Source organism: Coregonus clupeaformis, unplaced genomic scaffold (assembly GCF_020615455.1).
Source record: "Coregonus clupeaformis isolate EN_2021a unplaced genomic scaffold, ASM2061545v1 scaf0027, whole genome shotgun sequence".
NCBI lineage: Eukaryota > Metazoa > Chordata > Actinopteri > Salmoniformes > Salmonidae > Coregonus > Coregonus clupeaformis.
The window spans coordinates 89,852-161,448 of record NW_025533482.1 but is presented as its reverse complement, the minus strand read 5'-3'; the positions used below and the strand labels follow the sequence as shown (position 1 = coordinate 161,448).

The 71,597-nt window shown below is 42.5% G+C and overlaps 3 protein-coding genes across 7 annotated transcripts; 1 reads left to right on the top strand and 2 right to left on the bottom strand.

Moving 5' to 3' along the window:
• Positions 1–12,075: 12,075 nt before the first annotated feature.
• Positions 12,076–22,212, bottom strand: LOC121569682 (pyruvate dehydrogenase (acetyl-transferring) kinase isozyme 2, mitochondrial-like). Its single transcript, XM_041880829.2, has 11 exons — positions 21,946–22,212; positions 21,107–21,248; positions 17,445–17,516; positions 16,973–17,157; positions 16,059–16,148; positions 15,751–15,828; positions 15,500–15,576; positions 15,247–15,345; positions 14,145–14,255; positions 13,839–13,952; positions 12,076–13,717 (listed from the first exon to the last, which is right to left on the bottom strand). Exons 1-11 carry the CDS (start codon positions 22,061–22,063, stop codon positions 13,574–13,576), a joined length of 1,230 nt encoding a protein of 409 aa, XP_041736763.1. The 5' UTR covers positions 22,064–22,212; the 3' UTR covers positions 12,076–13,573.
• Positions 21,172–45,336, top strand: LOC121569683 (TANK-binding kinase 1-binding protein 1-like). Of its 4 annotated transcripts, XM_045212584.1 has the most exons (12): positions 21,172–21,257; positions 22,397–22,474; positions 39,101–39,357; positions 40,387–40,515; positions 40,733–40,837; positions 41,168–41,318; positions 41,412–41,614; positions 41,836–41,900; positions 42,112–42,221; positions 42,518–43,032; positions 43,185–43,445; positions 43,673–45,336. In XM_045212584.1, the coding sequence occupies exons 3-12, from the start codon at positions 39,124–39,126 to the stop codon at positions 43,799–43,801; spliced, it is 1,902 nt and encodes a 633-aa protein (XP_045068519.1). In that variant the 5' UTR covers positions 21,172–21,257; positions 22,397–22,474; positions 39,101–39,123; the 3' UTR covers positions 43,802–45,336. The 4 variants fall into 4 exon arrangements, with proteins under 4 accessions (XP_045068519.1, XP_045068518.1, XP_045068521.1 ...); XM_045212583.1 differs by lacking the exons at positions 21,172–21,257; positions 22,397–22,474 and adding an exon at positions 31,956–32,093; XM_045212586.1 differs by lacking the exons at positions 21,172–21,257; positions 22,397–22,474 and adding an exon at positions 31,958–32,093 and having other exon boundaries at positions 41,839–41,900.
• A 240-nt stretch (positions 45,337–45,576) lies between these two features.
• On the bottom strand, positions 45,577–71,029 carry LOC121569681 (oxysterol-binding protein-related protein 7-like). 2 transcript variants are annotated; one of them, XM_045212581.1, is made up of 22 exons: positions 70,808–71,029; positions 59,722–59,939; positions 59,417–59,557; positions 59,064–59,117; positions 58,779–58,892; positions 58,137–58,319; positions 57,811–57,943; positions 57,547–57,668; positions 57,273–57,374; positions 54,854–55,016; positions 54,472–54,605; positions 53,492–53,593; positions 53,029–53,224; positions 52,364–52,414; positions 49,620–49,909; positions 48,924–49,061; positions 48,653–48,795; positions 48,211–48,355; positions 47,879–48,029; positions 47,488–47,614; positions 47,014–47,136; positions 45,577–46,717 (listed from the first exon to the last, which is right to left on the bottom strand). In XM_045212581.1, exons 2-22 carry the CDS (start codon positions 59,857–59,859, stop codon positions 46,606–46,608), a joined length of 2,862 nt encoding a protein of 953 aa, XP_045068516.1. In that variant the 5' UTR covers positions 59,860–59,939; positions 70,808–71,029; the 3' UTR covers positions 45,577–46,605. The 2 variants fall into 2 exon arrangements, with proteins under 2 accessions (XP_045068516.1, XP_045068517.1); XM_045212582.1 differs by lacking the exon at positions 52,364–52,414.
• Between the last annotated feature and the right edge of the window lie 568 nt (positions 71,030–71,597).

Below are 71,597 nucleotides of genomic sequence, written 5' to 3'. Positions count from 1 at the left end.
TACACGTGGTCTGTGGTTGTGAGGCCGGTTTGACGTCCTGCCAAAATTCTCTAAAACGATGTTGGAGGCGGCTTATGGTAGTGAAATGAACAATCAAGTATGTGGCAACAGCTCTGGTGGACATTCCTGCACTCAGCATGTCAATTGCACGCTCTCTCAAAACTTGAGACAAAACTGCACATTTTAGTGGCCTTTTATTGTCCCCAGCGCAAGGTGCACCTGTGTAATGATCATACTGGTTAATCAGTTTCTTGATATGCAAAACCTGTCAGGTGGATGGATTATCTTGACAAAGGAGAAATGCTCACTAAAAGGGATGTAAACAAATTTGTGCACAAAATTCAAGACAAATAAGCTTTTTGTGGATATGGAAAATTTCCGGGATTTTTATTTCAGCTCATTAAACATGGGACCAACACTTTACATGTTGCGTTTATATTTTTGTTCAGTATTTGTAGACACGTCCAAATGTGCAGAGCTTACCTACACAATATGTTTAGGCAATACGCATGCGCAAAATATGAAATCGTCTCAATGCAACGAATGATGCTAGGCAAGGCAGCGAAGCTTATGCTGACCCTGTCCATAGACAGTGACTGGAGTCAGGAACGGTCGCGCGCTTCAATGATGTGAATGGATGGGCATGCATACCCTGGCGCCTTTCCTGAGGTTTTTGATGCAGTTTTAGCAAATGTTTTGATTTTGAGCATAAAAAACACCAGAATCATTGAGAATTTAATTTAATTTATTTCGATTATTACAGGTTATACACTGTCTACCCTGCCTATCCTGACTGCACTTCATTGTGTATATCCAATGCCTCAATATGGATAGTCAATACAGTAATTAGAAAAGTTGAAGTGAAAAAGTTTGATTAACACAAGATCATGTTCATGTCAATCTCACTGTTCTGTCTTTAGCACCCTGCATCATTCTTCAAGCTGCCATGTTTCCACTAGAGGAGGATCTTCCACCTACATGTATCTCTCAACCACAGAAGAAACCACACAAATGCTCCCGCTTTGTGGGGATGTTTTCAGCCATCAACTAAGGCCTGCAGAACACCTTCTAACAGTTCTCCAACAAGACCATGTAATTCACTTGACTGGTAATTTTATTGCATTCCATTTCATTGTGTTTCTTTCTAATATCTTAGACATGGACTCAACAACATGTCTCTTAAATGTAATAAGTTAAGACTCATAAATGCATATAAGAATGCTCATGTGGCTTTTTACCTTAGGAATAACCTCCCCTTAATATCAGTATAACGTCCCCCTAATATCCATCCAAGGTCCCCCAGTATCACCATAACGTCCCCATAACATCCCCATATCATCCCCATAACACCCCTCTAATATTCCCATAATGTCCCCATAATATCACCATAGCCTCACTACTGTTTCTTAATATAATGCCTTAGCCATGGCCCCTGGATAGTATTGTTTAGTGCCAATGAGAAAATGTTTCTGCAATTATAGATCATAACCACACGAGGGGGCCACCCCCTCATAATTGTCAGGGTCCATGCATTACAGGTGAAAATAATATCTATATTTTCTCACCACTAGGTGACTGCAAGTCAATGCAAACCTCTATAATACAGTACAAAGTATTGTGAAAGGTGAGGGGTCAACAACTGTGTTTAGTACTTCCACTTGACTCTTTCCCTCTTACTGTAAAGGTAAGACTAAACATGATTTACCCTTTGCATGACCAGGGATGAGTTGATTAACTTTGAGTAACAACTTGAATAATAAACGCTTTTGATAATCAATGCTTGCAATACTTATGCTCAGATTTACGTTTGCTGTCAATTAAGTGTAAATCACTAGAAACATTTAAAAAATGACCCATGGGACCTGATGTAATGTACAATGTACTGTATGAAGCGTATGTCTTGAATGTATTGGATTTCATTATGGGTGCTGTTCATACTGCATTGCCATGAATGGTGAAAATGAAATTAAAATCAATCTGAAATGGTGAAAATAAAAATTAGATCAATCTGAAATCTGAATCCTTATTAACACCCAAAACAAATCAACAGGACTGACTAATCCCACCTACTAACAACCTGCTCCTGTCTCTCCCTACAACGTGTTGAGAAGGCAAAGGAACAATTATGCAATGATGTCATATGAAGAGTAGGCCTGTGGTACATTGTTTTTCCTATCCCTGTTGGTATAAGCACATTATCCCCTGGTGGGATAATAAAGTTGATCTGAATCTAAATCTGGTGTGTTTTCTTTGCCTTACTAACTACGATAGGCTAGATGGCTCAGATGCCACGTGGAGTGATCTGGTACTTGTATTCTGTTACAGTGTAGCTGTCGGCATAGTGACAAAGTGACGTGCATCTTTGAGGTCATCGGTGTCCCAGTGAAAGGGACATACAGTGGGGGAAAAAAGTATTTAGTCAGCCACCAATTGTGCAAGTTCTCCCACTTAAAAAGATGAGAGAGGCCTGTAATTTTCATCATAGGTACACGTCAACTATGACAGACAAAATGAGGAAAAAAAATCCAGAAAATCACATTGTAGGATTTTTTATGAATTTATTTGCAAATTATGGTGGAAAATAAGTATTTGGTCAATAACAAAAGTTTCTCAATACTTTGTTATATACACTTTGTTGGCAATGACACAGGTCAAACGTTTTCTGCAAGTCTTCACAAGTTTTTCACACACTGTTGCTGGTATTTTAGTCCATTCCTCCATGCAGGTCTCCTCTAGAGCAGTGATGTTTTGGGGCTGTCGCTGGGCAACACAGACTTTCAACTCCCTCCAAAGATTTTCTATGGGGTTGAGATCTGGAGACTGGCTAGGGCACTCCAGGACCTTGAAATGCTTCTTACGAAGCCACTCCTTCGTTGCCCGGGCGGTGTGTTTGGGATCATTGTCATGCTGAAAGACCCAGCCACGTTTCATCTTCAATGCCCTTGCTGATGGAAGGAGGTTTTCACTCAAAATCTCACGATACATGGCCCCATTCATTCTTTCCTTTACATGGATCAGTCGTCCTGGTCCCTTTGCAGAAAAACAGCCCCAAAGCATGATGTTTCCACCCCCATGCTTCACAGTAGGTATGGTGTTCTTTGGATGCAACTCAGCATTCTTTGTCCTCCAAACACGACGAGTTGAGTTTTTACCAAAAAGTTATATTTTGGTTTCATCTGACCATATGACATTCTCGCAATCCTCTTCTGGATCATCCAAATGCACTCTAGCAAACTTCAGACGGGCCTGGACATGTACTGGCTTAAGCAGGGGGACACGTCTTGCACTGCAGGATTTGAGTCCCTGGCGGCATAGTGTGTTACTGATGGTAGGCTTTGTTACTTTGGTCCCAGCTCTCTGCAGGTTATTCACTAGGTCCCCCCGTGTGGTTCTGGGATTTTTGCTCACCGTTCTTGTGATCATTTTGACCCCAAGGGGTGAGATCTTGCGTGGAGCTCCAGATCGAGGGAGATTATCAGTGGTCTTGTATGTCTTCCATTTCCTAATAATTGCTCCCACAGTTGATTTCTTCAAACCAAGCTGCTTACCTATTGCAGATTCAGTCTTCCCAGCCTGGTGCAGGTCTACAATTTTGTTTCTGGTGTCCTTTGACAGCTCTTTGGTCTTGGCCATAGTGGAGTTTGGAGTGTGACTGTTTGAGGTTGTGGACATGTGTCTTTTATACTGATAACAAGTTCAAACAGGTGCCATTAATACAGGTAACGAGTGGAGGACAGAGGAGCCTCTTAGAGAAGAAGTTACAGGTCTGTGAGAGCCAGAAATCTTGCTTGTTTGTAGGTGACCAAATACTTATTTTCCACCATAATTTGCAAATAAATTCATTAAAAATCCTACAATGTGATTTTCTGGAAAAAAAAATCTCAATTTGTCTGTCATAGTTGACGTGTACCTATGATGAAAATTACAGGCCTCTCTCATCTTTTTAAGTGGGAGAACTTGCACAATTGGTGGCTGACTAAATACTTTTTTTCCCCACTGTATGCTTTGTGTTTCAGGCGTCACGGGTACACCGTTGGCACACATCGTGGGGCCTTCCGAAAAATTGCCTTGGCAAGTTGGTAGCGCATTGCTGTAAACACTTCTCGACAAGCCTTATGTAGAGTGGTGGAAAGAATCAGGGAACATCTATTCAGTGCACTATGTCCTCCCAGTAGCAATGGAAAGATACCTCATAGAATGTCCCCTTATTGACAGCACAGACCTGGTAGTTTCCTGAGATTTTCTTATGTCAAGAGGCAAGTTTGGGATACAATGCTGTATTCCTGGAAACCCTTTTCTTTTCCCGTCAACCTGTCAAGGAAGTGATATTTATGGCACTGTATCTTTGAATCCACCCTAAGGGTTACTTAAATAATCTATGTCGGCAAATTCCCAGATGACAAGGTGTATACAATAATATGACAGTGACTTAACATCAAGCTGGCAGGAATAGATACTTTAATAGATACTTTTCATCTAATTGATATGTAAAACTGTGACAGCCAGTGTAATTAACCAGACTCGTCTCTTAAAAAACAGCTGTCCTTTTTAGCACAGGGCCCAAAGGGAAGTGTTAGCCTCATTTGGTATTGAAAGTCTTTATTTAAAATCATAACTTTAAAGCTAAATAATAGGCATGTGAGACATGCCATTACACTCAACAGATATCACCTAAACAGCCCTCCTTTCTTTCACTGAGCTTGCATTGAATACCATTGGATAATAATTAAATGTTGTTCTAGTCTAGTGCAAAGATTCTTCCAATCAATCCCTTAATCAATATGGGCTCTATTACGGTTAGTAGGTCGGAGGACTGCACCTAGCAATGAAGATACACAATCTCTTTACAGACAAAAAGGGATTCATCCTCCCATCTCTGACATAGCTGTTATCTTTTGATAGAGATAAGAAGCCCCATCACCCTGAAAAGGGAGCAGTAGATGTACCAATGCAGCATCAATTGGCATAACTTTTGAATAACACAATTGTAAAAAGGATTTGAAGGTATATTTTCAAGATGTAAAACCATATAAATCTAATCAGAACATAAATAAAACAATACAAAATATTGAAGTTTAAAGCAATTCCACTGGGTCAAAGTATGGTAAGAAGAGTAATTGGCTTACTTATCAAATTCAATACATGAACAACAAGCATGTACAGTTTAAACCCAACAACAAGCATGTACAGTTTAAACCCAACAACAAGCATGTGCAGTTTAAACCCATCTGGCTAGGTTTAACTAAGAAGGGTTAGCTTGCTCTACTGTTGGCTTACTTATCAACACCAACAGGTTCAAGGGAGTTCATTACCTCCTCCACACTGATCCTCAACACGGGGCCCCACAAGGGTGCGTCCTTAGTCCCCTCCTGTACTCCCTGTATACCCACGACTGCGTGGCCTCACACAGTTCCAACTCCAACATCAGGTTAGCTGACGACAGTAGTAGGCCTGATTACCAACAATGATGAGATGGCCTACAGAGAGGAGGTAGGCACTCTGACTGCGTGGTGTCAGGTAAGCAACCTCTCCCTCAACGTCAGCAAAACAAAGGAGCTGATTGTGGACTTCAGGAGGAACCAGTTTGGTCATGCCCCCATCCTCATCAAGCGGGCTGGACACCGTGTTGAAGAAGGCACAGCAGCGACTCTTCAACCTCAGGAGGCTGAAGAAATTTAGCCTTTCCCCAAGGGCCCTCACAGTGTTCTACAGGAGCACCATCGAGAGCATACTGTCGGGCTGCATCACGGCCAGGTACGGCAACTCCACCACCGCTGACCGCAAGGCTGTACAGAGGGTGGTACGCTCAGCCAAACGCACCATTGAGTGCTCACTGCCTGTCCTCCAGGACACCTACAACACCAGGTGTCACAGGAAGGCCCCCCCCCCACACACTTGCTGCTCCACCTATGGATATATTCTACCCCCACCCCCACACGCACATTTACCCTACCCCCAACCCCCAATGGACATTCATAATTGTTACAGCTGTATATTATATTTTTGTATTATTGTTTCATTCACTTATCCCCCACCCCCCCACCCCGTGCACGTGACTAATGAACTCATCTAATCTAATCTAATCTAATGTGTACAGTATGTGTTTTAGTTATGTCACATCCAGGTCACTAATCACAGGAAGTTGTGTTTTTTGCAATATGGGGCGAGATAGGCTACTGTATATAGAAGTCTTGTTGAACTTTGGTTTTAACTAAACAGTGACGCTAGCCCCAATCATGTCCACCACACCCTGTGTATTAAACGACACGTCTCTCACAAATACAGACTTGGTTACCACCTGGGTACATAGTTAGGCTATGTGAAGTCAGGGACACAATCAAAAACGCTGATACATATTGATGCAGTTTGTGATGCATGCCATGGTGTGCTCTAGTGTTGAGGAACAGAGGTCACTGACACACACACACACAGTCAGCTCTTTTCCTTCCCTTTTTGTGTGCGTGCTCAGCAAATAGCCCTTGCCGAGTCATCAGAAGCTGACACTAGGACACTAGGCTGCACGGCGCCCCAGACGCAGGTTAGCGTTTTTTTGTCATGAATCTTGTTTTGGAGGAAGTTCTTCAGAGTTATACTAGCTGGCACAGCCACAAAGTCATCAAATCTTATTTTAACCACACTGCTAACCCTAATGACGAACCCTAACCTTAATAGGTGCTGAGGAGCATTTTTATCTGCTAATACAGGGGTAATATAGGCCTAGTTCACACATTTTGTGGAGAAAAACAAAAACAAAATTATTAGGAAAGTATTCAGACCCCTTTACTTTTTCCACATTTTGTTACGTTACAGCCTTATTCTAAAATTGATTAAATTGTTTTATCCCCTCATTAATCTACACAGAATACTCCATAATAGCAAAGCAAAAACAGGTTTTTAGACATTCTTGTTAATTTATTAAAAATAAAAACCTGAAATATCACATTTACATAAGTATTCAGACCCTTTACTCAGTACTTTGTTGAAGCACCTTTGGCAGCGATTACAGCCTCGAGTCTTCTTGGGTATGACGCTACAAGCTTGGCACACCTGTATTTGGGGAGTTTCTCCCATTCATCTCTGCAGATCTTCTCAAGCTCTGTCAGGTTGGATGGGGAGCATTGCTGCACAGCTATTTTCAGGTCTCTCCAGAGATGTTCAATTGGGTCAAGTCGGGGCTCTGGTTGGGCCACTCAAGGACATTCAGAGTCTTGTCCCGAAGCACTCCTGCGTCGTCTTGGCTGTATGCTTAGGGTCGTTGTCCTGTTGGAAGATGAACCTTCACTCCAGTCTGAGGTCCTGAGTGCTCTGGAGCAGGTTTTCATCAAGGATCTCTCTGTACTTTGCTCCGTTCATCTTTCCCTCGATCCTGTCCCTGCTGCTGAAAAAACATCCCCACAGCATGATGCTGCTACCACCATGCTTCACCGTAGGGATGGTGCCAGGTTTCCTCCAGACATGACGCTTGGCATTCAGGCTAAAGAGTTCAATCTTGGTTTCATTAGACCAGAGAATCTTGTTTCTCATGGTCTGAGAGTCCTTTAGGTGCCTTTTAGCAAACTCCAAGCGGTCTGTCATGTGCCTTTTACTGAGGAGTGGTTCCGTCTGGCCAATCTACCATAAAGGCCTGATTGGTGGAGTGCTGCAGAGATGGTTGTCTTTTTGGAAGGTTCTCCCATCTCCACAGAGGAACTCTGGAGCTCTGTCAGAGTGACCATCGGGTTCTTGGTCACCTCCCTGACCAAGGCCCTTCTCCCCCGATTGCTCAGTTTGGTCGGGCGGCCAGCTCTAGGAAGAGTCTTGGTGGTTCCACATTTCTTCCATTTAAGAATGATGGAGCCACTGTGTTCTTGGGGACCTTCAATGATGCAGACATTTTTTGATACCCTTCCCCAGATCTGTGCCTCGATCCAATCCTTTCTCGGAGCTCTACGGACAATTTCTTCAACCTCATGGCTTGGTTTTTCCTCTGACATGCATTGTCAACTGTGGGACCTTACAGGTGTGTGCCTTTCCAAATCATGTCCAATCAGTTGAATTTACCACAGATGGACTCCAATCAAGTTGTAGAAACATCTCAAAGATGATCAATGGAAACATGATGCACCTGAGCTCAATTTCGAGTTTCATAGCAAATGGTCTAAATACTTATGTAAAGAAGGTATTTCTGTTTTATATTTTTTATAAATTTGCAAACATTTCTAAAAACCTGTTTTTGCTTTGTCATTATGGGGTATTGTGTGTAGATGAGGAACATTTTTAACTTAATCAATTTTAGAATAAGGCTGTAACGTAACAAAATGTGGAAAAAGTCATGGGGTCTGAATAATTTCCGAATGCACTGTATACATTATTTTTTTATCAGGGGGTGCAGCACTCTCAGCACCCCCTACTTCCTGCGGCTATTTCCTCACCTTAGAGTCCTATTTCAGTATGGATTGTATATTCATATAAAGCAACCAATGAGATTTTACATGGCATACAGCTGAAAGGTCATATATGTCATTTTGGCGTTTTGTCATCAAAAGTTAGTCAAGATGTTATCAACCCATTTAAATAACCTTATGAAACTCAACCTGCATGGAATACGGCTTATCCATTTAAATGTGGGGCCTTTACTGTCCAGATATGGTTCACTACTTTGGGACACCCACCACTCAGTCATTCTCTAGACAGGTGCTTGGTCCATTCGTACAGTACTGTCATCCTGATGAACAGGAGCCAGGGGAAATAACATTAACACAGTGGTGCTTTGAACCATTGGCAAAGACACGGGTGCTTCACGTACCCAACCTTAACGCCCACCAGTCTGCCCACACTAGATTCACCAGGGCTTTATGTAACATGTCTGTCTGTGCGTCAGAGTTCCTCTACCTCTACCCGTCTGTTCATTCTTCCCTCGTTTCCAGTCTGCCCACTCGGCTCTTATCTCACTGAGGTGTGTCAGTGTACCAGACATGGACACGGGTGGATGTTTGCAGTCATAAAGAACTAATGCTGCCAAAGTCCCCAAAAACACCCTGAACGGTGGGCAAAGTCTCCAGAATGTCCCCTATGCACCCCACCTCTCTCTAGTCTGCTACCTCATTCATTTTCCTATAGCAGGTCGTAAACAGTGGTGTAAAGTACTTAAGCAAAAATACTTTAAAGTACGACTTAAATAGTTTTTTTGTGGTATCTGTACTTTACTTTACTATTTATATTTTTGACAACTTTTACTTTAACTTCAATACATTCCTAATGAAAACAATGTACTTTTTACTCCATACATTTTCCCTGACACCCACAAGTACTCATTACATTTTGAATGCTTAGCAGGACAGGAAAATGGTCAGATTCACACACTTATCAAGAGAACATCCCTGGTCATCCCTACTGCCTCTGATCTGGCGGACTCACTAAACACAAATGCTTTGTTTGTAAATTATGTCTGAGTGCTGGAGTGTTCCCCTGGCTATCTGTAAATAAATAAATACAATTTAAAATGGTGCCATCTGGTTTGCTCAATATAAGGAATTTGAAATAATTTACACTTTTACTTTTACTTTTGATACTTAAGAATATTTTGGCAATTACATTTACTTTTGATACTTAAGTATATTTAAAACTAAATACTTTTATACTTTTAAAAGTAGTATTTTACTGGGTGGTTTTCACTTTTACTTGAGTCATTTTCTATTAAGGTATCTTTACTTTTACTCAAGTATGACAATTGGGTACTATTTCCATCACTGGTCGTAAATACAGTGAGGAAGATGATTAGGTTGTATATGGTTGTTTTTAGCTGTGTTAGAACACATTAGCCTAGTTATACTATGCGTGAGTATAGGTTACTACAGTGCCTTGCAAAAGTATTCATCCCCTTGGCGTTTTTCCTATTTGTTGCATTACAACCTGTAATTTAAATGGATTTTTATTTGGATTTCATGTAATGGACATACACAAAATAGTCCAAATTGGTGAAGTGAAATGAAAAAAATTACTTGTTTCCAAAAATTCTAAAAAATAAATAACAGAAAAGTGGTGCGTGCATATGTATTCACCCCCTTTACTATGAAGCCTCTAAATAAGATAAGGTGCAACCAATTACCTTCAGAAGTCACATAATTAGTTAAATAAAGTCCACCTGTGTGCAATCTAAGTGTCACATGATCTGTCACATGATCTCAGTATATATACACCTGTTCTGAAAGGCCCCAGAGTCTGCAACACCACTAAGCAAGAGGCACCATCAAGCAAGTGGCACCATGAAGACCAATGAGCTCTCCAAACAGGTCAGGGACAAAGTTGTGGAGAAGTACAGATCAGGGTTGGGTTATAAAAAAATATCCAAAACTTTGAACATCCCACGGAGCACCATTAAATCCATTATAAAAAAAATGGAAAGAATATGGCACCACAACAAACCTGCCAAGAGAGGGCCGCCCACCAAAACTCATGGAACAGGCAAGGAGGGCATTAATCAGAGGCAACAAAGACACCAAAGATAACCCTGAAGGAGCTGCAAAGCTCCACAGCGGAGATTGGAGTATCTGTCCATAGGACCACTTTATGCCGTACACTCCACAGAGCTGGGCTTTACGGAGGAGTGGCCAGAAAAAAAGTCATTGCTTAAAGAAAAAAATAAGCAAACACGTTTGGTGTTCGTCAAAAGGCATGTGGGAGAGATGGGGGGTTGAATAGTTTTGCACACTCACGTTTTCTGTTTTTTTGTCTTATTTCTTGTTTGTTTCACACAAAAAAATATTTTGCATCTTCAAAGTGGTAGGCATGTTGTGTAAATCAAATGATACAAACCCCCCCCAAAATTCATTTTAATTCCAGGTTATAAGGCAACAAAATAGGAAAAATGCCAAGGGGGTGAATACTTTTGCAAGCCACTGTATGTACAACTGTTTTTTTTACACTAAGTTTGTTGTTACAGTTGCTATGCTAAATTGTTTTGACCCATATTTTTAGTTTTTGAATTTATTTTATCATTGTCATTATAAAATGTAGAACTATTGTGATGTAAAAGCATAAAAAAGTGAATGTAATCAGAATTTAATGTCTACACATCAATCTTACTCTGATGACAATCTGTGGGAGAAGATAGTCCCCCACACTTAGGAAAAAGGGTTCCAAAAGGGTAGCTTCTCTGACTGGCGCAGACATTATTACCACCGCTTCATATAACATATAGGCCTAACCAACCACATCCACAAACAGCTGCTGTACAAAATGTTCTAAAATGAGAGGAGCACAGCAGTTTGACTCAGTGCGCAGACTCGCACTCACACTCACACACATACACAGACGCAGGCACACCCATACACACTTTCCAGGAATGTACCCTATCCAAGAAGGGGAAATCAGTTTGACAGTGATGGAATACACATCTGCAGAAGAAACGCATTATGAAACCATCCCAAGTTACCTGCTGTTGAAATAAAAAAAAAGGAAATGTTAAAAAATATGGTATGGCGATTTAATTTTGTACTGTACATACTGTACATATAACTGTATAGTGTATTAGCAACAACTGAAGGCACAACATTCAAATTCTGTAGATTTGTAGTGAGTCCCACAAAGACCCTAATTCAACACTCATGAGGTGCCTTTGAAAGCAGTGACTGCATCAGAGAAACAGTACTTGACATAACTCAGGTCTATATCTCCATGCATGGCTGGCTCCTGGCTCCTACACTTGTTTTTTCTCTTGAAGAGACAGTTACATAAAGCTGGGCCGTGCTCTCCTCTCTGATTGGTTACAAGGGCGCCGCCTGACAGGGGTCAAGATGTATTGCTTCCTGCAGCAGGCTCTCTCCATCCCGCCCCCATGTTCTCTGATAGTATGTATATGTTTAACTGTTCTAGGAAGAGCAGACTGTAGAGCTGAAATGCTGAGACTGACTCTGGATCAGCACAGCAAGTCGCAGCGTTGACCTTAACTCAGTCATAAATGCTTACGCTGGCCAGAAGGCTGCTTATTTAGCAGTTATGACTGACCTTAGTTGTGAAGTACAGTATCGAACTACTGCCACAGTTGTTGTTCTTTCATGTCTTAGTTTTTTAATCAAGACAACAAAGAAAAATAACTTCATGATTTGACATTATTTATTTTACATAATCACTTTCTTCATAAAAATAAGACATTCGAAATGTACTTTTTGTTCAATTCAAGTATAATACAAACCAAACTAGCCTTCTGGCTTGATTAGAAGATACTCAGTTGACTGGGTGAACTATAACTAGGTATGTGCACACCTGGACCAATAGTGTTCATACTATTGCAAAGCAGGACAAACTGTCACTACGTTGGTACCAGTAACAAACTTCTATAGAGCAGTCGTCCATCTTAGGAAATGCATCTCCACATTTTCTTCTACCTGCTACATCAAGCTATTCACACAGGCAAGGAATTCCATCCAACACAATTACAAACTATACATTCGGCTGTCTGTACTTGCTGACATTTTGTTGCAGCTAATGGAAAGAAAACAATGTTGCGTATACATTTTCCTCACTGACCAATCCACACAAAAGTAGGTCCATATACAATAATGGATTTTTATACCAGACAAACAATGACTAATTGGCTAATATTTGTGAACAATCTGTTGTCTACATGCATTGGCACTTATCAAGGACATCAGAAGGACATTATAATGTTTGATGTTTGAAATGTGGGCCACTTGGCAATAGGCACTCATGAACTTTAATACATGTTTGACATACTATGTGATACAGTCGAATAGTTATGTTGCTACAACTTCAACCTTCATAACAGGTTATAACCGGACATAGCTGCTCTGACTAACAAAGGGAGGTGCCAACAAGGCTAACCAGACGCTGGCTGTCACCATGCTTTACAACACTGATAACTGCTAAGTAACACCCCCTTTGTGTGTCCTCCATACTCTGATAAGGATTTGAAATGATACGACCTCCACTGAAACGATCCTCAAATGAAGTGGCTATTCTTCACAGTGAATCCCATCAACTTCACCTAAACCTTCAAAACTCTGAAATTGTCGATCCCATGTTCTACTGGAATGACAAGATCTCCCATTTGCGCCTTCATTTTTCTCTATCTATCTTTCTTTGCCAGGATCTATTTTTCACGCCTCCCCTCCTTCACTTTCAGGCTCCCCTCCTTCACTGTCAACCCCAAATCCAACTGTTCTAAGTGGGGCAGGAGGCTCCCGCTAAGGGCCTTGGTGTGGGATGGAACATACTGATCAAACCACTCATAATACTGTATAGCAATTTGGGGAGCAGGGTAGTTTTAGATCTACAATCACTTGCACTTTGGAAGATGGCCTTTCTAAGGCACTGGTTCAGTCCCCTCTCCCTGAACCCCCCTTCCTAGGAACACAACTTTAGTGGGGACAGGAAGTGAGTGGGCTTCCCACTTCCTGAAACAGGAAACCACTAGGGGCTTTAAAGCTGTGCAATCAGAGGCTTCTTCCCTTCTTGACTTCCTCCAGGATTGGTTGTGACGTCTTTCCCCCACCACCACGTCAGCATTAGGTCCCATTTAGATTTGGCCCTTTTTCTCTCTCCTTAGGGCTTAAGGTAATTGAAAGGTCAAAGTTCACTTGGCGACTCTGTATATGGCCAGGTCTAGTGGTTCCTTACTGGGAACACACCAGTCATCTGCCTCCAGGTTGACTTTGTAGTGTTTCAGAGCTGTCTTGTTGAATACAGGAAGCCTCTCCACTGAATCTGTGGACAATGCCTGAGGGAGAGAGTGGGAGATAGAAGATAGAGTTAGCGATTAGCATGTCTAGGGATGTGACAACTTGACAGGTTATTAGTATCTGAGGTGTATAAGGAGGTAGTAGATAGTTGCCTCTTACCTTCATGTGAATGACAGCGTCGGTACCATGACCCTCCATTGAGTATAACTGCAGGTCTCCCTGGAAGTAACGCGCGTAGAGGCGCGAAATGGGAAGCCCATAGCCAAAACCAGCCTGGAGGGACACACAATAGGGGAAATGTTATGGCTAATGAAAATAACTATTGGCACTGTTAAAAATAGGATCTTTGGCCTCAAAGTACAGAAATACTGCTAAAGAAAACAAGGTTATCTAATTGTAAGTATTGCTTCTGTGCGGTTTCAGGTTCTGTGAGGTTATATAAGTAGATGTGTGTGTATCACTCACCAGTGGGGCCCGGTGATTGTCACCGAAGTCCGGTCTGGGAGCTGTGGAGTACATGTAGCTGAAGAGCGTCTCGATCTTTCTTAAGGGGACACCACCACCCCTATCCATCACCTAGAAAGAAAGAAAGAAAGAAAGAAAGAAAGAAAGAAAGAAAGAGAGAGAGAGAGAGAGAGAGAGAGAGAGAGAGAGAGAGAGAGAGAGAGAGAGAGAGAGAGAGAGAGAGAGAGAGAGAGAGATAGAGGGAGAGAGAGATTAAACTTCAGCTCAAACCCATTTATTGACATTATCTCAAATGTTGTATTTTTCAATCTGGGTCTACTTAAGTAGCGCTATCACTGATTAACACTACATATTGGGCAAGAATACATGAAAAAATGCCTATGATATAAACCTGGGATTAGAACATTGGGCCAGAGAGAAGAAAATGCTGAGGTCATTAGGGATAATCAAGGCATCTAGTGCAGAGGTGAGGAGATGGACCTGGTGGTAGAGGTGGATTATGAGGGGATTTAGCTCAATTCATTGAGACAGCCATAGTTTCACATTCACCACTACTAAGATTCTAATTGGGGGAAAGGTTAACGATATCAACCAAAAGCAGCTTTAGTTAATCCCTTACTAAATATGGCTTTAGATACCTGTACTTTGTCCAATCCTGTTAATGAGAGCATGGCTCGGTGGTTCTGTATTAATCATTGATAAGAATGAAGCCTTGGATAACTCAATCAAGGCTGTACTAGGGGGTGAACTAGGCAGAGGGCACAATAGAGGAGAGGTAGGATATGGCACAACATTACAGCCAGCATCATCTTTCTCTTACAAACCGTTGGGTTGTTTCAGCTAAGGATTTGTAGTGGTTATGCAATGAGGGAGTTTCAATGAATAACAGGATTGTTTTTAAGGTTACATAGGCCTATGTGTTGGTTCTATTTTGGGTTTGTTGTTTCAAGGAGTTTAACTGTATTAGAAACGTTCAGTTTTAGATATTGGTTCACCAAGTTTCCAACAGTTCTACACTTTGCCCCAATTCTCTCATCATCATGATTCTAATTCCTGCAAGGCTATATGAGCACTGTGATTGGTAGTCTGCCCTGTCACTCACCTTGATTGACAGGTCCTCTCCACCAAGGGCCACCATGACTCTGATGGGTGGGAGGTTGTGGCTGACTTCATGGGTCTCAATTGTAGCTCTCATGGCATTCTGGGGGACATCAAAAGAGAACGTTCAGGTATTTGGCAACACATCAAATCTGACCACACACCATCATACTTTGATATTACTGTACTAAAGTCATGCAGCCAATGTCCTCCCTATCATACACTTTGAGTTTTAAGATATCATTATATGGACTCACCTTGAAGAGCTCAAACAGCATGTGGTAGAGATGGGAGGGGATATAAGAGATCTGTATTGGCTCTCTGACATTGTTGGCTGAAAAGGAAATGATAACAGACTATGAAGTCTGCATAATTGCATCTGTTTAGTTCCCTATTAATAGCTTATGTACTGCATGTGATGCCATTTAGCTTTTAAGATAATGTGTTATTTTATTTTTTCAAATTCACATTAAGGGTGAGGGTGTGTGTAGAGGCCTGCTCTGCTTACTGTTCATCTCCCTTAGCTCCAGCTCAGGGGCCCCGAGGTAGTACTGCTCACAGAGCATCTTGGCACTCTCAAACGCATCTGGAGAGAAAGAGACAAGGAAAGAAAAAAATGTAATTAGCTGTTTCCAGCTCTCACTCTGCAAACAAACATGAACATGATAGCCAAATGGAGGTAGAGCCACTCTTTGTGAGTTATCGGCTTCAAATAAACAGAATAAGCACATCAAACTGGGTATTTCTATCCCCCTACCACCTCATGTTCACCTCAGACCAATTGAATGAGTAAGCCCCAAAGACTGGTTCTCTTACCTCGAATCACTTCAGTGACATCACACAGGGAGTCAATGCACCCGATGGTGTTGGGGTGGGCTGGGTTGGTGTTCCCGTTGAAAACAAGAGCTGCAGAGAAAAAGGGGACAAGGGGAGGAGAGGAAAAGGGGGGAGAGTTAGAATGTTATGTGTGGTGGACCAAGTCCAAAATGTTTTGGTGAATGATTGAAAAAGGCAAGACTGGGCAGGAGAGGACCGGCAAGGCCCAGTTCTGTTTGGACAAATAGTGCTGAGGTGGGTGGGGAGAAAAAGTTGTCCAAACCCTAAGAGCAGTTTGAACCTGTTTTTCATTGGTTTCACAAGAGCTGACCACACAAAATACTGTACCCATAGCACAGCATGGCTACTACTTATCCTACTATAGTCGGAACATTCTAGGGGCAAAACAAGTAAAGTGAGATCTTTATTCTCTTAACAACCATATTTTCCTGTCCTATAGTCAGGCCTCCGGGCTGAGACTGTCAAAAAAGTATATCTCAGCATGTGCAAGTACCTCTGTCAGTCTTTCCATGCCAACCCTTGTATAACTGGTTGCCAGCACAATTAGAACACTACTTGGATGTGTGTCAAGACTAACAGTGTAAACATTACTCTCAGCTTCAAACGGCTTGCTCAATGCCAGGGCCAAATTGTTGCATTGCATTCTGCTTGAGTTGCAGGTTCAGTTAAGGGGAATTGGATTGGTCAAGGCCAAACTGATTTAGGCGAATCCCTTTCAACCATCAGGAACAGCTATTTTCTAAGAATTGCTCCTCTGGAATTGGTGAGAGGTTGGCAAGTCCCAAAAACACTTCCCCTAAACTATGTTTGAAAATAAACAGATAGCTTTAAATGACAAGCTTATTTTGAACTGATCAATCAGGAATGCCTGTGACCTCAGAGGCGGGACTTACTGTGCTGGTTGATGAGCATGCGGATGGAGATACGGCTCATGTAGAATCGGTCCAGGAAGTACTGGATGTTCTGGCTAGTGACCGGGTCCTGGTCGAAGTTGTCTTTGTACTCGATGACGCCCTGCGCCATAGTGGGTACCACATCATTGTGCCTGTTCCTAATGGTCTCCAGGGACTCAACAAACCTGGAGAGAGGGAGAGAAAGGGGGCTGTCAATCTATCTTTAACAATCTCCACCCCAAAAATGTCAATAGCCTGCTAGTTTTTCAGAGTTCGTATTGGATGATTAATATATGCCATTTAGAAGACGCTTTTATCCAAAGCGACTTACAGTCATGCATACATTTCACGTACGGTTAGCCCCAGCGGGAATCAAACCCACAACCTTTGGCATTCCAAACACCATGCTCTACCAACTGAGCCACACAGGACCACAATATGGAGGAGTTAGCAGAAGCTGGTGCAAACTTACGATTGCAAGACACTGTGGTCCTCTGGGCTCTTGTCAAGGAAGTCCAAGATCTCCATAAGGCTTTGGATGTACCTAGAAGAGAGGGAAGGAAGAGTTAATTTAGTGACCTTACTATTGCCACGTTACAATCAAACAGGCATATTGTCAACATTTGTTTACATACTGAGATAAATAAAACATTGATTCTCAATAGTAAAGCAAAAGGCTATTGGGTCTCAGGCTCTGTCAATAGAGACTGTTAGTAGATATGGAAGGTACTTTTGCACGGGTCATTTTCCAGTTGGCTTTTGGACCAGCTAGGTGCCATTCCTGCATCCCTGTCCCTGCATCGCTCTGATACCAGGACACCCCTCATCCATCTTGCATTGCTTGGCACATTGTGTGTGTGTGTGTGTGTGTGTGTGTGTGTCTCAATATGTGTCACGGAGGCTCTCCGCACTGCTAAAGCTAACTCTCTCTCCTCTGCTCTTATCCTTCTAGACCTATCCGCTGCCTTTGATACTGTGAACCATCAGATCCTCCTCTCCACCCTCTCCGAGTTGGGTATCTCCGGCGCTGCTCACTCTTGGATTGCGTCCTACCTGACAGGTCGCTCCTACCAGGTGGCGTGGCGAGAATCTGTCTCCGCACCACGTGCTCTCACCACTGGTGTCCCCCAGGGCTCAGTTCTAGGCCCTCTCCTATTCTCTCTATACACCAAGTCACTTGGCTCTGTCATATCCTCACATGGTCTCTCCTATCATTGCTACGCAGATGACACAGAATTATTTTTCTCCTTTCCCCCTTCTGATAACCAGGTGGCAAATTGCATCTCTGCATGTCTGGCAGACATATCAGTGTGGATGTCGGATCACCACCTCAAGCTGAACCTTGGCAAGACGGAGCTGCTCTTCCTCCCGGGGAAGGACTGCCCGCTCCATGATCTCGCCATCACGGTTGACAAATCCATTGTGTCCTCCTCCCAGAGTGCAAAGAACCTTGGCGTGACCCTGGTCAACACCCTGTCGTTCTCCGCTAACATCAAAGCGGTGACCCGATCCTGCAGGTTCATGCTCTACAACATTTGCAGAGTACGACCCTACCTTACACAGAAAGCGGCACAGGTTCTAATCCAGGCACTTGTCATCTCTCGTCTGGATTACTGCAACTCGCTGTTGGCTGGGCTCCCTGCCTGTGCCATTAAATCCCTACAACTTATCTAGAATGCTGCAGCCCGTCTGGTGTTCAACCTTCCCAAGTTCTCTCATGTCACCCCGCTCCTCCGCACACTCCACTGGCTTCCAGTTGAGGCTCACATCTACTACAAGACCATGGTGCTTGCCTACGGAGCTGTGAGGGGAACGGCACCTCCTTACCTTCAGGCTCTGATCAGACCCTACACCCAAACGAGGGCACTACGTTCATCCACCTCTGGCCTGCTAGCTCCCTACCTCTACGGAAGCACAGTTCCCGCTCAACCCAGTCAAAGCTATTCGGTGCTCTGGCACCCCAATGGTGGAACAAGCTCCCCCACGACGCCAGGACAGCGGAGTCACTGACCACCTTCCGGAGACACTTGAAACCCTACCTCTTTAAGGAATACCTGGAATAGTATAAAGTAATCCTTCTCCCCCCACCCCCCATAAAAAATAAATTTAAAAAAAGGTGGTTGTCCCACTGGCTATCATAAGTTGAATGCACCAATTTGTAAGTCGCTCTGGATAAGAGTGTCTGCTAAATGATGTAAATGTAAATATGTCCATGTGATTCCTATACACACAGAAGCAGTATATCTACTCCACTGACATTCTCATATGCTGCTTAGGACAGCACTGTGAGCCTCTTCTGTCCAACTAAATCAATTCAACATGAGCCTTAATTTCTGTAAAGCTCTGCACGAGGCTTTCCTTCCAGCCTGCCAGTCCACATTAGGACAGGAGCTGCATGCTAATCAATAAGATGGCGAAACTCATTATCATTCAACAATAACAAGCCAATAGTCACCTGCAAGAAAGCACATGAGCCTTATTTGGTTTAAATCAGTCTATTAGCAAAGGGAACCTAGGGTAACCTTAAGATGTATGTTTACATATTACTCGATGTGTAACTGCTACAAGCATCCATGAATAAGAGAACATAACAATGTAGTGCTTTGTTTCGTCTATACTCCATTTCTATCTATTCCTATGAAGGCTTGTTGTCAAGGTACATTTTGAACATCAGATTAATTACTTGTAACTCTCACTTTGGGTGTGGCTCATTCCTGTTTGTGTGTCTGGGTTTAAAAAAAAGTTACCATTCCCATTCTAGCTACCCCTATTCGACCTCCACACAACAAGAGATGGAAACCCAGCGGTCCCAGCCCCTCTCCTCCACCAATCAGAGGGCAGTATGCCAAGAACATTCCACCCCCAGCCACTCCCTTTACCCCTCTACAGGGAAAACAAGATTACATATCAGGGCAATGCAATGTCTTCTTTATATAATGGGAACCTACTATCTATTATGTGCTAGTTATCAAGTTGACATAATAAATTATAATACCTGTTTACTACAACTGTTAGATTATTAGATGATCAATCCCATTGACTAGATGTGTAATTACAGCTATGTGTACATGTGCATTGGAATGGTGATCTAACTATGGACACTAAATCAAGTTGTTCACCTCAGGAATCTGTGAAGTTTGTTTTTAATGTGTTTCTTTGTTAGAAAGTCTTTCTCAGGTTTCAGTGTGATATACCCTATTCCCAGCTAAGTTAATTTAAAGTAATTCGACTCCAGCAGAGGCAGACCGTTACAATTACACAGCAGTACACAGCTACATTTGGAACGCTATGTTCTCCCGCAGCCATGGCAAGAAAAACATCTTCCCGTTTAAAGCTGGGGCGCGCACACTGGAGACACGTTTCATTATTGAGCACATATCATCAACATCCTACAGAGCTGCGCACGCGTCGATGTGCTCATTGTGTTGATCAATTGACACTTCTGGTCAAAAACTTCAGTCATACCAAGAAAATACACCAAATAATACCATACAGAGTCAAATCATGTTTTAACATAGAAGTGCAATAAAATAACATGATCAAATTGAGTTAAGGCATTCCAATGCACATTCTAAAACATCAGATTTCTGCCGTTAATTTTTTTCTGTAAAGGTATTTTGTGACTTCCTTCATCAAAACCCAAAGTGCAATATCCTTTCATTGGCTATTACACAAGTGCAGTGGTACAGTTTGCACTTGAAGTTACCCTTTCGCACTCTAGAGCTCGCGGAGCTGTCGGGGACGTAGGCTATTGTACTTTTTCCCCCCTCGTTTCAACTTTTCATGCCAAGACAGCCGTTCGCAGAAAACTACGAGGGGAGGGGAGGGAACTGGGACAAAGTTCACAGCGCGAGTGAGTGGCGCACAGCTGGGACACTAGAGCTATGCTGGCCTGTCCTGTGCATTGGCCAAATGGCCATAACAACAATGTTGCTTAATCAAACCCCAGGTATGTACGCTATGCTGCAAACAATAAACACTTTTGTGCTGACACTGTGCCACAATATATCCCGATTATAGTATATTATAGGGCGACATTATAGGCTACTGTCCCGTTAAAGGTTTACGTTTTCTCACACAAAGCGTGTTATGTAAAATATTTCCGGATAGGCTCCTGATTGCTCTAGCTCTTACCAGCGTTGCACGAGCTGCACCGATGGTGTGGTCAACAACCGGTCCGGCAAGAGGTTGAGCTCTTTCATGATGTTGGACAACCGGACGGGGAGTTCTTGTCTGAGGAAAGCGAAGGATGTCTTCTCGCAGGCATTTGTAGAACCTGGAGATGGTGGGTGTCAAAGTTAGATAGGCTAGAGTAAAAGTGTTTGAGGATATATCAAAGCAATTGTGTAATAATAATAGCTATTATTATTATTTATCCTCATCATCATCTGTGCATGCCAAACTATGGCCTATGCAGACAGGCTTCTGCCTATTCCTCCAGTATCTCATATTGTTACTGAAAACAATGGTAACGTTGTAGCCTACATTTAAATATTATGATTGGCTAGCTGGAACAACCACGTTTTTAAATTTTGCCAGGTAGTTTGTTGGCAAGCAAGCCAATTAACCGGTTTGCAAACCAATATTTGCATTGGTTGATACGTGTTCAGTACATGTGTCTGCTGCTTGTGGTCAAACTTGAACCAGCCTTCATCCGCAGGTAGTATTGTTTGCACATGAGACAAGTCAGTGTAAACATATTGAAAATGTTCATCTAAGTAACATATTCAGTGTTGTAGCTTAGATGTAGATTACACCCCTATGTCGTTTAGGGTTTAATTACAATGTTCTTTACAGTTGCTACCATGTGCTATTCTGCAAGCCAGCAAAACATTCAATGACATCTCTCTCTCTCTATCAGTGTGCACGATATTGAAATTAATATTGAAACATTGTGTCGCTCCAATTCTTTGCAGTGGAACATTATGACATTGGTATTCAAAATTATGCTGTTGAGTTTGTATTCGACTCACCAAAATCCAAGAATTGCTTCATAGACAAAGGTGATGGTGAGAATTTGGAGAAATGGTCAATATGCTTTGGCACGTTGGCCAAAGCAGCGTTCTTCATCAGGAATCTGACAAACTTCATTATGCAAGGCAAATACAAATCCTCCGATAGTAAAGAAAAATAGAAATGTCCGTTCACAATACAATATGTATAGCTCCTGTCAGGTTAGGTCTGTCTCGAGTGTTTAGGTGCAATGTTGATTTTCTGAAGATTGCGATAGTCGAGGTCGTCTTGAAGTAGATTTCTCCAGCCAATAGCATTACTTTATGCGCAGGGCTGGCCAATGAGAGTGGGCGGTGGGTGCGCAGTGCTTGGAAACCCACCCCATAACATACTGTCAACAACCCAACAGTGACATAATGATGGTATTGACAGATTGTGTGTGCCTCTAATTTACATAACCTCTGTTCACAGACAATTAACCTACTGGTGGCCTACGTCTGTCGCCTGTCTGGAAATAATCTCTGCTATGCTGTTGACGACCTCAACAAGGTGACGTTCAGGGATGGTAGCCTACTGCTGTCCAGAAAACAAGGGCTCAATTTGAATGTTACTGTGAATGCAGGGCATAGGTCATTGCATTATAATTGATAGCTTATTTTAATATTTTCACATTCCTGTGATAATTTTACTTGGAAGCATTGTCACCATGGCATCAACCCAACAAAACAGGGTAACTTGTTTGATTTGGATCCCCATTAGCAGACAACTAGTCTTCATGGGGTCCGACACAACGAAAAAAACATTACAGACAAAAATACTTTACATGTTTACAGTAATGGCATCAATACTTGGTCAAGGAGCACTGAACTTCACACACCCTCCATTCACACCTCCATTCCAGTCAGAGAGGGGTAAAAAAAAGTCAAGACCATCACAACAAGCTTACATGTTTGGTGAACTAGGCTATGCAAAAACTTCCTAAGGAATTTGAGTCATTTGCCAAAAAAATTAAGTACATACAGTTGAAGTCGGAAGTTTAAATACACCTTAGCCAAATACATTTAAACTCAGTTTTTCACAATTTCTGACATTTAATCTGTCTGTAAACAATTGTTGGAAAAATTACTTGTGTCATGCACAAAGTAGATGTCTAACCGACTTGCCAAAACTATAGTTTGTTAACAAGAAATGTGTGGAGTGGTTGAAAAACAAGTTTTAATGACTCCAACCTAAGTGTATGTAAACTTCCGACTTCAACTGTGACTACTACTTTTTTCTTCTTTTTTTTCTGCTTGTTACCATCTAGAAAATAGAACAATTATTCCCTTAGACAATACCAGGCAAATACCATCTAAAACAGGACTGTAAAATCAAGTGGTGCCATTGTATGCTATAGTAGTAAACACGCCACCATAATCCTTTTATGGTGTTCATTCACAACAAGGTGAGAGTTTATGGAGCGGGCATGCCACTGTGTTTCCATAACAAGGTTAAGAATACAATATAGAAATGACAGAGCATGTGTTTCCATCAACAAGGTGAGGTACAGTACAGAACATACAGTGCATTCTGAAAGTATTCAGACCCCTTGACTTTTTCCACATTTTGTTACGTTACAGCCTTGTTCTAAAATGGATTAAATAAATACATGTCCTCATCAATCTACACACAATACCCCATAATGACAAAGCAAAAACAGGTTTTTAGATTTTTTTGCACATTTATTAAAAATAAAAACAGAAATACCTTATTTACATAAGTATTCAGACCCTTTGCTATGAGACTCGAAATTGAGCTCCGGTGCATCCTGTTTCCATTGATCATCATTGAGATGTTTCTACAACTTGATTGGAGTCCACCTGTGGTCAATTCAATTGATTGGACAAGGCACACACCTGTCTAAATAAGGTCCCACAGTTGACAGTGCATGTCAGAGCAAAAACCAAGCGATGAGGTCAAAGGAGCTCCGAGACAGGATTGTGTCGAGGCACAGATCTGGTGAAGGGTACCAAAAAATGTCTGCAGCATTGAAAGTCCCCAAGAACACAGTGGCCTCCATCATTCTTAAATGGAAGAAGTTTGGAACCAACAAGACTCTTCCTAGAGCAGGCCGTCCGGCCAAACTGAGCAATTGGGGGAGAAGGGCCATGGTCAGGGAGGTGACCAAGAACCCGATGGTCACTCTGACAGAGCTCCAGAGTTCCTCTGTAGAGATGGGAGAACCTTCCAGAAGGACAACCATCTCTGCAGCACTCCACCAATCAGGCCTTTATGGTAGAGTGGCCAGACAGAAGCCACTCCTCAGTAAAAGGCACATGATAGACCGCTTGAGTATGCCAAAAGTCACCTAAAGACTCTCAGACTACGAGAAACAAGATTCTCTGGTCTGATGAAACCAAGATTGAACTCTTTGGCCTGAATGCCAAGCGTCACGTCTGGAGGAAACCTGGCACCATCCCTCCGGTGAAGCATGGTGGTGGCTTCATCATGCTGTGGGGATGTTTTTCAGCGGCAGGGACTGGGAGACTAATCAGGATCGAGGGAAAGATGAATGGAGCAAAGTACAGAGAGATCCTTGATGAAAACCTGCTCCAGAGCGCTCAGGACCTCAGCCTGGGGCGAAGGTTCACTTTCCAACAGGACAACGACCCTAAGCACACAGCCAAGACAATGCAGAAGTGGCTTCGGGACAAGTCTCTGAATGTCCTTGAGTGGCCCAGCCAGAGCCCGGACTTGAACCCGATCTAACATCTCTGGAGAGACCTGAAAATAGCTGTGCAGCGACACTCCCCATCCAACCTGACAGAGCTTGAGAGGATCTGCAGAGAAGAATGGGAGAAACTCCCCAAATACAGGTGTTCCAAGCTTGTAGCGTTATACCCAAGAAGACTTGAGGCTGTAATCGCTGCCAAAGGTGCTTCAACAAAGTACTGAGTAAAGGTCTGAATACTTATGTAAATGTGATATTTCAGTTGTTTATTTTTAATTAATTAGCCAAAAATATAAAATCCTGTTTTTGCTTTGTGATTATGGGGTTTTGTTTGTGATTGATGAGAAAAACAAATGATTTTAGATTTTAGAATAAGGCTTTAACGTAACAAAATGTGGAAAAAGTCAAGGGGTCTGAATACTTTCCGAATGCACTTTAGATAGAGAGAATAGATCGAGAGAGAGAACAGGCTTGGGTCGATGGTCAATGACAACAGCAGCAGTGAGGGACAGGATTCTATTGGTTAGAGTGGGCTGCTTATACCAGAGGCAGAGGGCTCGTAATGAGGACTACTGGCTACTATTCTGAACCTTGTGTGGTGATCTTTCCGGCGCCCAGAGCTGCAGAGGCATCACCCAAGTGGGTGCTACACAGAGTGGAAGAGGAGAAGTCCAGTGGCTATAAGACAGGATGGTTCCCAGACTTGCCCTCTACAAGATCATCAGCAGACTTCATCACCATCATCTACCATCCTCTGTCTAGCTCCCTCCGCTCAAGCCATGAACTGACCCTCTCGGAGGATGCAGCTTTCAAAGGCTTGGCCTCTGTTGGTTGACAAATCATGATATATTGCTTGTATGTTTTTTTGCTCTTGAAGCGCTTTGAGATTGTATGAAAGTGTAATAGATTATTATTAATTTTCACCAGCCAAATACCACTATAGTGTGTGAGCGAGTGAGAGAGAGAGAGATAGAGAAAGACAGTGAGTCTGGGGATTCAACCCTCTTATCAGAGAGGGTGTGGGCATGATCGTCCAAGGAGATGGTGATGATTAATCCTAATACAGCATGTAGACATCAGGGCACAGTTAATCCAGTTGACCAGGACTTGTCTTTTGATGTAGCTACATAGCTATGTTTACTCATTGGCTAGCTTGTGAAGGGACGTGACTAGACCAAGAGACAAGGAGAGGAAGAGTCTGGGTTATTATGTGTAATTTAGAATGATTCGTTGTTGTGGTAATGTATTATAAACACAGGGCAGTGATCCAGGTAATCTGACCAGTAGACATGATGGACCATGCTCAAAATACAGGATTATATAACAATCAGTTGGATTCCATCCTGGTATTGGTGGGGTCAGTGCACCCTGTGCAGGGCATAGTATACTGCCCCGCTGCTTTGACAGTATTAGCTGTATAGCCTACTAGTGTGCTAACCATATAGCCTGGCCTACAATAGTGTCCTAACCATCTAAAGTTCACCAGTGTTGTCAAATATACACTAAAGGGGGGGAAAAGGACGTTCATATACAGTGCAATCTACACAATGTTGCTCAATAGGTTAGAAATGTTGTGGGCCCAAACAAGAGAGAGCGATATGAATATGTTGATTACATAATACAGTATATATCAGTATGGAGAGCACTAGATGCCTAATGTCCTCAGACTGAATTGCTTTACAAGCACATAGCACAATGGCCCACTGCCAGTCAATGAATACTCACTTTTCCAGGCCAACAAGCAATGCACCAACCTGTTGCTTTCCCTGTGGCCTGCGGGGAAAATGACAAAAACATTAGATCTGAGTGAACAGCTAGCATTAGACTGATTATATCACTATGCATTACATCACAGACCACACAGCATTCAGGAGAAGCAATGATTATGTGCATGGACATCAGACATTCTATGCTATATACAGTATCGAAATAACATTTTGTAGATGGTTATTTCAACCACTTTGTAAAGACATAACATAATAATGCAGAATACATATATAAATGTTAACTGTTTTGAGTAGTAATAGCTAATACTATGGACGATTGATGACCACCGTTAGATGAGATGACTTTATTAGTGTCACGACTTCCGCCGAGGCTGCCTCTCCTCCTTGTTCGGGCATGTTTCGGCGTCCGTCGTCACCGGCTTACTAGCTGCTGCCGATCCATTTATCATCACTCCACTAGTCTTGTCTAATTAATCACACACACACCTGGTCCTTATCCCCAATTAGTCATTGTATAAGTGTTCCCTCTGCTTCCTTGCCTGTGTGGGTGATTGTTTGTTGTGAGCTGTGTGTAGCTCGGTTGAGCTACCCTTACCTTGTTGTTGCCAGGGTAGATATTTCCCCTGTGCCTGAGTTTTGTTGTCGCATGCTTGCACAACTGTTTATCGACAGAATAAACGTTTTGGATGCGTATTACTCTCCTGCGCCTGACTCCTTCTATCACACGCATCACAATTAGTCCTTCATCATTGAACACCACCCTTATCCTCTTGCTATAGAAACAGTTTTGTACTGGACCAGGGTTAACTGGAAATAATGTCAAAAGCCCAATCGTCTGTTCCTACGAAAGCTACTTCTCACAGTGCATCACTCAGCAGCACACATTTCAACACGTTTAATCGTCAAATTTACATTTTTTACATTTTAGTCATTTAGCAGACGCTCTTATCCAGAGCGACTTACAGTTAGTGAGTGCATACATTATTATTTTTTTCATACTGGCCCCCCATGGGAATTGAACCCACAACCCTGGCATTGCAAACACCATGCTCTATCAACTGAGCTACATCCCTGCTGGCCATTCCCTCCCCTACCCTGGACGACGCTGGGCCAATTGTGCGCCACCCCATGGGTCTACGACAGAGACTGGATTCGAACCAGGATCTCTAGTGGCACAGCTAGCACTGCGATGCAGTGCCTTAGACCACTGTGCCACTCGGGAGACTTAGGTGATGAACAGAAACAGGTATTAATAACCTGTATTAATATATTAATACAATATGAGTAACCATGTATTAATAGACTGTAAATGGTGTACACTTATTAATCACATCTTGCTTGGGAAAGATTGGCCCAGTACCCTGATCTCTCTTCTTAGAAAGCCCCTCTCCCTCGACCTCTCACCCAGTAAAAACAACCCCCTCTCCCCCTACCCAGCCCAATATAGTTTGTTGACATGGAAAAGACTAGTTGTGGTCCCAATCTCTCTCCTTAATGCTGAGTGCAAAGCAGAGATGCATTGGGTCCTGTTTTAACAATCTTTGGTATGGCTCGGCAGGGGATCGAACTCCCAACCTTCGAATCTAAGGGCGGACTCTCTAATCATAAGGCCACTAAGTTGATCTGCTAGTAGGCCTACATGTAAACCCATATGAATGTTGAACTCTGCTCTAGTGACCTTCTGCATGTAAGAACTGATTTAGGATCAGCTTAGCCTCAAGTTCCTGCGTTCGCTTTGAGCGTCTGTGCTTGTGAGACAATCTCTCCAGTACTAGCCATACCATTACCAGCAAACAATGACCTTAACACTGGACTATACAGTATTCAGATGATGTACAATATATGCAAGGGTACTATCAACATCATTGATGACAGGTCTGTGAATTATACTGAACAAAAATATAAACGCAACATGAAACAATTTCAACGATTTTACTGAGTTACAGGTCATAGGAGGAAATCAGTCAATTGAAATACATTCATTAGGCCCTAATCTCTGGATTTCACATGACTGGGAATACAGATACGCATCTGTTGGTCACAGACACCTTTAAAAAAATGGGCCTCACAATGGGCCTCATGATCTCTTTGTGGTATTTTTGTGCATTCAAATTGCTATCGATAAAATGCAAATGTGTTCATTGTCCATAGTTTATGCCTGCCCATACCATAACCCCATCACCACCATGGAGCACTGTTCACAACGTTGACATCAGCAAACCGCTCACCCACACAACGCCATACACATGGTCTGCGGCAGGGACGGCCTGTTCAATAGGGCGATATGGGCGACGCACTGCCAAACGGGAAAAGGAAGGGATTTTTTTTCTAATCAATTATATCACGGCAACAGTAGTTATCAGTGTTGTAATCTGATCTGACTGCCACTAAATGTCAAATCAGGCTAAAGTCGTGCTTCAAATGGCCCCGCCCGTTTTTGGGCGATTTCAGTCAGGTTGAAAATCGCCCAGAAGTCTCTCATAGCCTGTCATGTAAAATCTATTTTTTTCAAATTTCAAAGCTTTCAATACATTCTCTATGGGTGTCTGTGGGCTTGCACTTACGCGCTTTCGTCATACGTGACGTAACCATGAACGTAACTAAGCAAATAGCGGCTAGCAGCGTCTCTTTGCGACCTGCAGTGTGGCGTTATTTTATGTTTTTAATTTGTACACTTAGTGGCGTTATTTTATGTTTTTAATTTGTACACTTAGTTTACAAACATTCTGCCAACCATGGATTTCGAGTGGTGGGTTTTGGACTGATCTTGTTGATCGTGTACATACCCGCTACGAACGGACTAAATAATGAAAACGTTGCTGGCAGCGGAATCCAATACAGCTGGGAGACTTGGCTGGATGACAGAGTCCCGGACAGAGAAGTGGAGCCGGCCGGCTTCACCCTGGTCGGAGCGGACCTCGATCTGACAGTCACAGGGAAAATCGATCCTGGTAAGAGAGCGACTCTGTACCCCGAGCCCCGACATTGAACTGCTTTCTGTGTCACTGTGACCTTACTATCTGCCCCGTGAGTTCCCCCAATTGTTTGTTACCGTTGTGTACTGTTGATAATCACAAGTTTACTGGAGAACTGAGACCAAGTAGAGACTTTGGACAGGGTGGATATGGTATAATAAAGGCAGTTTATTCAGAGGTAAAGATATCTGGAATCGCGTGCACGGACTCGTTCGTCAAACTCTTAGGGAGCTATCTGAAGAGAGCCCCGAAAACATTGTGTGCTGACATTTTATACAATAAATGATGTAGGTTGAATCTAGTAGTTCTGATCTTCTGATTGGTCCTGATGAGTTGGGCGAGGTCCCCTCCACTGTTGCATTGGCTCTGAGTCGGGTTCTCTGTCTTCAAATGTTCAGCCTAAAGAGAGGGGATTTTTGTGTGTGTGTGTGTGTGTGTTTAACAGTGATGATGTGTGTGTGTGTGTGTGTGTGTTTAACAGTGATGATGTGTGTGTTATCAGTGATGATGTGTGTGTGTGTGTGTGTGTGTGTCCTCAGAGCAAGAACTCGTGAGTTGGAAGAACTGAGAGACCTATGGCGTGGGTGTTGTCCTTGGCCACCTGCTGACAAGGCTGACAAGATAGGACTCTTTTGTCCATTGTTATAGGATAGGAACAGCATTGATTGAAAACAAACGCCCAACACAAAATGGGTCATGCACAAGATTTTAGTCAGACCAAGCTATAACATTATATATTTACTACGACAGTACATTCAACCAAAAGCTAATATAACAAAGGCATCAGAGATTATTTATAATCTGTCACAGAAACTGGAATCCATCTCCCCAGATCAGTCAATAAATGCTTCTGGTATTGACTTATATGCTGCCCCTGTCTTCATGTTGTTGCTGGACATATCTTTTTTAAAATGTGTGTAGGTCACCTAAATCATCAGAAAAATTGCCCCTCCTGAGAATTTTTTCAGGAGCCGCCACTGGTCTGCGGTTGTGAGGCCAGTTGGTTGTGCTGCCAAATTCTCTAAAACAACATTATGGTAGAGAAATTAACATTCAATTCTCTGGTAACAGCTCTGGTGGACATTCCTGCAGTCAGCATGCCAATTGCACACTCCCTCAAAACTTGAGACATCTGTGGCATTGTGTTGTGACAAAACGGCACATTTTAGAGTGGCCTTTTATTGTCCCCAGTACAAGGTGCACCTGTGTAATGATCATGCTGTTTAATCAGCTTCTTGATATGCCACACCTGTCAGGTGGATGGATTATCTTGGCAACAGAGAAATGCTCACTAACAGAGATGTAAACACATTTGTGCACACAATCTGAGAGAAATAAGCTTTTTGTGCATATGGAACATTTCTGGGATCTTTTATTTCAGCTCATGAAACATGGGACCAACACTTTACATGTTGCGTTTATGTTTTTGTTCAGTGGATAAAACAAGGTCGCCATCTGCTGGCTATATTATATTTCGCATGCAGGACATATACCACTGAGCGGCTGAAACTTTGTAGTGCTGGCGGCTGGGAGAGACAGAGAGAGAGACAGAGAGAGAGAGACAGATAATATGACATTTGAAATGTCTTTATTCTTTTGAAACTTCTGAGTGTAATGTTTACTGTTAATATTTATTGTTTATTTCACTTTTGTTTACTATCTACTTCACTTGCTTTGGCAATGTTAACACACGTTTCCCATGCCAATAAAGCCCTTAAATTGAAATTGAGAGAGACAGAGAGAGACAGAGAGAGACAGAGAGAGACAGAGAGAGAGAGAGAGAGAGAGAGAGAGAGAGAGAGAGAGAGAGAGAGAGAGAGAGAGAGAGAGAGAGAGAGAGAGAGAGAGAGAGAGAGAGAGAGAGATTAAGTCAAGGTGATCTATGGCCTGAATGGATGAATGGAGTCTGAGAGGTGGTAGGGAAACCAGTCGACAGACCATGGCAACACTGTGCAGTCAACAAAAGCCACCATCTGCAATGGTTGCATTCTGTTAGAAGTTCCAATTGATTTATTCCCTGTGAGCAGATACATTAGGGACACTGTAGCATGTAATACATTTTCTACAAAAGTCCATATCTATTTTTCGCACAGTTGACACACAAAGAAGGTCCAGAACCCCTTTCATTTCAAAACCTCATAACTTTGCATATCTGGATCAGAGAGAATTTATTCTCATAAAAAGAAGCAAGCTCCATCACTCAATGGGGACAGCATTCAAATTCTTTGCCATAATTGAGATAAAATGAATCATCAATCTATTTATACAACAATCTAATAAAGCTTCGACGTCAGCACTTTGTGTCAGAATATATATATATATATATATATATATATATATATATATATATATATATATATATATATATAGTTTTTCTGATGCAGGCAGTTATGCAACCAGGGACGCAAAGAGATCCATGAGGCGAAGAATGTAACAATTGAACACTATCTATATTATATGTGGATGTCGTGCTTATTGTTTCCTATCATCTTGTTATATTCTTGACCATAAACTCGCAAATGTCGGTGATCTTATGATGTGCTACTCCTTAGCCATATCTGAACGCCCCTCCAACCCATTTCACCGTCTTCCATTGGTAAAAACTGCTCGGTTCATCACAGAATGGGAGTGTAAAGAGGGGTGGGGGCGTCACAAGGATCCACAATCCAACCATTGTCGATGTAAACCGCAAATGAACGGTGGCGTTTTGACCCCCTTTCTCGCAATGGGTTTTTCACAGCATCTCACGAGGAAACGTAAGTATATCGTGGTATTTGTTTGACAGTGTTAATTGTTGTACCTTTGTAGAGTCTTTTTTTAATTAAACAGGTGTTAAGAAACGCTCACGGCAACGTTTTATTTATTTATTTGTTATTAAAAAAAAGAGCAAGATATGACGAGGAAGGGCAAAGCGCGAGTTCATTGTTTTCGTTGGGCGAGATGGAGAGAGCAGCGTCGCTGTATACAGCCATGTTGTAGACTAGGCTAGCTACTTATTGCACTACAGCGTGAGAATGGCAACGAGCACTAGTGTCTTGCCGCAAGGAGAGAAACGATATAGATGCTCTATTGTGAGTAATCACAGGAAAAGTGTAGTCTACACAACCACGAATAGCATACGACGTGGTTGTTGCTAACGGAGATATTCATGCACGTGATTAATTGTTGTGTTTTGGTAACTGTCTTGACATAACTATATTATTGTCCTAATGTTGATGCATGTGGCTTTGAGAGATGGGCACTACGGTACATTGGACAGTTCCGGACTGGTTTAGCAGCGTAGACAAACTTGCGCTGTTCACTTGCTAGTGGACTGAATGCTCATGTTGACAATGCTTCAGACCAAAATGGTTGTCTCACTTATACATTTATTTAGAAATACAAACGTAGCCTACATGCTGATAACGAAGTTACCTTGGTAACTATTACTATGAACCACCACTATATGATAACAGGCACTAAATGCATTATACACAGGTAGGTCAACGGAAGTTTATTAAAATGAAAATGTCCTTGATCAAACATGATGCTTGACATTTTTGTTCAGTTATGTAAACACCATGCGTAGGTCTTTCAATGACCTAAGTTGTCCTGTTTTTACATTGAAATGTCCCTACTATGACAGACCATAACCATCGTATATGTGCCATTAACAAATACAGCTGGACGTGCATTTGTGGAAACAAACAGACAGAATCCGTTAAATCAGAGTAATCGATCCTTCAGTGCATGGTGCAAAAGCGCGGCTCACCGGCCACCGCGGGTAATTGACTGTCCATTAATCCACCCAGCGAAACAGTCAGAGGCTGTTAGCGAGAGGAACAGCTAACCGAACCCGCAGCGAATAGCATCTCCAGATGCTTGACATTCGGCTTCTGGGCATAGCCTACCGGTAACTACAGTATCTGGGGGTACTGGTGAATTGGAGAGTGACGTCTCGGTATGAAAGTTTTACTCAGTTATGATACTAGTAAAGGTTATGCTAATCTTCTTAAGTCTATTTTAGTAAGAAATCAGGTTTGACTAAAAGTAATGGCTTGATTTTTGTAGGCCCATTCATTTATTCGATGGATTTCAATTATGTATTTTGATACAGCTGTTTATGGAAACGTTCAAGGTTAAATGTCTGGTGTCTTGCTTAAGGTCTAACATCACTTACTGTCCCACCTGGAATCAAGTACTCCTGAGTGGCGCAGTGGTCTAAGGCACTGCATCGCAGTGCTAACTGTGCCACTAGAGATCCTGGTTCGAATCCAGGCTCTGTCGCAGCCGGCCGCGACCGGGAGACTCATGGGCGGCGCACAATTGGCCCAGCGTCGTCCAGGGTAGGGGAGGGAATGGCCGGCAGGGATGTAGCTCAGTTGATAGAGCATGGCGTTTGCAACGCCAGGGTTGTGGGTTCGATTCCCACGGGGGACTAACTGTAAGTCGCTCTGGACAAGAGCGTCTGCTAAATGACTAAAATGTAAAAGTAGGCTATTTGGAACCTTCTGTTCTCTGACCATTAAAACCTTACCTTCCATTCCAGCAGCAACAATACCACAATGATGATTTAAACATGTGCACATAGTGATATTGAACATTCCTCATTGATCTTTCAAACCTACAGCTTTCTGAATGCATTGTCACCCATTGCTTTTCAGTGTGTAAGTCAAATCCATTACTGGAGAAGACAGTACAGATAGGCCTGTACAGCACTTGAGGCATGATTAAGCATGCTTGTGGGCCGTTGACAGTGATGATTATAATGTAGTCTATTATGTAACATGTTCCACCAGGTTTACTGTAAGAGAGGTTAAGGGTGTGTGTTCCAAATGGCACCATATTCCCTTTATAGTGCACTACCTTTGACTAGGGCTCTGGTCAAAAGTAGTGCACTATATAGTGAAAAGGGTGCCATTTGGAATACAACCTATGTTATGTGGAGGTGAGACACCTCACCCACCACCAATTACACCCTGTTATCAACAGCCAGCCATGTGAAACAATGCCCTAATGCTACATTATTTGTTGTGCCTTTTGGCTGTATGATTGTATTGGGTTTATTTAGTTTGGAGCACGGCATTCAATTGGGGCTTGGTGTAATGTGAAGGTTGATGGGAAAGGTTAGGACTCAAACTGTTTTCCCCTTCCCACCCTTTCCATTGGTGGCTTTCGGTACGTCACCAGTGTGTGTGTGTGTGCGTGCGTGTGTGTGTGTGTGTGTATCTGACGTATAGATGCTTTTCTGCACAGTGCTACTGTGGAGTAGGTCGCTGGCTCACTGTACCCCACTGGGACAGCTCTGGGATATGACTCTCTCTCGACCCCCTCTGTCTCTCTCTCTCTCTCTCTCTCTCTCGACCCCCTCTGTCTCTCTCTCTCTCGACCCCCTCTGTCTCTCTCTCTCTCTCTCTCTCTCTCTCTCTCTCTCTCTCTCTCTCTCTCTCTCTCTCTGTTTTTCTGTCCTGTCAGAACTAAGTTATCCATCTCCCACTCGCAAAGTGCATAGGCAACATCTATTTAAGCTGTTGACCGTGTGTATGTGTGTGACGCCTCCCCCGAGTACTGGCATCAGTTCTCCCCTCGCATATAGGACGGTGCCAATCCTCAAGGACACCCTCTATCCCTCCGTCCTCTTCCTCCCCCTCTCCTTTTTTTTGCTTCATCTCTTTCTCCTCTCATCCCTTCCTCACATTATATTCTAAATTAGGCAATACATTCCTTTCTTAAGACATATTGTTTTCCTTCCATTGGCTTGTCTTTGCAAGGTCCATGCACATTCTAAGGGCTCGATTCAATCCGTAGCGCTGAAGTCCTGCGCTACAGTGCGCTACAAATTTAAAGGCAATGTTTCTGCGTTCGCGGCGACTGCATTCGTGGTAAATGCTGCAGATGTCGGCTCAATCGGAAATTACCTTTAAAGTTAGTTGATACATCCATTTTTGGACTTATAAATTCATGATATATACCCATTGATTCTTGAAGAATATAACTTATAAATGACTCATGAGCTTAGTTCAACTGTCATACCCCATCAGAACCCCAAATATAAGCTTGTTTTACTCCAATGTTTGTAAACAATGTAAATGTAAACAAACACTCTATATCCTCAAAACTTGGTTAAAACTATAATTTTGATATCATGGATGGTCAGTACTTGCATCCATAGCTCTGTGTATGAATTTGATAGTGGTTACATTCCTCCAGGCCCATCCATCAGCTTTTTAACAAATCAGAGGTGGGGTAACTGCTTTGTTATTGTTTCAATTAAGGATTCTATCTGTGTCCAGTGCCAGTCATGTACCTTTTTAAGTGTCAACCTTTGGTAAAATTCTACATACACTGAAGTGGCCATTATGCTGTATGCAGCTATCCATCTATAAAGTACAAGATTATAAGCAGCAAGGATATAACCAATTTACTAGAGCAGAGTTCAATGTTCTTCTGGGGATTACGTGCAGCCCTACCTGAAGACCAACTCACTGGCCTTGTGGTTAGAGTGTAAAAATAGGACCCGATCTCTGCGTCTGCATGGCACTCAGCATTAAGGAGATAGATTGGGGGTAAGGCCCTGCGATAGACTAGCGCCCTGTCTGGGGGGTGTACTTGTACATCAAGCTGCCTCACGCTACAGAAACAGGAGATAGGCTCCTGCTCCTATGAGCCGTTCTGGCTCGCTCGTGTAGCTAGCTTACAGAATCATAGTGCTAAACTAACACTGAACCAAAGCGTAGAAGCATATTGAATCGCTACAGTACATTGAGCTAGTGTTTGCTCGGGGCATCCATTCTGGCTGATATCCGGAACATTAAAATATGAATTAGCCATGTGACGTTGACATATGGGCTTGTTCTGATTGGCCCTGGGGTGAATGGGCTCGCTAGCAGCTCCTGTTTCACTGTTGCTACTTTGTCCTCTGCTTTCTCAACAGAGAGAGGACGTGTGTGTGTGTGTGTGAGTCAGTGAGTTGATGCATGTGTGGGTGTGTGTGTAGGTGTTAGTAAATGCATGTGTGTGCGTGTGTGTGTGTGTGTGTACTGTGTGTGTGTGTGTGTGTGTCAGTGAGTGGATGCATGTGTGGGTGTGTGTGTAGGTGTTAGTAAAGGAACGATGCTTGACCCTTCTCGGCAGAAGTATAAACTGTCTTTAGGCTAGGATACAGTCGAGGTAGATATAAAAACCACATGCAACCAAAGGAGACTTAGAAAAGAGGAAAATTGTTAGAGGTGGATATTTAAATAGTTTCACATGCATAGAGCCACAAACCACATGTAAGCACATACATGATGGATGGGTCCACAGAACAGTTTGGGCATCCCTGACTGTCAAGTGTTTTGATATTCTGTATTATAAACAACTCTTTGCTCCTGCCTCAGTTAAAAACCTGAACAACCAACAAAACCACATTCATAACAGACGTTATTGTAATGCTCTGGTGTACAGTAGATCTAACCAACTCATTACTCCAGTTGTCATCAGTCTTGCACCCACGCAGCTGTCCCTTCAAGAATCAATGGGTATACACTGAGTGCACAAAACATTAGGAACACCTTCCTAATATTGAGTTGCACCCCCTTTTTCCCTCAGAACAGCCTCAATTAATTGGGGCATGCTCTACAAGGTGTCGAAAGCATTCAACAGGGATGCTGGCCCATGTTGACGCCAATGCTTCCCACAATTGTGCCAAGTTGGCTGGATGTCCTTTGGGTGGTGGACCATTCTTGATACACACGGGAAACTGTTGGGTGTGAAAAACCCAGCAGCGTTGCAGTTCTTGACACATTCAAACCAGTGCACCTGGCACCTACTACCATACCCCGTTCAAAGGCACTTAAAATATTTTGTCTTGCCCATTCACCCTCTGAATGGCACACACACAATCCATGTCTCAATTGTTTCATGGCTTAAAAATCCTTCTTTAACCTGTCTCCTCCCCTTCATCTACACTGATTGAAGTGGATTTAACAAGTGACATCAATAAGGGATCATAGCTTTCACCTGGTCAGTCTATGTCATGGAAAGAGCAGGTGTTCCTAATGCTTTGTACACTGAGTGTATATTATTGATTTATAAGTTCAAAAATGCATGTTGCAATTGCAGATTGCTCCTTTAACTCGAAAAGCGGCATGTCTCCAATGGGTGAGTTGCGTGGGCGTTACAGAACGCAACGGTACCGCCCACCTGGACCATTGTGGCAGCTGCAGTTCAGAACTCCAGGGACAAGGGTGGTTGGGTGGGGAAGCAACTGGTTTATGTCTGTTAACATAGTTTCAATGCGATCCAATACAACTTTTAGTATTATTCATCCGAGAAGGGGCAATTGTGCTGGGTAAGACTTTGTATAACAAGGTCCCAGATTGGTTTCTAGTGGTCTCTTTCTTTTTGGGGTATACTGATGTTATAGGAGGGATGTTGACCATGTGGGTACTCAGAAACTTTGAAACTGTGGTACTTGTGTGAAGTCTAAGCTGGAGAGCCTTTCTTTCATTGGGCTGTTTCCATATCTATTCATATCTCTGCTATGGAGATGTTAAATGATGTTGAATCAGAAATGAGAGATGCAGCTGGCAGAACAAACAACATTAAAAGAACACCGCTCTCTCGGGTTTCCTGTAATTGTAAATACATGAGCCAAGCTGAGCGTAACAACAGACTATGATTCAGCCCTGCAGCCTTTGCAGGCCAGGGGATTTCAGCATGATTATATGTATGGATGTATGCATAATGTATATGTGTTGTGTCTGTTTCTGGAGAGGGGAAGGGATGGGTATAATAGTTCAGGGGAAGATACATAAATGTTCTATATGGAGTGGTATGGATACTATTATATTAGTTCTACAGTGTTGGACACCTTAATGTGTTTTGGACAGGGAAACCTTCTACATACACAAGCGTTGGCTGTCTGTACATGTGACAGTTGGTTTGGCCTACATCCAGGCTACAGCACCCAATGACGCATCTATATATTTCTTTAGTTGAGGATTCCAGATTTCCCAACTGAGTGGGGAGGAGGAGCACTAGAAGGAATAAGGTGGTTTTTATGTTTCGGGATGTGGGATGGTATAGCAACCATGGCAACAGCCAATCAGATTTAGCCAGTGGCAGATGGAGCGGGCAATGTCTAGCCTAGCATAGACTGCGGACAGACTCTGCTGAGCAGGGTTGGCACACGCCCCCTTTATATGCCCCGTCGACCATGGCTCTCACTCACGCCAGGGCCCGTCGCTCTGCCGTTTGAGCCTCATTAGCGCCCCCTGCTGTGAGAAGGAGAGTGGCTGGCGGAGAGAGGGTAGCGCCAGAACGACCACAGCCTGCTGTTCTCTCAGAAGGCCTGGGGACAGTAGTGTGTGTTCACTGAACTGGAAGAGGCCTTATGGGTGGCGCAGCCGCCCTGTTGCCTCTATGCTGCTATGAAGTGATATCCTTCCTGTTATCCTAGCATTCTATGCTAGAGGGTGCTGTGGTCTGTTTACAAGTCAACTAACGTTAGTCACAGTGTGGTTTGACGTTGTTGTTGAAGTGATTGTTCTTCACTCCAAAATCCTAGTTTTATAAGATACTTTGAGACTTTAAATGTGTCAACGCAATCTGTTGTGTTTGTGTAGATCCAGCTATAAGTCTCAATCCCACATTAATTGGAAAGAGAGCATTTTCTGATAAAAAATCAAACACAGACAAAGATTGTTCTGCTTTGACTGTGGGTATTGCAGTTCGTAACATTAGTATTACAGAATGACTGGCTCTAATTACTTACCCTCCTTCTTCCTGTGTGTCCCCTCAGGTAGCCACTGACCTGCCTGAGGGATGGAGTCTCTCTTCGGGGGCGAGCTGGGCCTCCTGGGCGGGGGAGAGGGGCTGAGGGAGGATGGCTGCGGCTTGGGGTCGGGGGTCAACTGGTCGGCCTCACCCATCCAAGATGACATGTACCCCTCCCACTTCGCCCTGGCCGCCGCCTACCATGACATCAAGACACGATTGGCCAGCCTGGAGCGAGAGAACAGCAGCATCAAGAGGAAGCTGAAGAATTATGAGGTCAAGGTAGGTTGACTGATCCGTTCATGACAGAGGCTATGTCCCAAATGGCACCCTATTCCCTTTATGCTGCATTACTTTAAAGGGAAGTCCTATGGCCCAATGGGGCCTGGTCAAAAGTAGTGCACTATTTAGGGAATAGTGTGTCATTTGGTTACACAGACATTGATTGGTCAGAGAGTATACACAAACTGATGTCCCTTTGTCCCAATGTCCCTTTTTTGAATATTTTTTAAAGGCATCCCCCCTTAAAGGGATAGTTTGGGATTTTGGCCCTTTATCTACTTCCCCAGAGTCAGATTAACTCTGGATACCATTTTTATGTATCTGAGTCCAGTGTGAAAGAAGATGGAGGTAGTTTCGCAAGAAAATGCTAACTAGCCTAGCACAAAGACTGGAAGTGCTAGTTATTTCCATAGACTTCCAGTCATTGCGCTAACGCTAGTTAGAAATTGTGCAAATGCTAGATAGCAACTTTTTCTTCAAACTGCATGCAGATACATAAAAATGGTATTCACAAGTTCATCTGACTCTGGGGAAGTAGATAGAGCTTCATTGCCAAAATCACGAACTGTCCCTTTAAAGGTATCAATGATTTTACATGACTGAATTGGTAAAAGCTATTCTATGGAACCTGTGCTTTCACCTATGTAATTGAGTTAGATCAGGGGTTACTTCTAGTAGAGGAGGAAGGAAGGATTGATTTTCAAAGTATTGAAATATTCAGGCATACCTGTATGAGGCCATTATTCAGTTGAAACTCACCAGAGTACAGTGGAAAAGGTTACGGTAGAGGAAGGTTATTATCTAACCTCTAATAATAATCTGACCTCAATGCACTAGTGTACTCTTATTTTCATCTCCTTTTTCTTTTTTCATCTCCTATATTTTGTGCTGTGACACTCCTTGTCCTATTCTCACGGTCTTCCTTTGATCTACTGCATTTCTTTCTCACCTACTCATCTCATTCACCTCCTCTATCCTTCCCTCGCCCCTATTTAATCTTTGTACCTCTCCCCTCCTCCTCTCCCTCAGTTCCCTATGATCAGTGAGTTTGAGGAGGAGAGGACCCTACAGTGCTGCTCCTGTGAACCCAAGGAGACCAGCCTACTGCAGTCGGAGACCACCAACCTGCAACAGAGAGTCAACTCACTCACACAGGAGGTAAGACACGGAGGAAGAGAGGGGAGGGGAGAGGAAGGAGACAGAGGAGAGGGAGGAGAGTGGAGAGAGAGGAGAGAAGAAGAGAGGGGAGAGGGAAGAGAAGAGAGGGGAGAGGGAGGAGAGGAGAAAATAGGTAAATGGGAGAGAGGGTGCGGGGTGGGAGGAACTGCACATCCAACACATTTTCCTTTCTCCTACACCTTTCCCTCCCTTTCAGCTCCAGAAGAGTAAAGAGCGAGAGGAGAGACTGGAGGATGTGATTCAGGCCTATGAAAAGATCCACATGGAGAAGAGTAACGTTCAGAGAGACCTGGACAAAATGGTGAGAAACAGTAGGAAACAGTGCCTCCTTCTGGACACCATGAGTAGTACTGGTAGAGCGATGGGGGAGGGGACATTATTATGGGCTAAAGCATTATAATGAAATAGAATCCTTTACATAAAATCCAAACCTTTTGGTTTCCATCACAAATAAAATCAAACAGTATTTTGACCATCAGTTTTCCATCAACAATGTGCCTCAGAGGTGTGTGTGTGTGTGAGAGAGATTGTACCGCTACCTGCATACGCGCACGTGTATATACCCTATATCCGTGTGTGTGTGTGTGTTTATGTATATACTGTGCATTCACGTGTGTGTGCTCTCTATCAGACGACACTAGCAGAGCAGCATAAGGAGCGTATCTGTGGTCTGGAGTCAGCTCTGAGGCAGAGGGAGGGGTCCCTGCAGAAACTCAGTGCTCAGCAGCACAGCAAGAACATTCATTACCTACAGCTACACACCAGTCTGGACGTGCCTCGCGGTGAGTGTGCGTGCGTGTGTGTATGTATGTTTGAGTGAGTGTGGGCGTGTGTTTCTGTGTATGTTTGTCACTGTACCAGGATGTCTACTACAGAGCGGAATGGGCGGGGTCCGACCCTGCAGAGCTCTCGTAGTCTGGACGCCATGTCCGACATGAAGCTGCAGCGGTTGGAGGCGGAGCTAGAAGGGGCGCAGCAGCAGGCCCAGGGGGCATGTCAGAGAGAGAAGGAGATGAAGGAGGAGCTACAGAGGCTGCAGACAGAGATCAGAGAGCTGCAGCAGGATGTACAGAGACAGGTCAGATAGTGGCACACACACCACAGGAGGTTGGTGGGACCTTCATTGGGAGGATGGGCTTGTGGTAATAGCTGGAGCGGAATCAGTGGAATGGTATCAAATACATCAAACATAAGGTTTCCATGTGTTTGATGGCATTCCATTTGCTCCGTTTCAGCCATTATTATGAGCCGTTCCCCCCTCAGCAGCCTCCACTGACACACACGTCTGTCTCTGTCCAGCAGGAGGTGACCACACCCTGTGAGCACTGTGACGTGGAGTGGATAAAGAAGGCAGGAGATGAACAGTGAGTGACAGCTGCCCATCTAATACTCCTGCAATGTAGCTATGTCAGTAGAATAACCAAGGGTATGTCCCAAATGGCACACTATTCCCTATTTAGTGCACTACTTTTGACCAGTGCCCATTGGGTGTAGTGCCCTATATATGAAATAGGGTACCATTTTGGACGCAGTCCTACCATTGAAAGATGATCAATGATTGTCCCTCCTTCGCAGGGTGAACCTGGCGTTGGCCTACACTGAGCTGACAGAGGAGCTGGGTCGTGTGAGAGGTCTGGCTGTCAAACAGACTGAGATCTTCAGGAAGGCATCCCACGATCAGATGGGTCAGTAGAACACACATGTGAATATTAAAGATTGTGCTCATATTGATGTTGAATGGAGTAGAATTGCAGTATGCCTGATGAGGGTGCCAATAAGGACACTAATGTAATAATAATAATAACTGCCATTTAGCGGATGCTTTTATCCAAAGCAACTTAGTCATGTGTGCATACAATTTACGTACTGGTGGTCCTGGGAATTGAACCCACTATCCTGCCGTTGCAAGCGCCATACTCTACTGGCTGGGCTACAGAGGCACCAATGGACTATAATAACCATCTCATTCTCTCTCCTCCAGTCCTAAGACACTCCCCAGCCCCCCAGCGTCGCTCCCCGGCCTCCCAACGCCCCTCCCCAGACCGCCTCCACCCTCACCCCTCTCCCTCTCCTCCCCTCTCACCTTCCTCCCCCCCTTCTGGCCACACTTCCTACTCCCCCACTGGCCTCTCTTACTCACCCACCGGCACAGCCTCCTATTCCTGCCGGCCAACCAGCCAACGGCTGCGTGCCCGCTTCCAGGGGCGCCGCAGCTACTCGGAGGTGGCCGACTCGTCTGCCCACCAGAGGCCCCCGCCTAGGCTGCTCCGTGACCCGGTCGCCACCCTGCCCAAGCCCAGGAACATGGGGGAGTCTGGGGCCTACTCCCGCCCGCCCAGGGTTTCCCTGGTGGGGCTCCCCCGGCCGGCCTCAGCCCGTGGAGCTGTAGGAGGTGGTGGTGGAGGAGGAGGAGGAGGAGGAGGAGGAGGAGGAAACAGCCTGAGCAGTAGTCCCCACCACCATGCCCTGGGGCTGGGCTTCCCTCTAGCTGCAGAGGTACACACCACATTTGTATATATTTATTTTAATATAACTTATAATATAACCTTATTTTATACATTTTTAAACCCACCACCACCACCTGTTTGGATGACAGTTTTATTAGGGAGTAACATTTTTAAAACAATAAAACATTTTTATCCACCAAGGGGCGCCACTTCTGTCATTTGGAGGATCCCCTGGCCCCCACCCCACTGGTCACCCCGCCCCAGTCGTCTGACGATGAGGAGGAGTGGAGGTGCCCATCCCCGGTCTCCAGTCCTCCCAGGACACTGGGGGCCATGGGGGTAAGCTCACGGGAACCTCCTCCCTGCCCCTCCTTCTTGGCCCCAAAGGGCCCGGCTAACTTCACCTGCCACCTGCCAGGGTACCTGAACGCAGACCATGCCCAGTCCTGGCCCTCCATCAATGTGAGTTGTTGCTGTTAGAGTTCAGAGCTCAGTAGTGTATCCCAATAGCAGTAATAATCAGAGCCTCCTTACATGATGTGCAAATAGAAAACAGGCTCTTTAGTCATTACAATGAGTACATTTACAATGCGTTTACCTTCGAGTTGAGTGTTTACACATCCTAATGGGTGCGGTTTTGTGATTGGCTGCATCCTAACCTGTGCTGTTTTGTGATCGGCTGCCTGCAGTTGTGGATGGAGACGGAGGAGAACGATGCCCGGAGCTGCCCGCTGTGTCAGCTGACCTTCCCCACTGGTTACCCTGACGACGCCCTCATCAAACACATTGACACGCACCTGGAGAACAGCAAGATCTAACCGTTCCCCCCCAGACACAGATCAACTTACCCTGCCAAACTCTAACCTAAACCATTACCAGGAAAACACAAAACTGACCTTAGTGTCCAGAGGCGACTTCGTCCTACTCCAGTCTGCTTCTGCTTCGAGTCATGACTATCCACCTGCTGAAAAATATGGGATTTACAATGGGCTCACCCTCAATAAAAATGACAGCATCACCATTGCGGATCCCCTTTGCAATATGGCACTCTAGGGTAACAGACTGCATCTACTGAATCATCCATCTAAATGTAGCGGTGATACTGTCAAGCCCCTAGTCGTTTTCTAAACTGGAAAGTTTCCTTACCTCTGTATGACAATGTTAGTTTAGGGCTATAACCAGGGCCAGTGCTGTTTCTAAATGCTCCCTTTCTCTCCCATGTTATCAGGTATGGTCTTTGACATGGTTACCTCGCACTGTTTTTAAAACCATCAATAATGGGTCACACCCCAACTACATGCTTGATCATAAATTACTCTCCATCAAACCAGAATGAACTCTTCACCCAGACTTTCAGGGCATATTCATAACTGAGGTACACAGCACTTGTTTTAGAATTTAGTTCTAATGGAATTTGATGAAAACCAATCTTTAAATTGATGAATGATAGTATCTCACGTGTCTTTGTAAAATGAAATGAAATAACATGAAGTCCAGGATGACAAAGAGGATGGTGATAATAGCTCAAAATAGTTGAGCTAATGGCAGTGTGTCAAGGACCCTAAAACAGGGATAGGATGGACCACTATAGGTACCGCATAAGAAACTCCTTTGTATGTTGACATTCAGGGATTTATGATATTTTACCAGTGAATAAAACTAGGGTAATAACAGGCTGAAGATGGTCTGGTTTGTAGGAGCTGTACAGTGATTCCAGGCTGTTCTCCATGGATGATTCATGAATCTCAGAATACTGAAGCTTTACATGCAGTCATCCCTGATACATGCCTACAGGTTGTCATTACAATTCACAGCAACACATTTAATTCCCAACGGATATGAATTGGACAGATCCAGAACATCAGCTGATTCAACTCAGCCAGTTCTCAAATTCGCACAGCAATCAAGATGATCCAAAGACACTGGAGGGGAATCTACCATCAGTATGTTGTCTTACGTCAGTTCAGTCGGCACTGATCAGTCGGTTAAGGGACAAGCATCGCGCAGTAGTGACGCCACCCGTCGGAAGACAATGCCATTAGTATAGATACCATAGAAGGTAACACTGCAATCAACCACAATAAAACTGCTGGATCGCTTCTGGGGAACACCAAGACACTCCACCAATGAGATGGAACAGTACTGGGATACATGAATGGCATCATAGAGATAAATGAATGACATTTGAATATTGACATAAACCCATGTTCACACATTGCATTTCAACACACTACAGAATTCCTTTTCTGAATATTTTTTTCCTTCTGTAGAATCATGACACTTCGTTTACTCTTTATAGTCATCTTTCGGGTTTCCTGTAATGCAAATAATAAAAATCTAAATGTTAAAATGATATAACTGGTTGAACCTTAGCTTAACTCAGTCTTCAATGACTAGTCTGTTAAAAAGCAACTGGTTGGACTGGGTTCCACACTTCGATTCAATTCATTATAGACTTAAACTCATAAGGGGACATGTATACCTATAGGCATTTTAAATTCCCTGCATCAGGCAATAGTAAAATCTCTATCCTTCCAGTTAAACAACTGCTTACAATAGCTGTGATACTCATTGCAGTGTCAAAGAAAAATAATCATTTTTTTGTTCAGTATTTATTTGAAAATTGACTAGAACACAATTAATTTTGGATGATTCCCGCTATAGCCCTCCAACTGTTTTTACACTGAAATGTAACAATGGTTCTCTTTTCCTCAAAACCCCCTGTTGAAACAGCCATAAAAATACTTCATAGTATCAACCTAAATCAAGGTTGAAAAGATAACGATCAATAGCATTAAACTCACTCTAGATAAAGAAATACAATAAAAAAAACTAGAAGGGAAGCAGTGAAAGGGCTAGTGCTAAATAGATCCCTGTTCTCTTTAAAACAGGTGAGGGAGGAGGATGTGAGCCATTCAGTGACTCATACCAATGTGTCATTTAAAACAAGTCCAAAGATGTACAGTACAACTCGACATGACAACTAAATATACAAAAACACAGTAAGGCCCATCGAGAGGGCATGAGGTAGCCCTTCTTACCCATAAAACCCAATTAATCCACAGCAGTCTTATAAACAATCCCCTGCCCGGTTAGTTCCCCTTTATAGAGTGAGCATTTGATATCACAAATTGATTGAAACACATTTGCATATAGACCTAAAAAGTAAATAAGTAAAAGTGTTTAAATATATATATATTAAAATTGACAAAAGCATCATGCATTTCTATAACATTCAAAACGCTATGTTGGATCTCAGACCACTAATGCAGTAAACTTGGCAGTTAAAAATGCATGAACCAACTTAAATCTGGTTATTTTCAAGGCAGTTTACATTTGCGGACACCAGAGCGGTTACTGGTGTGTGGAGGATCAGCATCAATGTGGGAACATCAAAGACTTGAAGGAAAAGATCCAAAGCGGTCCTCATCTACTCGATGTTGACATGTCCTCTCTCCATGGCAGACAGTCACCCTGGAATGATTCATCCATGCAGCCAAAACTCCCTTCCCACCTCTCCTATTCCCTCTCAGTGGAACTTTAGTATCTGCATCCAGTAGAGTCATTGGGCTGTAATAGTCTATGATGAAGCCAAAATGACAGGAGGCTCTGCCAGGTCTACTCAACACCACAGATCCAAGTTCTCAGTGTTGGCGAAGCCTGGTTGCTCGCGGATCTTCCAGTAGGTTCCGTTGCTCAGCCAGATCTCATTCCCTGCCGCATCCATCTCTTTCCTGAAGGAGGGAAGAGTATTTACTTTCTAGTGCAAGTTAACCTTTAAAAAAGGGCATCAATAGAGGCCTTCAAGGAAGCACAGACACTGTATGAATACACGTCATGTCAGTGGTCACCAACTCAAGTCCCGGAAAAGCTACAGGTGCAGGCTTTTATTCCAACCCTGTCCTAACACACCCGATTCAGCTAATCATAAAGACCCTGAGTAGCAGGGTTGGTGACCACTACCTTGCCATTTCTACAATAAATGCTCTTTGATTGCGTAAGGCAGGAAGGGATGGTTGGTGAGACTCACCTGAAGAAACGAGGCACGTGCTCCTCTCCCTTCTTGGCCAGCTCCTTTCGTCGGTCCCTCTGTTTCTGCTCTACTTCCTCCTTCTTTCTGTCAGCCCCAGCTACATCTCCCTCCTCCAGGATCCTATGGGGAAAGAATACTGGAGAGATAAGAGATTCAGCTACACTCTGCATGAGAGCTTCAAATGTGTTAACAGGGTCAATTGTGTGTACAGTACCATCTCACACAACTACATTGGATGTGGCGTCACATCAATGCAGAACACAGCTCTCTGGCATTTGAGGAAGTTAATGTTACTGAATGATACCACCTACATGACCTACTGTACAGGACCCAGAGTTTTTCCTGGTTACATCACATGTTCAAGAAATACTCCTAGCCCTACTTACAATGCATTTGACAAATCTAATTATGTGTACATGGCTAAACATCCTCTATGTATGCATTACTGAGCAGGCTGAACGGTGGTCTCACCTCTGGTCTGGCCTATAGCGAGTGTCTGAGGGAGGCAGGACCTTCTTCAGTTCAGGAGTAAGCTCATTGAGCTCCCTGGCGTAGCGACCGAAGCCGTAGTACTGGAAGTGGTCATCAGGCTGAGTGTCTGGAGATGGGAGAAACAGGGTACTGTATGAGGCCATTGTGCTGGTACTATAGAGTGGATTACGGACTCATGGATTGAGGAAAACATAATAATCTTGCAAGATTATCACAAGATATAAATAATATGGATTAGGGAAAATATAATAGGCACAATGGTGTTGATTACACAATTTTATAGGATAAACTATAATATTGAGATCGTATTAGAGATTAGGATTATCGTACATAGCGGATAAGAGATTATTCAAGTAATAGCAGTACTCACTGGGCTTCCAGATGCACTGTGGGTTAGGCAGGGTATCACAGAAGATGCCCTCGTGCCACAGCCCACCGAAACGGTGGACCACCTCTCCCGCTCGGTTCAGAACCTGGCCCTGCACCTCGTTCTTACTGGTCTCGGAGGTCCAGTAGCGGGACTGCAGGAGAGAGAAAGGGGGACGTGTCAATGGCAACTTAGTAGGTACTTCCATATGTAAAGCTTTGAAGATTTCACAAAATGTCTAGACCCCATTCAGACAGTTTAGCGTTTATTTGATGCATTATGGGTCACCCTTCAATAAAGCTTTATGTTCTGTGGGCACCGGGCAGGGGTCTCACCTTGACGAAGGAGATCTTGCAGGTGCAGATGTCACTCTTGGTGTTTCTGATGGTCACCTCTCCGTAGTGCTCCAGCCACCTCTGCTGACTCAGGACGTTGTGGACGCAGGTCACCGCCTTGTTCCACTCATAGTGATCTCCATACCTAGAAGGTGGAGGGAGAGAAAAAAAACATGGGATTAGTACAACTGGATGGAGACGTGCACTCTTGAAATTAAATGGACACTGGAGTCGGTTTCAATACTATGAACCTTTCATTGAATAGCACACAGTAAATTATACTTTCAAACATGTTACAGCTAGTAGAGCTCATTTGGCAAGCTAATGCCTTTTCAAATCAGCTCAATCCAAAACACTGTCCTTGAGCTTTCACTTTGAACAACGGATCACGTTCCTTTTTTATTTGGTCAAATAATCATAATGGAATTAGCATAACACTCACTTTGGCAACTTGACATTCACTGGACCAGAGGAGATGATCTCCAAAGACTTTCCCCAGAACTTGTTCTTCCATCGCTGGTCTTGCCAGAAGGTGAAGTTCTCAGACTCGGCGTGCACGGCGGAGCAGGGCGGGTGGTGGCTGACCTGGGAACAGAAAGAAACCATTAAATAACAGAATCTTCAGTGGAAGTCACCCTGGAGCAGTTTTAGGGGTTACTTGCTTTGTAGATGGTATCTAGGATGATTCTGGGTCAGGATTATTCAAGTCCTACCTGCTCAGCGACGTAGCGGAAGCCACGTTCCTTGCGGTGGCTCTCGTAAGTCTCTCCCAGCACGGGGTTGAAGGGCTTGTAGCGGTTCCGCCAGGTGGCCCAGGCATAGCCGGAGATAGAGAAAACTCCAATGTATAGCTTCATGAAAAATAAGGGATGGGAAAGTGGATGAGAGATTACACCCATCAACAATATCAAATGGCACCGGAAGCAAACTGCTACCCCAAAATCGACAAAAGGCTTACTATATGTAAGAACCATGATATACAGTATTTTACATGCTAACTCTGAAACTTACATTGACCCCATTCATTGTTTGTAGTTTATTTTGCACCGATTCTCTTGCACTGGCTCTAATGCACACTCAGACTCTACCCACACACAACAGACTTTCACATACGCTGCTGCATATATATATATATATATATCTTACTTTTTAACTCTACATTGTTTGGAACGGGCTCGTAAATAAGCATTTAATGGTAAAGTCTACACCGGTTGTATCCACCACATGTGACCAATAACATTTGATTTGAGAAAGCAGACCTTGAGACCAAGACCGTTTTTCTGATTTCAACTATGCAATTCTACAGGCGTAACAATTCACTTGAAATCAGGACCAACACTGGTATTGCAGCACAAACCTATACTTGAGCTGCTTCTTTTTAAGGTCAGGCATGTGGCGGGCCGCCTTACCATCCTCTCGAAGGGGTCCTCTGTGCGGTTGGCGATGTCCAGAAGCTCAGAGTACTCCAGCTCTTCGCTTACCCTCTGCAGCAGGTTCAGAGGTTCGTTGAGGCCACAGGGCATGGACACTCGTGACAGGTCCTTGCCAATGTTGTTGTACAGGATGGTCATGATGCCAATGTGGCTGTTGTCGACACAGTTGGCGGGCAGGACGGTGCGGCGGCCTGTGTTGGTGGGCACGGTGCTGACCATGTCTGGGGCTCTGGACACACTAGTGCGGTAGTTCAGGGTGGCAGAGGCTGCCAGGGGGAGAGGGCGTACGACAAAGGTTAGATGGAATTCTATGCATTTTCTATTAAATCTCACGTTTATTTTTTTACAATTACACCTGAGCACTTAGGGCAAAATCCCAACTTGAAAGCCTGAATTCACAAGATTCATCCCTTAAAGGGAGGGTCAGATGAACTCGTGGATACCATTTTTATGTCTCTGCATTCAGTTTGAAGGAAGTTGCCAAATCACGTTAGCGCAATGCCTGGAAGTCTATGGGAATAGCTAGTATGCTAGTTGTTCATGTAGACTTTGTCATTGCGCTAACACTAGTTAGAATTGGCTGGCAAAACTACAGGTAACTGCCAAAATAAAGGAAACACTTGAAGGTGAAGGATTCTGGCGGCTCTTATGGTGTGGGGTGCATTTTCCTGGCATGGTTTGGGTCCACTCAACACCTTAGAGGGCAAGGTAACAGCCAGTAAATACACAGTAATTCTGAGTTATCACCTTCAACCTATGGAAGCATTTCTATCCTGATGGGAGTGGCCTCTTCCAGGATGACAATGCCCTCATCCACAAGGTACGAGTGGTCACTGAATGGTTTGATGAGCATTAAAAACGATGTCTACCATCCGGGACACTTAAATTAGTATGTTATGTTTGGTATGGTTACATTTACATTTTAGTCATTTAGCAGACGCTCTTATCCAGCGCGACTTACAGTTAGTGAGTGCATACATTTTTCATACTGGCCCCCCGTGGGAGTCGAACCCACAACCCTAGCGTTGCAAGCGCCATGCTCTACCAACTGAGCTACTCAAAAGGTTGCGAGTTCAAATCTCATCACAGACAACTTTAGCATTTTAGCTACTTTGCAACTACTTAGCATGTTAGCTAACCCTTCTCCTAACCCTTTAACCTAACTCATAAACGTAACTTTAACCTTAACCCCTAGCCTAGCTAACATTAGCCAGCTAAATAACGTTAGCCACCTAACTAGAAATCGTAACATCATACGTTTTTCTAATTCGTAACATGCCATACGAAATGGGGGATGGATTCCAAAAATGAATACATACCATACGAAATGTAACATATCATACTAAATGGAGTGTCTTGGATTTACATACAGAATAATATGAAATGCTCTGACACCAGGTTGAATTGAACACTTATAGTAGATTTTGGAGCGGCACCTGAGACAGCGTTTTCTACCACAATTAACAAAACACCAAATTATGGAATTTCTTGTGGAAGAATGGTGTCACATCCCTCCAATAGAGTTCCAGACACTTGTAGAATCTATGCCAAGGCGCATTGAAGCAGTTCTGCCGGCTCGTGGTGGCCCAGCGCCCTATTAAGTTTTTTACTTTGGCAGTTAACTTCATACTGGACTCAGACATAAAAATGGTATCCACAAGTTTATCTTAAGTAGATAAAAGGTCAACAATAGACATGTTGGATGATTGAATGTATACCACAGAGTGCCAATGTCTCTTGTTTCGCCCTGCAGCCACTTGGCTACCATTTGAGCAGGACTGCCCAACCCTGTTCCTGGAGAGCTACCGTCCTGTAGGTTTTTGCTCCAACCCTAATCTAGCACACCTGATTCTAATAATTAGCAGGTTGATAAGATGGATCAGGTTAGTAACACCTGGGGTTGGAGCGAAAACCTACAGGAGGGTAGCTCTCCAGGGACAGGGTTGGGCAAAAAAAATTAGAGGACCACAATGGAAACAAATCGTTTGACTCAGCAATTTTTGGTACATGCATTTGTTGCCTGGTGTGGTTTTTTTATGCATTTTAAATTGTCAAATCAAATCAAGGCTTCATTGCTAAAACGTCCCTTTAAAATGTCTGAAGGCCCAAAGCTGTCAAGTAATAATAATAATAATAATAATAATAATAATAATAAGCCATTTAGCAGACGCTTTTATCCAAAGCGACTTACAGTCATGCGTGCATACATTTTTGTGTATGGGTGGTCCCGGGGATCGAACCCACTACCTTGGCGTTACAAGCGCCGTGCTCTACCAGCTGAGCTACAGAGGACGATGGTGAAAGGGGAGGCTAAATTAAGTAAAGACATGACATTAGTCTCGATTTCTCCATCATCCAAATTATAATTGAATGTTAGATTGAGGTGGAGGGTATGAAGTTTAAAGAATAAAATATCTATACAGATTAGACAACAATACATTTGTTAAAGTGGCACCAGTCCCACAAAACCCAAGAGACACCTCAGCAGGACAAAGAGGAACAAGATTAAGAGTCATTATAAAATCATAGTAATAGAATGAGTAGACTATTGGGACGTTTTCTGGGTCCAATCAATATGGTTGCATATACAACATTGAAAAATATACCTTTTTAAATAAATTATGCGCATCAATTAATGAAATGATCCATATGGGACTTCCAATATGGCCGCAATTCACCACCACTCCACCGATACTTCAGTTTGATCAGTCCCAAAATACCTTTTGTTTGCGGTTGGTCCGGTGATACTACCACTGCAGGCGAAGTGGAAGCTATATTCAGAAAACGTAATAAAATAACATTTGTACACAGATTAAATATATACACCCAACGTTGGTGTCAGCCGAGTTTACAAGTATAACTACCTAGATAGAGCTGGGCGATATGGACAAAAATCCATATTACGATATAATTACTGAATTATCACGATAACGATAAATTGAACGACAAGTTAACACCATTAATGTGCACCAGTTACTTTTTTTTATATTACCCTTAAAACTACTACTTTGAATGTTGTGGCCATCAATTGTCCTGTTAACAATAGCAGACATTTCATTTCAAACTACACATTCCTCTAGTAAAGGCTACTTATCGTTATAATCGATATCAGTAAAACGTCCTCGGTTCGGTCGGTATCGATAATTTTCGGTGTATCGTCCCAGCTTTACTAGATACTGCTGAATTTAAAACAAATCAAATGCATATTGTTATTTATTTTTCAAGACAAAACCTCAAATGGACCACATAGACCAAACTGCATTCTCAAGGTATATTAGGACTGCTCAAACACAATATTATAGAAGACATCTTTAGTGCGTCCGTTCTAGTCATTCTACTTCTATGACCACAGTTGAACAGTAATATCCAAAGAGTGGCCGCTCACCATGGACCTCGTCTGGCTCAGAGTTACTGGTGGTGGTGACGTCACTCAGCCCGGACTCATCAGACTCCTCTTCTCCGTTTTCTGAGGAGTTCTCACAGACGATGACATCTCTGGCGTCATAGTACTCGGCCATGGAGTCGGCCAGCGAGGGGGTGCGCTGCACCGAGTGACCTGTAGAGGGCGTCTTCTCAGCATTCTGAGGAGAGGGGGAAGAGGAAGATTATAGTTAACAGGAAGCATACAAAATGAACAATGCTTTCAAATGGATAAAAGTAATGTCAGTCATTTCTTACAAAAGAGAGTTAAGGAAGAAAACTGTGCTCATTTGATATAGAATTCCATGCATACAGGCACAAACACAGAAACAGAAAGACATACAGTACACAGCCAGACACGCAGAGACATTCAGAAAGAAGTGGCAGCCTGCCTCTTGTTGAGTGGGGGTTGGCAGCTTAAGACATACCTGGTCCTGACGCACAGTGCTGTAGGACTCCTTGGAACCCCCCGTGGAACCAGAGGAAAGGGACAGGGAATGAACTTTGGTCTGGCAAGACTGCACCTCCAGCTGGATACACAAAAGTGTGACTTATTAGTATACTGTAGAGAATTGTATGAAAAGCAAGCACAATATTAAGGTCATTTCCCATTTCTGAAACCTCCCATTGTCACATTATTTATCAACCTTGGTCCACATGCAAGTAAGTTGGACAAAATGTACAGTATGAACATTTGGTGGAAGTTTTCCCTCTCGGATTTCCTCAGAACTCGGTCAGCTTTGTCAGTTCCATCCAGCACAAGACAATTGATGCAGCGTTCTATCCTAGTTCCGTTTTCATAGTAATTTGTTTAGTTCAAGAACATCGAGTAACTCGCATCAAATAGATTAGTTTGTGGGAGGTTTTAGTTGTTTCACCAAGAGAAATCTAACAATTTCCCTCTGTTTGAACAAGTGTCTTTACATTTGAAAAGGATTTTGTTGTTGCATCCAGGCAGGCTCAAAACAGGGAGGAGTGGTTCTGCCCCTGATGGGCACTACCTAGAGTACCTAGATGTCCCAACCCCAAACAGCCCAAACCAGTTCTGGCTGGTTTCCCACACCTGAACAACAGCAGGCTGAGATGGGAATTTATTTTGGAAGGAGAGAGCGAGAGTGAAAAGAGGTGTGGCCCATAGAAACCTCTGCTGTGTGTGTTTAAAACAGAGACCACAGTGTTATTGACTAAATGTAAAATCAGCCCCGTCTATTGTTCGCTAGGTCTCTACCTGTTCTTCTTCTTACTACCAAAATAAAAACTAAAAGAAATGTAGGTCTCTCCTTTGGAGTCATTAACAAATCGGTTATGTTCTCAGTGTATAGTAGGATGTACGTTTCAGTGTGTGTGTGTGTGTGTGTATATATATATATATATATATGTGTGTCCGTGTCCAGGGCAGGCCTCTTACCTCAGCCAGTGTGCTGCACAGGGTGGCCAGTTGATTGGAGGTGGATAATCGTAGGTCTGGACCGGTCCAAGCCTGTCGGATCCGCTCACGTTCCAGCGCAAGCACCTCGTGGATGGACTTGAGAGACGCATGAACTGAGAAGATTACAGCAGACAAATGTCATTTTCATTTGATTTCATGTTTCATTCATCCATACCAACATAAATCCCTAAGTAACTAAAGTAAGTACATTATTACTGGATTGCAGTGGTCTACATAGGTAATTTATGTTGCAGAATCAGCCTCATTATGCCAGATCGACACATGCCATTCCTATGTGGGACTTTTTTAACCTTACACCCCATCGAATGAGCCCCCAAACCTTGTAACACCCCTCGCTTACCCCTATGGGACACAGCACAGATGTCCTGCTGGATCTTCTTGGCTTCAGGGGAGGTTATGAGAGGGTTGGAGAGCTGAGAGTACACATAGTCTGGGATGGACAGCACCGAAGGGACTCCCACACTCAGGTGGTTGGATGATGTGCTCAGGTGGCTGGAGGTAAACTGAGGGAGGAGAGGGGGGAGGAAAGTAGGGGAGAGGAGGAGAGGAAAGGATGTGTAGAGCCATTTTTTTTATCATGTTTGAGTGATGCACGCACATGCTAGCATCAAAAAGCCCTGTAGCTGTATCAGAATAGCTTTACATTGATGTCGGGACCTTGACAAACGTAATAGTGAGCGAGTGAGTGAGTGATGACTATGAACACAAGACTGATGGTTATAATTATGCTCAAAAAGTACATTATTCTCCTGTCTTTATCTAGCTCTATTTGTGATATTTTACCATGCCTGTTGCTAGCTCGCTAGGTAATCATTCCTCCGATGACATCTGCCATGTTGTAGACGATAACCAACTAATTACAACAGGAAGTTGTCCTTCACTTCAATTTAAACAAGCCCCTTTGATGCCTAACTGTGCACGCAATGTTTCATGACGCGGCCGGGAAATGAGTTTATATAATTGTAGGTTACTAGCATTACTTTGTAGAATCTCCGCAATCTCTATTGTTGAGTTAATGTTTTATTCTCGTCTTTAGAAAAACGCATCTCGTCAGCTATAAATATACTATAGTGCAACCATCAGGTTGTTTATTCAATGTGTCAATGTGTTTGTACTGGTCCCTAAACCATAAATGAAAATGAAAAATGAGAGGGGTCATGCAGGAACAGTGGGTGAAAGTGGTTGAGTTAGAGGATTCTGACACAGAAATGTCCAGAAAACTTTAATATCCAATGACTAATGTATTGTACAGCGGGTATCATAATTATTGAGCTCCTTGGATTTCTTCACATTTTACTGTGTTACAAAGTGGGATTAAAATGGATTTAATTGTTGTTGTTTTTTGTCAACGATTGACACAATACTCTAATGTCAAAGTGGAAGGACATTTCTTTTATTAATGAAAAATTAAACACTAATATACCTTGATTAGATAAGTCTTCCCCTCCCGGAGTCGTTAGAAACAACTTTGACAGAAATTACAGCTGTGGGTCTTCTTGAGTAAGTCTATATGAGCTTTGCATACCTGGATTGTGCAATATTTGCCCATTATTCTTTTCATAATTCTTCAAGCTCTGTCAAGGTGCTGGCGATCATGGCTAGACAGCTATTTAAATCTTACCATAGATTTATGTCAAAACTAACTTGGCCACTCAGGAGCATTTACGGTCTTCTTGGTAAGCAGTGTAGATTTGGCCTTGTGTTGTATGTTATTGTCCTGCTGAAAGGTGAATTCCTCTCCCAGTGTCTGGCATAAAGCAGACTGAAGCAGGTTTTCCTCCAAGTTGTTGCCTGCGTTTAGTTCCATCCCATTTAATTTTATCCTGAAAAACTCCCCAATATTTGCCAATGTCAAGCATACCCATACCATGATGCAGCCACAACCATGCTTGAAAATAAGGAGGCAGTTACTCAGTGATGTGTTGGATTTGATCCAAACATAAGGCTTTGCATTTAGGCCCAAAAGTATATTCCTTACTTTAGTATTCTGTATATTTATTTGTATTCATATTTTCCCTCTGTCATTTAGGTCATCATTGTAGAGTCACTACAATGTTGATTCATCCTCAGTTTTCTCCCATCACAGCCATAGAACTCAGTCTAAATATTAACCAACGTCCTCATGGAAACATCCCTGAGCAGTTTCCTTGCTGTCCTTCAGCTCAGTGCAGAAGGACGACTGCATCTTTGATGTGTCTAGGTGGTATAACACATCATCCACAGCTTAATTATTAACTTGACAATGCTTAAAGATAAATTATATTCAATGTCTGATTTGTTATTGTTACCCATTTACCAATCACGGCCATTCTTTATGAGGCTTTCGAAAAAGCTCCCTGGTCTTTGTAGTTGAATCTGTGTTTGAAAGTCAGTACTTGACTGAGGGACCTTACATATGTTGCATGTATTGGGGACAGAGGAAGGGGTAGTCATTCAAAAATCATGTCAACCCCTATTATTTCACATAGAGTGAGTCCATGTAACTTATGTGATTTGTTAAGCTACGTTTTACTCCTGAATTAATTTAGGCTGGCCTAAACAAAACAGGCGAATACTTATGCAATAACTATATTTTAGTCATTACATTTAATTAATTTTTAAATTGTATGATTTTATTTTCACTTTGACAAGAGTATTTTGTGTACATCAATGACAAAAAAAATCAAATTAAATCTATTTCAATCCCACTTTTTCATACAACAAAATGTGAAGAAAAAAAAAAACTTATGATACCAACTGTATAGGACATGAGAACATACCATGCCACGGGCTTCGACTCCGGACAGGGTGCGAGTGTGACCAAATATCTTGTTCGTAGTCTTCCTCTCCTTCTTGGCCTTGGGGATATTAAGTGTCAGATTCTGAAAGACAGGTAGAATAGATACATGCTCAGAATAAAGAACAGCCAACCACTAAATTAATATTCCAATGTCTCGCTCACCTCAGAATTACAGGTGTGACATTTTTTTCATAGAGAACTGACCATATACAGCATGTGCGGTTGTGGAGTAATGGTTAGGGTGGTGACCTTACCTGCATGTTGATTCGTCGCTCTAGGTCACTGTTGGAGATGGGTTGCTGGCCACTCTCCAGCCAATTGAGCCTCTGAATGAGCTGGGCCAACTCAGTCAAGTCAACCTGAGAACGAGCAAGCTCTGTGGGGGTCAAGGGTCAGAGAAGGTTATTAAGAAAGCTTTGGCGCGAAAGCTTGGCTCTGAAAGTAATTGGATATTCATTTAACGCTGAACTATGAAGTCATAGCCTTGATACCCTAGCTTCACCATGGCAGTACCTTACCTTGGGAGCAAGTATCGGACTGGTGGGTCTGCTGGAGCCATGCAGCCACCTTGCCATTGACCCCTGGGGCTGCTGTGGGTGGAATGTCCATCTCAGCCTGGTAGACAGAGGCAGAGCTGGCGTAGTGAGGGTACTGGAACAACATGATTTGGGGACAGAGGGAAAGAGAAAGAAGAGTAGTCAACTGTCAGTCAAAGCCCATTTGTATAAAGTCCTCGTTCTATTCAGAATATAACAATCTATTTTGGTGACCAGAATGTATTTGGTTGTAGCACTGCAAGTAGCAGACCACATTGAGTCATGCCCCGGTTTCTCTGTTGACTCACCATGCCTGGCATTGCGGCTTGATTTCTCTGGGCTAGACTGGCCATGGCTGGCAACAACGTGCTGTCGCCCATAGTGAGGGCATGGAGGACTCCGTGGTGGACGCTCAGGGCCTCGTTCTTCTTGAAGACACGATGGGCACACAGCTTGGTCAGCCATATGTAGAACAAGTCATTGCTCTTGGCCTAACAGGAGAGTGAATTTGACATTAATATTACATTAAATGGGGAACAAATACAATACAATATGCTACTTCTTATGGATTTAATGGCAGTGAAACTGATATAGATGGATAAGAAACAGATGTGAAAAGGAAACCGTTGAGTGTGAAAAACCCAGCAGCGTTGCAGTTCTTGACACAAACCCGTGCGCCTGGCACCTACTATCATACACCGTTCAAAGGCACTTAAATATTTTGTCTTGCCCATTCACCCTCTGAATGGCACACATACACAATCCATGTCTCAGTTGTCTCAAGGCTTAAAAATCCTTAATTAACCCGTCTCCTCCCCTTCACCGACACTGATTGAAGTGGATTTAACAATTGACATCAATAAGGGATCATAGCTTTCACCTGGATTCACCTGGTCAGTCTATGTCATGGAAAGAGCACGTGTTCTTAATGTTTTGTATACTCAGTGTACCTTGAGGTGGTATAAATAGTCTCCACCGTCCAGATCGATGCGCTTGGACTTCTTGTTGATGGACATGACAGCGAGGCTAACATCCAGGGAGCCATGGAGCTTTCCTCTTCGGATCTGACGAGTAGAACATTACAATGGATGAAAACCCCTCACTTTATTGTCAAATATGTATATAAACAAGCATTCCGTAGCCTATAACCTTTACAATATGGCGCTGACCGATTTCAGAAAGATTGTACTCGTTACTTGGATTTGTGTTTTTGGTAGTGTATTGTGAATACATACATCCTGCTGTGTCTTGGAGTACTTGAGGATCCCTTTGTCCAACAGGAAGTACCTCTGAAAGAAGAGAGAGAACCATATTAGACAGGGGTGTATTCATAAGTGCACACCAGTAGCAAAACATTGTGCAACATAAAAAAAAAAACACTTTGCAATGAAAACAAGTTTATTTTTTGAGGGGTTCAGATTAGTTTGTGAAACCCTGGATTAGTCCCTTACAGCCGAGTTTCAGCCAATTACTTCCGTTTGGTTAATAGTGAATACACCACAGGAAGTCAGAAGTGATGGTGAAACAGAACTAAATTGGCTTGCCAACTGCGCTTCAATTGGCTTGCCAAGTACAGCCTTCACATTACCTTGTGCCAGCCCTTCATAGGGTACTTCCTCCTCTTCATCAGGAAACCCTCACAGATACCAGGGATGCTCATGTCCAGCCCTGACCCGATCCCTGAACCCATGTCCATGTGGTCATCCAACACCTCCCAGTGCCTGGAGTTCTGTGGGGGTGGGTCCATAAATAACTTCATACTCACAAAGTGGGTTTCATGCATCCATCCATATACATATTCGTGATGGTTATATACATCTTTGGTTGCACTATGGTGTAGAGAGGTGACCCATCAGATACAAAGACAGGCACACCCCACAACTCAGAAACTACCTGGCGGGAGTTGCGTGATGACCCAGCGCTGCCGTTCCTTGAGTGGCCGGCCTTGAATCCTCCAGCGGGAGACTTGTCCAGATTGCTCATCACTGATTGGCTGCTGTTGAGTGAGGGTGGGCACACCCAAGGGTCCATAATTACGATTGGACGAACAACGTCGCTAAAAGTAAGTCTGCTTTTCGGAAAGGTTCTCTCTCATTGGAGGAAACACAGCTCTGTGGAGACAAAGGAACAGTAATGTGAGGAGACATCAAAAAACGTGCCGCCATTTGACTGGTTTCACATTTGGCAGCTTCATAAGTTTGAACTGTCCCATTTTCAACCCTGAGCAATCAGATAAGTATAGACTTAAGGAGGAAGACTTCAATTCTTGACATTCAAGTGTCAGGAACACACTTCACGTGTGCTGCCCCTGCTGCAGTTTGCCATCGGATCACGAGAATAACTTTCACATCATCCACCCCAACCCCCTCACAACTTTATAGTTGGCTTGGCCTTATAAAAAGACCATGGTGGACAAACCGGTAGTAGACAAGGTCCAAGAATACTGACCAAATAATATGACAATGCAACATCCAAAATGATTCACAGATACTACTAGCAATTTTCAAACACACTAGTATTTTCAAAAACACGCTCATGTTTATAATTTCAGTCAAAACTATATTTTCCTGAAAAAGCTTAAATTAGAGACCAAACCAGCAGCATGTGGGATTATCAAAAGTAGCAAACAGATACAACTCTACAGTAAAAAAAGACAAACGTTTATTTAAAAAAAGACCAATTTACATAATGATTGGATTTAACTACTAGTATTCCAGAGTTAACCTATTCCATGGAAGAATGTCTTCAGTCCCTTGATAGCATCCAACACAACAGTGACTACAGGAAAAGGAGGGCCGAACGCCCCCATTCACATCGACGGGGCTGTAGTGGAGCGGGTCGAGAGTTTCAAGTTCCTTGGTGTCCACATCACCAACAAACTATCATGGTCCAAAAACACCAAGACAGCCATGAAGAGGTCACGACAACACCTTTTCCCCCTCAGGAGACTGAAAAGATTTGGCATGGGCATATTTGGCATATTGAATTATCAATATTAGCTGAGTATATCAGGAGATCGTCGGCAAATAAGTTTTGTTTATATTTATGTTTCCCATTACCTGTTATGTTTGGGTCCTGTCTAATTCTTTCTGCAAGCAGTTCAATTGCCAGTGCAAACAGGAAGGTGGAATAGAGGACATCCATGTCTCATGCCCCTTTCGAAAGCAATTTCTTCAGATAATATATTAGTGTATATTTTTGCTTTAGGATATTTATATAATATTTTTATGAAATGTATTATTTAAGCTGGAAAGTTTAACGCTTCCAAAGTTTTGAACAGAAAAGGCCACACAAGCCGGTCGAAAGCCTTTGGCATCAACAGCCAAAGTCTACTTTTTTTTGTTGTGTATTATATTGAAACATGTTCTTGTATTTGTTTGTGTCTATTTTCAAACCCTGTTTGATTAATATGTTAGCAAAATTCGGCATGACACGCTAACAAAAAATTCTGAACCGACACATCCATGCATAACTGACCAAATTATGAAACAAGTATTGTCATTTTTTTCGTAAAGTGAGTGTGGAAGAGGTGAGAGAATTATTGTTGTCTATTAACAATGACAAACCACCTGAGTCTGACAACTTGAATGGAAAATTACTGAGGATGATAGCAGACGATATTGCCACCTGTGGAATCTAAGCCAACAGGAAAGTGTGTGTACGCTGACGATTCATGTTCTCTTTTAAATCCACAACTTGAATCCCTCCACAGCCTCATATAGGATCTAGATACATTTTCTAACATCTCTTGATTACAACCAAATTATGATAAATGTAATATATTACGTATTGATCACTAAAATATACAATCTTTACATTACCATGTAGTTTACCAATAAAATGGTCTGATGGTGATGTGGATATACTCGTAATACATATCCCAAATGAAATAAATGATCTCACTCCAATACATTTTAATAGAAAGTTAGCAAAAATAGATAAGATCTTGCTACCATGGAAAGGTAAATACCTGTCAATTTGTGGAAAAATCATCCTGATTAACTCTTTAGTATTATCCCATTTTACCTATTTGCTTATGGTCTTGCCTACGCCTAGCGAACAGTTTTTTGAATTATATGAGAAAAATAATATTCCATTTGATTTGGAACGGCAAGCCAGACAAAATTAAACGGGCCGATTTATATAATGAATATGAATTCGGAGGACAGAAATGATTAAATATTAAAGCATTAGACCTATCAGTCATACAAAAGTTATACTTAAATCCGAACTGGTTCTCTAGCAAATTAGTAACATTGTCTCACCCAATGTTCAAGAATGGCCTTTTCCCCTTTATTCAGATTACAAACTAGCACTTTCAGTTATTTGAAAAGGAAATTTCCCAAATATCACTATTTCTAAAACAAGCCATAGAAAGTTGGTTGCAATTTCAATGCAATCCTCCAGAAACGACAGACCAAATAATGCAACAAATATTGTGGTTAAACTCAAATATACTGTTGAAGTCAGAAGTTTACATACACCTTAGCCAAATACATTTAAACTCAGTTTTTCACAATTCCTGACATTTAATCCTAGTAAAAATTCCCTGTTTTAGGTCAGTTAGGACCTCCACCTTATTTTAAGAATGTGAAATGTCAGAATAATAGTAGAGAGAATTATTTATTACTTTCATCATATTCCCAGTGGGTCAGAAGCTTACATACACTCAATTATTATTTGGTAGCATTGCCTTTAAATTGTTTAACTTGGGTGAAACGTTCAGGTAGCCTTCCACAAGCTTCCCACAAAGTTGGGTGAATTTTGGCCCATTCCTCCTGACAGAGCTGATGTAACGGAGTCAGGTTTGTAGGCCTGCTTGCTCGCACACGCTTTTTCAGTTCTGCCCACACATTTTATATAGGATTGAGGTCAGGGCTTTTTGATGGCCACTCCAATACCTTGACTTTGTTGTCCTTAAGCCATTTTGCCACAACTTTGGAAGTATGCTTGGGGTCATTGTCCATTTGGAAGACCCATTTGTGACCAAGCTTTAAAACTTACTGACTGATGTCTTGAGATGTTGCTTCAATATATCCACAATTTTCTTTCCTCATGATGCCATCTATTTTGTGAAGTGCACCAGTCCCTCCTGCAGCAAAGCACCCCCACAGCATGATGCTGCCACCCCCGTGCTTCACGGTTGGGATGGTGTTCTTTGGCTTGCAAGCATCCCCCTTTTTCCTCCAAACATAACAATGGTCATTTTGGCCAGACAGTTCAATTTTTGTTTCATCAGACCAGAGGACATTTCTCCAAAAAGTACGATCTTTGTCCCCACGTGCAGTTGCAAACCGTACTCTGAGTGACAACCAAATGAGATGCCTAGATTCAGGCTGGACATGAATAATGAAACTGTCAACTGTAACAAGTGATAGCTTTGCGCTGTTTGGGTAATGTAGTTGATGACTGCATGTTTTAGGACACAACTCTCAAAATGGAAGGAAGATTACCGACCTTGAAGCCATACGATAAACAGATCAGTTCTTAGAAAGGATTTTCTTGTTTAAGGTAGAACATTGAAGTTCACAGATGCCAAACTGAATTGAAGACAATCCTGAATGCTTTGTATTCAACGTCACCTGGCTGGGACCTCATCTCAGTTAGTCCTACAGGCTAAATACAAAAACACCCTTTATTGCCTAGCCTGGTGATGATGTAGATAGATTCTATTGATGGAACAAAGATAAGTTCCTGTTAGTTAGACTTAATTTTGGCAGCTATATTAGATTTAGTCTTAAAATAACTTTTAGTCTTATTCACATTTTAGTAATTTAATCCTTTGTTCGTTTTAGTTATCAGTCGACAAACTCTTGACAATTTTAGTATAGTTTTAGTCAGTCATTTTAGTCACAAACAAATTCAGCAAAATAGCATTCGTTTTTCCAATCGGGAAAAAGAAAGCACAACTTGCATTTGCAGACTGCGAGAGCAGCAAAACAGATTAATAACAGTGAACATTGCAAAATATAGCTTCTGATGTGATAAGAGCAAAAATGGCCTATAGGAAAACAAAGATTATGAAATAAATGGTTGTTTCTAATTGAAGTAAGTTACAATTAGTGTCCTGGCTGAGAGAGGAGTAAAGTGACCTCCCAGGAGGTATGTGTGGGAGAGCCAGCTTTGCTCAAGCAGCTCACGCAACAGAAAGACATTACAGGCAAATAGGTAATAAGAGGATTGCATGAAATATTCTGCTAAACCATGCATGCTTATGATTGGACAAAACAGATGAAAAGGAGCTTCCATGTCAAATTGAATGTACATTAGTTTCATGTGGAATTCTCATTTCGTTACATGTTAACTAAAATGAAAAGTAATTTGTAATTGTTTTCTTCCAGGGCATCTCTTCTTGTTATCGTCATTTGTTTTTGTCAGGAAAAATAGGTTGAGTATTTTTCATGGAAGTTGACTGAGGGGGCATCAGAGTACAAAACCCCCCAGAAAAACTCCAATATCCTTCAGATTAGATTCTGCTGATGAGGCCATTTTGATTACAGTAGCTCCATCAATTGGTGGCGCACACAAACAACTTTCAGACTATATTGTCTCATTCTACAAGGAGTAATATGAGTTGCCGTTGCTGATTATTTACATGAATTCTGCTATGAATTGAGAGACCAAATTTGGCATGAAAATTCAGCACAGTTTACAGTGAGTCAACTGAAACTGCACTCAAGCCCTCTTGGGTGGCTTTGAAATAATTTTTCAATATACTCAAATACACCCATCAAACAATGGCATTCCTGAATCTCTCAGACCAAATGACTTGTCATCATGATACTGGTCAGCTTAATGCTAAGTCATAACTAGGCTGGTGTATGAAGAATGTTACAGGGACTGACGTATACAATAAACGATGTGGAATATGTCGTTCAACCAGAAAACAAGACAAAGTTACTCCTTTTGAGTAAGATGTCAACAATGTTTCTCAGCCTTTAAAAATAGTCGGACTGAAAATGTGGTCATAACACACACAGAGACAGACAGAGACACAGAGACAGACAGAGACACAGAGAGAGACAGAGAGAGACAGACAGAGACACAGAGAGAGACAGAGAGAGAGAGACAGAGAGAGAGAGAGACCGCATCATGTGCTGGAGGCGTAGGGTGATCGGACAGGTTCCTGTGCTCTGACAGGAATGTGACTGAGCTGCATGCTGCACCAACACATGGGGGCCCAGGCAGGGCCCCTTACAGCCTCAGTGACACTGCTGCTGCTACTGGGACACCAGGGATTTTCCACCTTCTAGACAAGGCAACTACTCTAGAGCCATAGATCTAGCTGCCAACTGAGTTCAAGGTTTAGAAATCTATGGTTCTTTAAGGTGGGATGCTTTTTTTGGCGGATTTCCAACATAAGCATTTAAGCTTCAGTAAGGCTGGGATGCAACACTCCTAAATGCTTACCCTGGCTGGCCATCTGTAAACCATTATGTAAACCATAGACATTCAGCATTACTCATATCATACATTCTGATGGAAGTATGGACCTACTAGGGCAATAACAGAGTGACTGACAACCTTCCTAAACAAAATGATCTAAATATGCACTAAAGAGCCAGAAATGTGTTAATAGCCAACATATTCATATTTCTAAAAGTAAATATAAGTGCAATACAAATGTTACCATTTTACCATAGAATGTTACTAAGACTAGGACATGGAAGTTCAAGTTCTAAATCAGTTGTTTCAGTGCAGAGTGTAACAGGATAGATCCAGGTCCCGTGTAGCTCAGTTGGTAGAGCATGGCGCTTGCACCGCCAGGGTTGTGGGTTCGATTCCCACGGGGGGCCAGTCAGAAAAAATTTATGCACTCACTAACTGTACGTCGCTCTGAATAAGAGCATCTGCTAAATGACTAAAATGTAAATGTAATACAGGGCTGGATTAAGAAATCATAGGCCCCGGGGATTAATACTTTTTTTATAGCCCCCATTCACGGCACACCATCATTTTCTGTAAACAAATCCATGCACGAAGCAAATCTATGCGTTGTAAATTGACTGTTGAAGAAAAATACCCTTTATAATAAATCCATAATGACATTTGCAATGTGGCATAGGCTACAGTTGACCAGAGGCGTTTTTAGGATTTCCACACATGGGGAACATTTGTTAGAAGGGTCGACATTTTTGGGGGGCCTTCTAATACGCATTTAAATGCAATTCTATGTCATTTCCATGACAGAAGACATTAGCTGAATCTATTTTAATACCACACAAATGACCAAAATGAGTGGCAACTCTGACAGATCAATCTGGTCTTGAATAAAATAAATTTAAAAAACAGCTCAGGCCAATGAAGCGACACAGATTGTACAATATCAGGAGGAGAGATAGATATCCATCTACTGTATATAGATACACACACACACACCTTTCCATCCATCCACCCATTCATATTTTATAGGCTACAGTAGGCTACTAAATACAGTTTCCAGTGGCACACTGACTCACCTAATGATGAAGATGAAGCCATAGGCTACTACTCATGGTGACGGCCGATGCGCTACTCTTGGCATTAGCCTATCTCAAGATGAGCTACTTTGAAAAACAGCGCTGCTGTTCGCCAAAAACGTTGAGGGAAAAATATTGGTTCTACAGACAGATTAGTCTTCTCTTTTCAGCGGTAGGCATTTGCTTTTGAAACTGTACGTTTTTCACGCAATTGTATTTTTTTATTTGCAAAAGACAGACAGCCGCAACCAACCATAGAAATATAATCCATAGATGGCAGTTCCCATTCAAGTCAGGACTGGCAGCCATTGCTAGCGTATGTACCCATGAGTTTAACACTCAAATTGCCAGGGTAAGAGGTGACCTCTTGGAGGTCCAAAACCCTTTTATGGATTATATGTCTATGGACACAATCCAAATTGCGGCCTTCCCGACTGTAGGCAATCAAGAAAATAAAGGAAACACTTGAGTAAATGAGAGATACAAAGTTTGTGTTATGTAGGTCTGTTGCAGTCACGAAATTTCTTCAGCCGGTGATTGTCAAGCAAATAACTGTCGGTCTCACGGTAATTGACCATTAATTAACATAAAACACATTTAGCATCTCCTGGCTTCCACACATAGCCTACAAGCCACTGATGCTGACCTATGGAACATCTACATTTTCAAAAGTGTAGGTCCCGTGTAGCTCAGTTGGTAGAGCATGGAGCTTGCAACACCAGGGTTGTGGGTTCGATTCCCACGGGGGGCCAGTATGAAAAAAAAATGTATGCACTCACTAAACTGTAAGTCGCTCTGGATAAGAGCGTCTGCTAAATGACGTAAATGTAATAATTCCATGTAATATAGCCTACACCTTCACAATAAATCCATTATTTATTTTAGACAGTTCTAAAGAAGCATGATATGAAGAAAATGGAGTCTATTATGGAAACCCCTAAAAGGGGATTATTAGGAAGAGAATATGTATGGTTGAGAAAAAGAGGAATGAAAGAGACAGTGGGAGAGCGTGAGATGATGTTCCTGACTACAATTGTATCCTATTTGTTGCTCCGCTCCTCCCTCTCCCTCTGTTAGTCTGTTCCACTAGGTCAGTGAAAGTGAAGGAAGTGATGTGTAGAGTCAAGGGTCAGCAGCAGAAGGCAGGGAGGAAGAGTTAGAGATGATATGAGGGATAGAGATGTGGAGCGAGGAGGAAGAGGAGGAGAGGAGAGTGGAGGGAGAGGAAAAGGAACATTGAGAGGAAGAGGAGGAGGAAGAGAAGGAAGCAGAGGGAGAGCACACCTGACAGGGAAGCCTACGTTTCCATGGAGTGTGTCTGTGCCAAGTCCCACCATTCACCCTTGTACCACACAGCCAGGGCCTAAAATGACAGTGGCAGGGGTTTTGGAGTTGTTTTTGGAAGTGGTAGGAGACTCTTTAAATCTGGTGTTCAACACCAACCTGTCCGCCACCACATCCAATTCACTGAATTGTTGTCAAGTAGCCTACTATTTCTACATTTTGCGTCAGGCTTAGTCTGTACTAAATGTTATCTACATTTTGAAATGGTCTCTGAATAGTTGTTTGCATTTTTACAGAAGTAAGAATCGTTGTCAATCAAATAGCCTACTTTGTGTGGGTTTTGAAATACTTTCAGAATATTGTCCTTTGGTAACATTTTGGATACTTTATTTATATGTTTTTTAAATATTTAGAAGTATAATATATTATACTTGGTACATTGAGAGTAATTTAGTAACATTTACTACAATTTAACCCTTTTGACACGTACCAACAAAATTGGTGTGATCATTCTACAGTGGTTCCTGCAGTGTACACTCAAACCGGTGTGATTAGAACGCTTATTTAGAACGTCCAGCTTCGATTGACGCATCAGTCAGCGTTTGAGCTGGCCACACTTTTTTCACAGAAACAGTTTGCACAAACACAGTCCTTACAAAGTTATGTCCTGAATGTGACCAGTTTATTTTTGGATGCACTGTTCAGACATTCACAGAAGTAGCGACAACATACACAATCATCCAAAACGGAAAATGTAGGCTACATTAGTCCTAGCGCTAACTGAGGAAATATTGACATAACACAACCGGTCATATTTAGCTAACTCTTGGCTGACAGAAACAACAATATGAATTAGCTAATAGCAACTACTATTTACAATTCATCACATCACGGGTGAACTCACCATTGATCTAAATAATTGAGTAAAACACTTTCTAAAAATAGAAAGTAATCCGAAGATGGGTAGTTTGTACGCGCCACCATGTAATTTTTTTTAGCTTCAACCAAAGATAAGAGGAGACTAGATGAGTTTGATCTGTTTGCAGTATGCATGATGAAGGGGGTGTGTCGTCTATGATCATTCACTTCCCTTCATTCACTACCGGAAGTTTACTCGAAAAATGAGTGAACCATTCAGTCACCTCATTTCATTATAACATCTTTGGTCTGACAGACGTTTACGTGATACCCAGCATGCATTGTATAATGTCAACAAACATGGCACCACACAGCTTAGCGCATCATACTCAGTACAACCTTCAAAAAAGTATTTTACACACATCATAGGTGTACATTATAATCTATGCAATAATCAGAATGCATGATTTGTCACCAGTACTTGAAAACATTATGATACAGTAGAAACAGGATATACAGAAAATAAGGCACTTCCTTTAATAGGAACGTACACGTCCAAAGTTAGTATTTGTAAGGAAAACAACAAAGGCAATGCGAGCGCCAGCCAGAAAATGTGCCAGGGGAAAAAGTTTGTGTAAGACTGCACAAATGTCTGCATACTTGATCTGCGGAAACACTGGGAAAGGGCTTGGGCTCTCCTCGGAGAGAAGTTTGTCCGGCTCAGTAAAGCCTCAAACATAAATTGTCCGCAACAGTGAAATGGGCTACTTCTATGTGAATTAATGAGGAGGCGGAACACACCTCAATTCAAACTGTTGTTAGAAAATAAAACTTGAAATAAACATTTGAAATTGACAAATTGACAAATTGAAAAACAGCCTATAGATAATTAGCAGGCAGCGTGACTTGGTTTGAGGGCAGCGCAGGTTAACTGTCCTGTTGCGTAACAATCCCATTTTGGAACAGTGAGTGCATTCTGACATCACATGCATTAAAAAAACTCACGCTGGGGCGACCGTTAGAGATATTTGGAGCATACCCGTGAAAATGTTAACTACTCTAAGCTTTTTTGTTGTGTTCGTTTTTTGATAGTGAGTGTCTTTACACAATGGAAGACAAAATGAGTGTTATTGCTATTGACATGAATGTGGTATCATATCAAAGAAGAGGTTGTGCTCTTTTAAACTAAGTTAACTTGTAATTGTCATTTGTTCTTTGTTTTTTAACTATGTCCTTTTGAAATGTGAGAAAAGTAGCTTTATCTTGAAAATCCTCAGTAATCTACAGCAGAATTCTAGAATTGTATTGGGGTCTAAAGAGTTATGCAGTTTATTTTGTATTAATCAGTTACCCACGTGGGCCCCTACCTCCTCTCCTCATCTGAGGAGTAGTAGGGTGGCAGCAGGAGGCTGTTTATATACACTCATTGAGAGAGGCTCCTGAATCCTCCTGTGGTTGGTGGTTGCAGTAAAAAAAAAAAATCTATATATCTACATACATATATATGCATGCATGTATATATATATACACACATACACACCTTTCATTTATTAGATTTTTTTTTTTTTGCTACCTCTTGGGCCCCCCCATGGGCCTGGGTCCAGGGGCTTCAGCCCCGTTAAACCCCTGCATTAAGACAGCCCTGGATACATACATTTCTATAAAGATGGTGAGCAGAAAACACAAAGGTGAGTGAAAAGCAGTGATTGAGATGTCTTGAAAATAAACATAGCCTAATTTTCACTAACTCAGGAGTCTTCGCGAGAATAAGCAACAATGTATAGCAAAAACAACAAACATTGGATCACAAGATCCTCATTGTATTACGCACATTGATGAAAAACTAGTTTTGCACCTGGATTTGTGCACGCTCGTGTCAACACACAAACGTTTTAAAGCCACAGATGGCTAATAATGTCACAACAAGGGGGGCAATTGGTGCTCAGAACACTAATTACAGTACTGTTGTGACTTTTGTACCATAGGAAAAGTTTAGCCTCAAATGTTGAGAAAGATAAAAGGCAGCAGTCGCTTCAATTTCATAAATCTCATATGGTGGCACATTTTAAGTTCCAGGTGTCCAATCTAAAAAAAAAAGATTAGTTGGTTTACTTTAAAACATAGGCCTAAGTAATTTAAAGCAAAGGAAACAAACAAACACTCGAAAGTCGATCCGTAACTGATCAAACATAGCCTACTGCAATATCAAACTCAATGGAAGCGAAGCAAAACAAACATACCTAACGTTACTGTAGCCGAGAAAATGCAAACAATTATCCTATTAATTCTCGCAAATCAAACATTCGTTTCAACCAATCGAAGTTATTTGCATTATGTTAATTTATTCCCCATTGTCAATAAAATAACGAACAACTCACCTGAAAAACCGTGGATAATCCGAGTCAGTGGCCAGCGTGAAAGGAGAGATTCTTCACATGCGAAATCTCTAGCAAACTTCCAATTTGCTTCCTCCCATTTGTCATATCGTAGCACCACGTCACTCAATCGTCAAAATCCGAGTGTCTCAGGTGAGAAAGGTATGCCCGATCCATATGCAGCGTTCAAAACAACTGCGAACTCGTAAATCTCCGACCAGTGCGTTCAAGATAACATGCAATTCGAGAAAAAAAAAACGAGCTCCAACCGGAATTTCAAGATGGAAACTCGGGCATTTTTCTAATGCGCGGACCTGAAGATCACTGACGTCATGATTTGACCTCGTTTTTTAAAAACTTCCCTGATGCCAAAGCGCGGACTAGTTGTTCACCCCCACTATTCCAAACTCCTGACGCTTCAGAGAAAGATGACATTAAATTAATAGGTCATCAATGTTGTGCCATAGTGCACTAATTTGTAAACTTGCAACATTATTTGATTGGCTTTGAATCGATTAGCCAGTACAATTAGCCTATTGGGCTATTCATTTTATGAATTTTACGGTAGGTTATATTCACTAGTAATGTGTTTTAAATGACAATTGTCTACCAGAGTAGGCCTAATAAACCACGTTAGCAAAATGAAGTCACACACAGAATAGTATTTTTTTCTTTTGTAAAAACATAGCGTTTGTTTGGTGTTGTTTATGGGGAAAATAAACCACCTAACTTTTCCCTATAAACAAGAATAAATAAATAGAGGAGAAGGTCCAATGTGTTATTATTATTGGCA

What these genes read in the sequence shown, in the direction of transcription:
- LOC121569681 (XM_045212581.1), bottom strand. Translation starts at nt 59,859, where the DNA reads ATGGACCCTTGGGTGTGCCCACCCTCACTCAACAGCAGCCAATCAGTG. An exon ending in CATCACGCAACTCCCGCCAG is followed by an intron (nt 59,558 to 59,721) that starts GTAGTTTCTGAG and finishes CCACCCCCACAG; the next exon opens with AACTCCAGGCACTGGGAGGT. An exon ending in CTGTGCTGTGTCCCATAGGG is followed by an intron (nt 54,606 to 54,853) that starts GTAAGCGAGGGG and finishes TAATCTTCTCAG; the next exon opens with TTCATGCGTCTCTCAAGTCC.
- LOC121569682 (XM_041880829.2), bottom strand. Translation starts at nt 22,063, where the DNA reads ATGAAGTTTGTCAGATTCCTGATGAAGAACGCTGCTTTGGCCAACGTG. An exon ending in GACCACAGTGTCTTGCAATC is followed by an intron (nt 17,158 to 17,444) that starts GTAAGTTTGCAC and finishes CCCTCTCTCCAG; the next exon opens with GTTTGTTGAGTCCCTGGAGA. An exon ending in TGCTGTTTGAGCTCTTCAAG is followed by an intron (nt 15,346 to 15,499) that starts GTGAGTCCATAT and finishes GATGTCCCCCAG; the next exon opens with AATGCCATGAGAGCTACAAT.
- LOC121569683 (XM_045212584.1), top strand. Translation starts at nt 39,124, where the DNA reads ATGGAGTCTCTCTTCGGGGGCGAGCTGGGCCTCCTGGGCGGGGGAGAG. An exon ending in TCAACTCACTCACACAGGAG is followed by an intron (nt 40,516 to 40,732) that starts GTAAGACACGGA and finishes CCTCCCTTTCAG; the next exon opens with CTCCAGAAGAGTAAAGAGCG. An exon ending in GGCATCCCACGATCAGATGG is followed by an intron (nt 42,222 to 42,517) that starts GTCAGTAGAACA and finishes TCTCTCCTCCAG; the next exon opens with TCCTAAGACACTCCCCAGCC.